This window comes from Cupressus sempervirens, chromosome 4 (genome assembly GCF_028749045.1).
Source record: "Cupressus sempervirens isolate cs-2001-9-10 chromosome 4, ASM2874904v1, whole genome shotgun sequence".
NCBI lineage: Eukaryota > Viridiplantae > Streptophyta > Pinopsida > Cupressales > Cupressaceae > Cupressus > Cupressus sempervirens.
In genome coordinates this window covers 300304612-300376700 of record NC_143121.1, presented here as the reverse complement: position 1 = coordinate 300376700, position 72089 = coordinate 300304612, and positions in this window count along the sequence as shown.

The window sequence follows — 72089 nt, the reverse complement described above, 5'->3', positions numbered from 1 at the left end:
TGAAGGCTCTTAACTTTGGTTACAGTCATGATAAGGGTGATGCACTACCTCCTAGATTTAGGTTCCATCTCACTAATGAAGAGCTCATAATACATTATCTCATGAGAAAGGTTTTAGACAATAGTTTCATAGTGTAAGGCCCCTTCCCTAGTACCTTATTATAAACCCTAAATGTAATGAATATGATTAGGATTCAAAAAGAGCAAGAACATTACATAATATGTTTTAGTTTCTTGTGAGGAGGACGTGAATTCTATATATATAGTTATCCTTACATCTTATGATAAAATGAGGGTAAGGAGGTTTTAGAGTTTATGCATGGCAGGAGCGATAAATTACTGAACTACAAGATGTTTCTTGAGATGGATATAGATTTTAGTTATTGCTAGGTTAAATAACGGCCTATTTAGTTGCATTAGGTTGATGAGTTAAGACCATATGGAATAAAGGGTCGAAATGTCATTACCTAGAAACTAGGTCAATGGATTCATGGTATTTCATGATCTATTAGGATAATGAATTATTTAAGAAAGATGAATCAACACCACCCTTGTAAGAATTACCAATAGTGTAGGTCGAAATTATTATCAAATTGGATAAGGGTCTACATGGAGAACTCAATATGATGTAAATGTAATAAGAAAATCATTGTGGAGGTAGTTAGGTGGATATGTTGAGATTCACGAGGAAAGTTTTTATGGCCCAATGAAATGTATTAGATTTATTCTATGATTGATTTTGAAAACTATATAACAATGCACACATCTTGATTTCCTAAGATAATTGATACACCTTATAATGTATTAGCATAATGATAATGAGGTACTATTAGTAATCAAACTATATTTAATTGAATCAAAGGATGCTAGTTTTGATGTTTACATTTAGAAGATTTTGATCAAAGACATGTATTTGGAACTAATTTTCGTGTTGGTTGATTTAACATTATAGATTCAACATTTCATCAATATGATCGAAAATGGATTATGATGTGGTTCAGAATGTTAGTTGGATAATTTGATTAGATAGTAATATTGATATGCAGATTATGATATTTTAATGTTTTAGATGCTTTATATGAAAATTATTAGAAAATAAAAGTTTGTTAGATAATAAAGTTGGACAATTGAGTATGTCAATGTGAATTATTCAATATGAATAATTATCATGCACCTATATAAATGTATTTTATATGATTTTTCATTGGGCTACTAATGTTTGAGTTTAGTGTGTAGGCAATTGAACCATGGAATTTATTGGGGAAACCAGGTCCAAACTCATGTAAACACGGTTTAACCAAGGTGAATCTCTGGAATATTCAAAAGCCTCATTGTGATGTATATTATTTTGTAAATGTAAGCTTGCATGTGTATGAAAATTTTAACCTCAAAGATGCATTAGGAACATGTCATAGTGATGTGTAATGTGCTTTAATGTGTCACTTGCTACTTGTAAACTGTTGTGTGTCACCTATGGTTTTGGTCATGGTAGCATTTAAACCTTAAACTAATTACCCTTTTTAAAGATTAAATAAACCCACTTGAAAAGGGATAAGATGAGTCAATATCAAGGGAATTTCGAATTCAAACTTGACAAGGATTTTAGAGTGTCAATAAGTGGTTCCAAAGTGCCTTTTTTGTGAAAATAAGCTACCCATATGTTAGCATAACATGTTAGGGGTCTAAATTTGACCATTCTAGAGCTTAGCTAGCCTAGGGGGCCCATTTAACAATGCATTCTTCCACCAATTCGAAAATGGAGTTGTCATATGAGTTCTTCCCCATGTCTCCACTAAGTCTAAAATAGCAAACTTAGGGGGGGACAAGTTTGTAAGAAGGAGTGGCTTGGTGTTTCTTGCCAAAATAGATAGTGGGAAGCCTTTTTAGGGAGACTTGGACAAACTAGTGGGGTGTTCATCCACCCTCTAAGTTTAGAGACAGTTAGAGTTTTGAGAGGAGGCTAAGGGAGCTCTTCATCAACTATCATTTCCTTTTTGCTTGGACCAAGGTTGATGCTCAAGCCATGACCATTTTAGCATTGCATAGTGAATCTTAAAAAACATGCAGTATTGTTATGGGATCATGTATTGTTGTTGTAAATTTTTGTATTGTGTTTTGATTGTGCATGGTACTTCATGTATTTTCTTGGTTTTTTTTTCCCTTTATCTCCTTATTTCATTTTGAATGTTGAATTTTTTAATGGGTGTGAAGGCTTCACTCACCCTTGGGAGGGAAGAGATGCCTTGAGTGAAGGCGTTAATCAGACTCAACAATGAGGTTGAGAGATTTTCCTCTTGGAGAGGTTTTGTTGTTCATGGAGTATGGGCTCTATTAAAGTCATATGCCTTGTTTGATAGCCTTGAAGAGGCATTGTGCAATTGCAAATGTATATGTGTATATGGATATTGAATTCTCCTCTTTGGAGAGCCCACCTTCACCCACTATTTTCATGATTCTAATGGTGGATCATTGTGTTAAACCTTAGAGTGATTGTAAATGTATGGTGATAGTATGTTTGTATGCATTGTGAAATGCTTGAGTATAACCTTGTTGGGCCTTGTTTCCCCTAGCTTGGTGGGTGGATTCTTAGAAGCCTAGGATGAGAGGTGAGTCTCCATGGTTCTATGATGCTTTTATTGATTCATAAAAATATCTTCATACATGCCTAGCTATAAGGCCTTCTAGGTTATAGCCAAATACAAATCCATTCACATTCAAAGATCCAACAACAAATTTACACTTTCTAGTTCTACTTTGCAATCCTCTTCAAAATAGCCTAAAAAACACTTAGCTCTAAGCCTAAACACTTTATTTATACTAGAAAAAAAATCTTATAGATCATTCTAGAACATGGAGAAGCCACAAAGTCATCTCTCAGCAAGTATTAAATAAAAATAAACCAAATTAAATACACAAGTCAGCTTGCATTAGCAATTAATTAGCCTAAAATCGATGTCTGAGAAAAATCACAATATCTCCTAGTTCTAATTGAGTTAGAACTCACTTGTTGAACTGTGGTTAGATATCTAGGTCCTCTACAACTCCTTAAGTGTGCAAGGTCTGATTCATTAAGGAAAAGTGTGCATCCATTTTGAAAGTTGAGCACAAAAAATTGTCGTGTAGAACTACTAGAAATCAATTTTCCAGGAGAATTTCCATATCTCCCAAACTATAAGGAGTTAGGACTTGTGCCTTGGACCATAGATATTAATCTAGGACCTCTTCAATCCTTGAAGTGCACAATTCTTCATTCATTGTGGAAAATTAGTTATACAGCCTACAACAGGCACCCAGAAACCAGAAAACACAATTTTAGTAGAATCCAATTCCAACAACAAAATAAAAACTAAAAACATGTAGGATAGTAGTGCAACCTAGGATGCTCCTGCATTAGACAACCAAGGTTGGAAGAAATGATTCTCCTGAATCATTGAGATGTCACAACCTAAGCTAAATCCAACTCAGATTGAGAAATCCATGAAGTATCTTCCATAGGTCTGTTCTTCCACTTCACCAGATATTTATAATAATATTTTCCTCTTGTGCTCTTACCAATTCTCTGATCCAATACCTATTCAACTTCTTCAATTTGCTTCTTAGGATAGTCCTTTGCTATAGTAACTTCATCATCTGATTCATGATACTTGTATTAATCAACAACATTGAATATAGGAGATATATCCATGTCATCTGGTAACTCAACTTCATAAGCATTTCCACTATCAAATTTCTTCAAGATCTTACAAGGTAAAAACTTCTTCATCTTTAGCTTAATGTATGTTCCAATAGAAAATCTTCCTTTCTTCAAATGAACCATCACCTCATCACCAACTTGAAAATCATGATGTCTTCTAGACTGATCAACATTCTCCTTGTACTTCTGATTACTTTGTTCTATCCTCAACTTCACTTCCTTATGTAAAGACTCCATATAATCAAAAAAATATTCTCCTACATCACTCCTCTTTTCTTCACCAACAATATCCCTCAAATCTGATACTCCTCTAGGCTTTATTCTAGTAACAATCTCAAATGGTGTCTTTCCTATACTCCAATTCACATAGTTATTATATGCAAATTTAGCTTGTGCCAATACCATCTCCCAATTACTTGGCTTATTCCCAACTAAACATCTCAACAAATTACCCAAGCTTCTATTTACAACCTCTGTCTGTCCATCTATTTGTGGATGGAATGTCGAACTAAACTTTAACTTAGTACCCATCTTCTTTCATAAAGTCTTCCAAAAATAACCAAAAAACTTACTATCTCTATCAAAAATAACACTTCTTGGTAATCCATGCAATCTCACAATCTCTTTAAAGAAAAGTTCAACAGCATGCTCTGCATTTGATGTCTTCTTACATGGTATGAAATGAGTCATCTTAGAAAATATGTCCACTACAACAAATATAAAATCATACCCCTTCACTGTCTTAGGTAATCCAAGAACAAAATCAATGCTAATGTTCTCCAAGGTTTCTCAAGAATAGTAATAGGTATATACAAACCAGTATTTTGACCCACTCCTTTTGCAACTTGACAAACTCCACAAATCTTTACAAATTTCTGAACATCCTTATACATTTGCAACCAATAATACTTCTCTTTCAGCCAACTCGATGTCTTATCAATTCCAAAATGTCCAGCTAATCCACCACTATTCTTTTCCTTAATCAGATTTAACCTCATAGAACTTCTAGGAATACACAACTGAATACCTTTGAACAACATACCTTCTTGAATGAAATACTTATCATACTTACTTATGTGATTGGTCAGATTTGGTGCTTTGCACTCTCTCCATGCCTCAGAAAAATTAGGATCAGCATCATACAACTCTTTCATTTCATCAAAACCAAGAACTTCAACCTTCATTTCAATCAACAAAGAATGTCTTCTATTCAATGCATTAGCAACTCTGTTAGTAACTCCACTCTTGTGCTTAATGATAAATGTAAAATTCTGCAAATATTCAACCTGCTTCATATGTCTCTAACTCAATTTATGTTGACTTCCCAAGTATTGTAAAGCTTTATGATCAATATACAACACAAACTCCTTAGGAATCAAATAATGTCTCCACTTCTTCAGTGCTTGAACAATAGCATAAAACTCTTGATCATACATAGAATACTTCCTTTTAGCATCATTCAACTTCTCACTAAAGAAAGCAACAGGCTTACCTTCTTGACTTAATAAAACTCCTATTGCATTACCACTTGCACCACATTCAACTTGAAATACTTTATTAAAATCAGGCAAAGCCAATACAAGTAATTCAACAACTATTTATTTCAAAGTCTCAAAACTCTTATCAGCTCCATGTGTCCACTTGAATTTCTTTTTATCTCTCCTCATTGTCTCAGTCATAGCATTACAAATAGCACTAAAATTCTTCATAAACTTTTTGTAAAAACTAGCCAAACCATGAAATGATCTTACCTCACCCACATTCTCAAGTGTAGGCCACTCCAAAATTATTTTAACCTTCTCTAGATCCATCTTCAACCCATTAGCTGAAATCACAAATTACACAATCTCCTCTTACATAAAGAACACTTTTTCAGATTAATCAATAACTTTTCCTCTTTCAACCTCTGTAGTACTTGTCTAATATGCTCAAGATGTTCTTCCTTAGTCTTACTAAATATCAAAATATCATCGAAATAAATAATCACAAAATTACCCAAGAATCTTTTTACAATTTCATTCATTATCCTCATTAAAGTACTAGGTGTATTAGTCAAACCAAAAGACATAACCAACTATTCATACAAACCATCTTTTGTATTGAAAGAAGTCTTCCATTCATCACCTTCTTTGATTCTAATATAATGATAGCCACTCTTCAAATCAATCTTGGTAAAATACTTTGCTCCACTCAAACAATCCATTATGTCATCCATCCTCGACATAGGAAACCTATATTTCATTGTGATTTTGTTAATAGCTCTGGAATCAGTACACATTCTCCATTCTCCATTCTTTTTAGGTGCTAATACAATAGGTACAACACATGGACTCAAACTTTCTCTGATCAAGCCTTTCTGCAACAACTCATGCACTTGTTTGTCTTCATTCTCTATAGGTGCCAATCTATATGGTGCTTTATTTGGCAAACTAGTTCTAGGAATCAGATCCATACAATGACTTATGCTTCTTACTGGAGCTAAACCATCAGGAATATCATCAGCAACAATATCTTTATACTCATTCAGCAATTCTTTAATTTCTCATGTCATACTGTCATTACCAACTTCTGTTGCTTGGTCATTACTACCAACACTCAGTCCTCTAGGAACTATAGCAAAAAAAACTCGATTCTTCTTTACTTCCTTTTCAAATTGCCTTCTATTAACCGTGCAAACTTGTCATGCCCAAAATGCAAGGGCATGAACACATCAACAAAATTTATTTATTTATTTCAAAAGTGATAAAAGGATTAAATGTAATAAATAACTATTTGAATAGAACCACTAAACTTTCTCATACGCATGTATAATTACGAATGTTAAGTACAAATCAAATGTGAATTTTTTCTTAATATATTTTAAACTTAATTTGCAAAACTTGAGATACATTACCATGTTATCTAATTAACCTCAATTAAATGAATACGATTTTGAAATATAAAAATGTCGTAGAAAGAGTGAAACATCATGTTATCTATTTTTCAATACACACATACATAAAACTGAATTACAAGGGAAAACTCATAAGCAAGAATACTACTCAATTTTATTTTTTCTATTAAACCACTTGGTTCAAGGCTCTATCGGGAAAGAACCAGTAAGAAAACCTGACATCCTTGCCACTTCAATAATAACTTTAAAATACTTTTTTTTTTACACAGGATTTCAATCCCAGACATAATTGAATTTCAACAATCAATTTAAATTTTCTTCTTGGCCCTTAACAAGGGATCCATTTCATTTTTTTGCAAAGCATCACAGAGATTGTGGAGAGAACGAAATCTGACCAGGTATCAAACAAACAAATCATGAAGACAAATCAGACATTCACTCCCATCCCAAGTTTGCACAACAAGTTTGACATTGAATCAAAACTAGGGAGAAGGTGGATTTTTCCAACAGGAGATGTCAGACACAACAGGTGCCCAATCGGGGCTATAACTCAAGAACTTCCGTTCTTCCATCTTACATGCCAAAACTCATACATGATTGTGCTAATAGGTAGGGGCCCATAACACCCTACCCTCTCTCCCTCTTCTCATCCTAAGAAGAGACTCTACACTATTGGAGTCCAACTGAAGACCTTTTCCTGAAAATAGCCACTTCTGCCCTATCCGAGGGTAAGTAATGCCAAACACCCATGAAAGAAAACTTCAAAAATTCAAAACAACACAAAGGAAAAACATTCAAGAAAAAAATTGTTTCCAATCCCTCCCAATATACTCATCACACATACAAACATACATAAGTAATAAAATTGGAACATGAAGCACTACATAAAACCAAAATGAGGTAAAGTATTCCTACCTTCAAAAAAATAGGTTATAGCAATGAACAAGTTTGAGAAGAGTTAGCTTTCCTCTCCTTCTCCTTCAATTCTGAAAATCCCTCTAAAACTAGAGGTTGGGTGAACAACCCAAACCTCCTCAAAAAAAAGCCTCTAAATAAGATCAAAACTCAACTACCTCTCCCAAAATCCAATAACTCCCCCTCCACCCCCACCCCCCCACTTGCCTAAAGATCTAGAGGTTTCTAACTCAACTAAACCTAAGGCTAACCTCAAGGTGGGATTAGGGTCATTCAACCCATGATGAAATCATTCTATTTTCGCACTAAAGCAAAAATGGACTTTTTGAGTGACCATAAAAGTCAACAAAAGGGGCTAGGGGGGTGAAAAATGCCCCCAACCCATACCCATACCCCTTGGGTATTAAGATTTCATGATTTTAAGCCTTAGGGATAAATTTGGGACCTAGCCAATGCTAGGAATATTTAGGAATATCTAGCAACTCCAAAATGTAGATTAAGCACTAATCCAGATTAGGGGTAACTATACTTGATTAAAAATAGATTAGCGAAAAAGGTCACTAACTTAGTTTGACTTAGGTCCATAGGTTACTCAACTCACCCTAACTAGCATGCTGGAATGCACATACAATTCACGAGTGTCAAGCGACACTATAAAAATATTGTTACAAAACATTAACATTTACTAAATACAAAACAATACATTCATACATCTCATGATACAAATAAAATACAAACAAATTAGTTTCCACAAATGGCACATAGGGTTTAGTTTCATTTCTCCATTAGATTTCTTGGCTAAAATATCCTGCACACTCATTGCACACATCAGTAGCACAAGAAAATCACATGCATATATGTATATAACGTATCAGGGAAATTACATAAATTAAAACATCCATCTTTCAAATAAGTTAACTGTTTAACTCATTTCTACTCACATTTAATCATCATAAATCATAAAATCAATATAACATAACTTATCCATTCATTTAGATTAAAATACTATAATAATCATCGTTAGTGAAATTTTAATATTTAAACAGTCGAGATAATGTAGTGGTTCTTGAATCACTAAGCATTAAACATGGATGTATCAACTGCTCTCAATTTCATTTAGGAAATTCACAATATATACATTACTTCATATCCATTTAAATCTCCTATAATGATTTTAACAGAGAATTCATATTTGATAATTACATACAAGGAGGGTCCTTACAAAACTTTTATTGCAGTACACCTGACTTCATCTAGACTTTCAATCAAAGGCAGCAATGTTTGTTTCTTCCCATTTACCCAAAGAGTATATTGATTCAATCTTCCATCATGCACATCATATCTATCATATTGCCAAGGTCTAGCCAACAAAATATGACAACAATCCATGGGCATAATATCTCACAAAACTTCACCAAATTAATGTCCAATTTTGAACTTCACAACACATTGTTCACTTACCAATATCTTATGCTCATCTTTGATCCATGAAACATGATAAGGTTTGGGATGTTTTAGCCTCTACAACTACAACTTTGTAACCAACTCTTCTGATGCCAAATTTGTAGAACTTCTACTATCAATGATCAGTGCCTTGCAACATTTTCCATTCATCTTACATCTAGTCTTGAAAAGACTTCTTCTAAGGACAGGTTCCTCATCACTTTCCTTATTACATAAGGTTCTTCTCACCATTAGATTTTCTCCAGCCTCAAGTCCACTTGGTGAACTCTCAATGTCTTCTTGAATCACAACATTTCTATTATTCTATCCACTTTCAGAGGATCTACATTCAAAGGATATATGCCCTTCTTTACCATATTTGAAACAATTACCACGAAAATCACCTCTAGGATAAGAATTACCTTTTCCTTGGTAAGATCTAGTACCTCCTCGATATGAGCTACCACCTTTCCACTCGATCTTGTCTTTGTCATCATTTTTCCATTTGGATTTGCCTTTATCTTGCACAAAACTTTCAAATTTGCCACTGTCACCATAAGATCTGCCTCTGCCTCTCTAGAATCTACCACCCCTACCTCTTTGTCTTTGTTCATGCTTCTTTGCTAAGATCTCCTCAGCGTTCAAGGCATATTGATATGCTTCTTCAACTCTTTCCAACTTCACAAAACTTATGTTGAATTCCAGATCTCAATCCATTTATGTACCTTGCAATTTTCTCAACATCATCATTCACATGTCCAAATTTGATGTCCAATCTCTAGAATTCCTCAGTATACTCTTTCACAGTCATGTCCTTTTGTTTCAAATTTTGCATCTTTCTCAACAAGCTAACTTGGTAATCAGTAGGAAGGAATTTGTTCTTTACCTTGTTCACCATCATTGGCCAAATTCTGATCTTCTCCTTTCCTCTCCTTTGTCAATCAATTTGCAAATGCTCCCACCACAGTGAAGCATGATCTTTCAACCTAGTAACTACAATCTTGACCTTTCTATTATTAGAAGTGTTTTCATACTCAAAGAACTTCTCCATATCTAAGATCTAATCTAACACAACATTGATATCCAATTTTCCATTATCAGAAACAACTTCTACATTAGACTTTGAATTTTCCCTCGACAATACTCGCAATAATCTTTCCTCATCTTGGTCTTCTTCAAGTTCTGGATTATGGTTCAGTGCTGCTACTTCATCATCACTTTCATCATCAAGATGTGTTCCTCTCCTCTGGGCTATCTCTACAACATCTAATCTTGTTGTAATTTGTCTCAACTGATCCAATATAGCATTATCAACATTTTCTCTACCATGAACCATCTTTACAAACCAGGTTCCTACAAGATCATAACCCTCTGCAAGTTATAGGTAAAATCTGCAGATCTACCACCCTAAAATGAAATCCAAATCAAGGTTCTACATGATCCAATCTCCACAAGGATGAACCTCAAGCTCTGACACCACCTGACGCAAGGAAGGATAGGGAAAACTAGGGCCAATGGCACACCCAACTCTCTGAACTACCCTGCAAGAGTTAACACAATGGAAGCAAACACAAAGAACAACAACCAAAGGAGGAAGAAGAGTGAAATCATTTTATCGATTCATCAAAATATCTTCATACATGCCCAGTTGTAAGGCCTTCTAGGTTACGACCAAATACAAATACATTCACATTCAAAGATCTAACAACAAATTCACACATGCCAATTATACTCTGCAATCCTCTTCAAAATTGCCTAAAAACCACTTAGCTCTAAGCCTAAACACTCTATTTATACTAGAAAAAATGGCTAATAGATCATTCTAGAACATGGAGAAGCCACAAGTTGGCTCTTAGCAAGTATTAAATAAAAATAAACCAAATTAAATACACAAGTCGGCCTACATCAACTATTAACTGTCCTGAAATCGATGTCCAAGAAAAATCACAATATCTCCTAGCTTTGATTGAGTTAGAACTCTTGCTTTAAACTGTGGGTAGATATCTAGGTCCTCTACAACTCCTTAACTATGCAAGGTCTAATTCATTAAGGAAAAGTGTGCATCCATTTTGAAAGTTGAGCGCAGAAAACTATCGCTCAGAACTGCCAAAAATTGATGTTCTGGGAGAATTGCCATATCTCCCAAACTATAAGGAGTTAGGACTTGTGCCTTGGACCATTGATAGTACTCTAGGCCCTCTTTAATTCCCAAAGTGAAAAACCCTTCATTAATTATGGAAATTAATGATATGGCCTGCAATAGGAACCCAAAAACTAGAAAACACAATTTGAGAAAAATCCAGTTTCAGCAACAAAATAAAAACTAAAAACATGCAGGATAGTAGTGCAACCCAGGATGCTCCTGCATCATTCTAGTGTAATTTTTTTTGCAAGTTTGTTCTCATTGAATCCAAGGAAGAAGTTGGTGTTATCCCATGTGCTGATGTAGCATTAAGGAGATCTTGTCCTTGGTGTATTGCATTTGTAATAAAGAATTCCCAATATTATTTGTATTGTTGTAAAGCATGATTTTATGTTAGTAGTATATGATTATGGAGATGTAATTATATCATTTTTTAGTGATGTGCATTCATATGTAAGAGATGAAGATTTCTCTATCTTATTCACAATGGTAGAAAGAAAGGATTTCTGAAGAAGTATGTATAATTTTATATTGTTCTCATTGGAATGTAATTACAAGGGAATTAAGTTAGAAAGTTGAAATAGCCTTGCTACTATAGTAGAAATGTTGCAAGTTTTTCAACTGTATTCTTACCATGTTTTGATCAAGTAATGATTGCAATAATTTAGTTACATCAAAATAAAGTTCGTTAAAAAGTTTTATTGTAGATATGAAGGAACAATGTAGTTGAATTCATGGTTGATCTTTTTCAAAGTGTTGCAATGTTCAAGATTATTGTTGCATGTAAATAGTAGACCATGACTTATAAAGTTTTAAAATTCAATAAATCAATAGACTTTCAAAGAATCTACAAGATGATGAATTAATTAGAATGTCAGTAATGACATTAAACTCAATACCTTAATCAACCTCATGTCACAAACACATTAAGCAAGGGAAGTAGATTAGTAGAAACCAAATCTATCATAAAGCATAAACCACAAGAGAAAATAAGTTTGTACATTATTTTTTTCTAGATTTTGTAAAGAGGAGTGAAAATGCACTCAACCCCTATTACAATCCATTAAAAATTCAATGGTATATCCCTAGAGATTCCCTATATAAGAGATAACCAATCTAATACAAGCATTTGAAAATTGGAATACAAGAAACTCCTAAGCAACACCTAGATACAAGTTTTCAAAATAATGGTGACAAGACCCATGGGGGTCATGTGAAATAAAAAATCAACATAATGAATATATATAATATAACTCCTCTTTCATTATAATAAACCCAAGTGTCAAATAAAAATCATGAGGCACTCAAACCATAGAAAATAAAAGAAAAAGGACAATGGTTATAATAATATTAAACCATCTCCAAGATAGTCATTGAAACCAAAAAGGGGGAAGCTAAGTACATGTCAAAAAAGGGTAAATATTAATAATGACTTAAAATAAAATAAATAAATCAACTATTCTTGGAAGCTACATTCAACTTTGTACTACACCCATCACAATTCAACCAAAATGTAGGGGATCTCCTATCTAAGCCGACCACCTTCTGGTCCCATCACCTCTACCTTTTGGTCCCATCACCTCACACATGTAAGGGACCCTCCTAGCTTGGAAATCATGCCTCCACCCCCAAAATAGTGCATGAACTTGGAGAATAGCAAAATGCAAAACTTGGATGGGAGGAAAGAGATCCCAAGAGATTTCAGATAAAATGCCTCATGGGGCATAAGGATGGGTGCCCAAGGAGACCTCTTGGAAGAAGGCACCACCTCACACATGTAATACATGAAGTTAAGGAAGCTATGCATATGGGAGTAGGGTGCTAAGAAAGCAAGTAGAGTAGGAGTTGGTGCCAAGGTGGTAGGAGGCATTTTTTTTTAATAGGTTTATAATAGTTAGTGGTAATGTGTAGTAATCAGGGTTTAGAGTGTATCATTGGATGAGTATGAGTTGTGTTAGTAGTTAAAAAATAAGTTAGGTTAGATAGTAATTAAGCTTAGAAGCTAGTTTAGCTAATGTTAGTAGAAGGGTATGTGCATTTTAGTAGTGGGTTGTTAAGAAGAGGATGTTCTTAGTATTTTTAATAAGTAATAAAATTCTAGTGCAATTAGTAGTTTGGTGTTATGGTAGTGGGCTATGCTGATTAAGTTAGTAATATAATATTAGTGGTGTTCATTACATCATTTGGTAGTTAGGTTTAATGTTATGTTTAAAATTACTAGAGTGTGAATTAGTTTAGGCTAAATTATTATAGGTGATTGACATAATGTTATTATATATATACATGTATTGGTCTTAGTGGATAGATGATATTGCATAAAGAAAGCAATAAATAATTAATCAATGTTACTTAAAGGAATAGGATATGGTGGTTTTTCTTTGGGTAGGACTACCTAGATCTATAAAAGTATCTACCAATGTTTAGGATATGTGGTACTCTTATGGTGGATCATACATACATACATACATACATACATACATACATACATACATACATACATATATATATATATATATATATATTGTAGTTTATTGATATCATGTATGACCCTAAAGTCAAAGAGCCATATCATAGTTATTAGGAAATTTTATGAATGATATTGAACTTTCCTAGGACAATATCTATGAGTAAGTCTTCTTACATTCATGGGACATCGAAACTCGATAGAATGTGTAGCCAAATACTATTGGTGACCAAGACATGTTTGAAACTAATATGACTTAGTGAATATAGATAATAAGTAGTTGGTACGTAATCATTAGAGAAAATATGTAAATTTTGAAACAAGATTGCATATTGACTCTATTCAATTGTGATTGTCTCTAGAGTGCAAACCTTCAAACCTCTTGTTAGGTGATCACTACCAAACTATAATGTGTTCTATATATCACCAACCTACGATTAATTTGATACATCTATGCATGAGTACCTTGAGTCTTTCTTTTCTTTCAAAAAAAAATGTAGTTGTGTTTTTGCCCTAAATTTTTAGGCATGACACATAGGATGGGCCATTTTTGAAGTGGACCTCAACAAGTGTGGGCCTTGCGACCTCCTTGTTATGTTCAATTTCATCATTTATTAGTCACTATGTGTACAATACCACACACACATTTGATCTTGAATTATGATATGTCGATACTAAATATTGAGCATCTTTATTAAGTACTCCAAAACCATCCATTTTGTACTTGCATCTATATACAATGTCTTTCTAGTTTCTTTCTATTCTTGTGCCCATTTCATTTCATATGATCATCTAAAAATTGTGTCAATCTAATTCTCAATTGTTTCCCCTCATTTGATCATCTCATAACTACTAAATGGTGGTTATTGTAGAGGAGTAGTTCCAAATATCTACTTAATAATCTCTAACTTATGTATACTTAATGGTTTCAAATGTCTACTTCCTATGTCTACTTAATAATCTCTAACTTCCTATATGTGAATCTATTTTTCTAGTATTTTTTAAGCTATATTTGATGATTTATATAGATGCATATTCAATGATGATCTAAATAAATTTGACATGAGAGATATAACATCAAACATTTTATTTTTCTCTCAACAATGCTTTCTATATATGATGGATGAATTTGTATTATGAAAAATAAATGTATGACTAGATATGATATACTTCTATGTCAAATCAATTATCAAACAATTATAACTTCAAGTAATGTTTCTCTTTTAGATATATCACTCTCACTAAAGTTTGTATAATGGTTTTATTAGCTCAGATGGAAATCTATATTTCTATGACTGAGTTGTACATCTCAAATATAGATGTGATTGATTCTTATACTAATTAGAAATCAAGCAATTTCTCAAGCCCAATCATCACTTTTTATGTGAATACAACAACAATGGCTTCAACACATTTCAACAAGGAGTAGTAGATGTTTTTAGATCATTAAAAAAACAAAAGGAATGTGAGACAATCAAAGAGTTATAAGAAAATGTAGAAACAATGAACTTTTATTTCTTTTCCTCAATCAGCATGTGCCCTGCAACCCCTATGCCTTGAACATGATAGATAGGGTGATTTTTTTTCCCCAACCAATCCAAGTTGGTTGGAAGTCATTAAAATATGTTTAAGGGTCTAAATCAACTTTCCCTCCAAAAATATACTAACCATTAGAATTCAAAAATATGAATTTCTAACTTTCGTATCTTTGCTTTAATGGATTTAAAACTCATTCAAATTTCTTCAAAATGTACTCTAATGCTAATATATCTTATATAGGACCCTTAAAACTTATTTTATTTCCATGTGGGCACTATTGACACCCCTTACATTCATTTGACCTTGATATAGTACTAAGAACAAAATGCTCAATTTATATAAAAATGTGTGCGCGCGCTCCTTCTATTTTTAAGCTAACATATACAAGAATCTGGTCTCCTTTCCCAAGCATCCCTTATAGTGTCATGGATTGACATGTATAAGTCAATACACTGTATAGAGATAGTTTATTTAATACAATTATGAATAGTACAATTTTTTGATACAACATTTTGTTATTATTTTTTTGTTAACATTTTTATATTATATGTTTGTCTGAAGGCCACATGGATTGGCATCCATATGACATAGACATGGATATTGATACTCTTAGCTCTTCTTCCCAATAGGTAAACCTCATTGTAATTATTCAAATTGGATATAAGTAAAATGTTATTTTGTTTTGTTATTTTCTGGAGTGTATTGGAGTAAGTTATGATAGTGTTAATAATATTGTTGTCATAGACAAATGCTTGTGGAAAAAGAAAGAACCTACACTAGTCCTCGAGGAGTGAAGGTAATAATTTTCTATTAATTTTTTTATTTAATTGAGTGTTAATGAATGCTAGTGAATGATAATGTATTTTAATATATGTTAACTTGTGTGGTTCTACTTATGTTATTGAATATTATTTGGTGTTATATGTTATTGATTGTTATGTGTTTATGTGCTAGTGTTAATGAATGTTAGATGTTAGCTTTGGATATTATGAGATTACTTTATGGATGTTTATAATTTGTTTTACTTCATGTGATAGTGAATGAATATGATATTTTATTAATGAATGAAATAATTATGAATGTTAGATGTTAATGGTGAATTTAGAGTTATGTTGGGAGTTTTTTTTGGGGGGGGGGGGGCAGGCAGTAAGTAGTAAATAGTAAACTACTCTCCAAAAAAAGTGAAGCTTGGTGATATACCTCATTGTGATCCATACACCTCCGTACTACCACAAACATAGTATCATGTCATATTTATGTCCTTGGAAACCCCATCACAAAATCCATTGTTATGCTTTCCCATGGCCTAGATGGTTTTGGAAAGGGTTGATAGAGCCCTACATTTGTAGTTCTCCCTTTAGTTCTTTGGTAGATCATGCATGTTTCCACAAAGTTTTTGACATTAGTCTAAATTTTTGGCCAATAATAATATCTCCTAACCAAAGATAAGGTTTTATCCAAACCAAAGTTTTCACCCATGATTCCACTATGCTTTTCTTTGATGATGTTTGACCTCATAGAACAACTAGGTAGACATAGTTACCCTCCTTTGAAGAGAAGTATATCCTAAATCACAGAATCAAATAATTCAACATGATACCTATCACCAAGATCCATATAGACCTTATAATTTTCTCCAAAATTAGGATCTTCTACATACATGTCTTTAAGTGTTTCAATTCCTACACTTTCTAGTTGAATCTGAGAAATAGTCATTTTTCTTCTACTAAGTGCATCAACTAATTTTCTAGCTATACCACTCTTGTGCTTGATGATGAATGTATAGGCCTACAAAGCCTCCACTTATTTCATATCCTTATGACTTAGTATATCTTTAATATCAAGGAAATTAAGTATTAGTTATCTGTATACACAATAAACTTCTCTATTAATAAGTATTGTCTCCACCTTTTAATGGCTTGAACAAAAGCATAAATATCCAAGTCATATATATGAAGAGTACAAGAATTTTTATCTGTATTCCTCTATAATTTAGTAAGACACTAGTGTTTCAAATAGTCCTACTATGAATAATTTTCTTCCTACTATACTCGTCTGTGCTAGAAAATATCCATTTTCATCTTCCTTGTCTTTTTTCCTCTAATATAGTAGAATATACACTCACCTCATTTTGACAAATTTTTTTCATGGAAACTTATCGGTTTAAGGTAGGTTTATGTCCTTATTATTATTTATACCTTTTTACATATTCATCCACATCCAATAATAACTTATGCATGCAAATCTATAAATGTAAACTTTTTGTAATATGTAAATCAATTCAATGACATGCATGAAAGTAATAACACATAATACAATATTTGTTACTCATAAACCCTCCAAGGTGATGGTAAAATAGAGGTGGGGATGAAACCCACAAATCTTCACTACAACAATAATAAAGTTAATGAGTTAAGGTTACGATGTTTGACCATAATATATGATCTACCTTGTGAGGACTTTCTCCTATTAAAGACTTAAGAAACTATTGGGTTTCACCTTATTAGAGGATTTGGCACTTACAAATAAGTAAGAAATCTATCAGGATATTTACAAAGATTTTTTAAGACCAATCTATTAAGATATTTACCCTAATTCAAGTTTGTTAAAAACCACTTAATACCCGACTCTCAATTTTCTCTACAAGTTGATTTCAAGTCTTCTCCTTTCTATCTGATCCTCTCCTCTAATCTGATACTCTTGTATTTCCCTTCTTCTTTCACTGCTTATGAATATGTCACTTGTTTTGTTAGATGATAATAGAACCCTTGAATGACTTCTAAAATTCTCCTCTCTGATCTTCACACACACACATACACAATCACTTCCACACTTGATCTAGGTTAAGATCATTGCTATATAAAGATTCAATGAAGAATCTTCTAGATGGTTCCATGTTTTGTCTCTTCATCCTGAGCATTGAACATATGGGCATATGTGATCTATACCATGTAAATGTTTTGTAACAACCTCAAAAAGTATTAAATGTTCAATAAAAACCTCTTTAAAACTTAAATAATCCTTCCAATTTGGCTTGATAATCATTTTTCGTAAAACTCAAAATTCTATTTCTGACTTTTATGTAGACTTTGCATTGCTCAACCTCTACTATTACTAGTGCTTGACATTATTGTTGCACAACCTTGATTAATATTTTAATGCTTGACATATATTGTGCTCAGCACAACTATATCACTTGGTACTTATATACTTGGAATCTCACTCGGTCGCTAATGACTTGCTTGGTCATTGAATGAGCTCGATCCATATAGAAAATTTCTCTTTGACCATACTTACTCTACTTCTATAGAATTACTCAGTACATACTATCTTATGTAAATGACTCAGCCTATGTAGAGTAGATCAGTCACAGAATGACTATTTGACTCTGCCTTGTAAATGACCAAGTGATTGATAGTAATAGACAATAGTGGTTAGAGATACCAATAAGATAATCATCACTATACTTGTAATGGGTGTTTCTTGCAAGGATTTTCCATCTATCCTTTATAATATAATCTCAAGTCTTTGTTTTTTATTGTCTACAGAGGGATCCATTAGGAATAGATGATGAATAAAATCCAAAATGCATTATTCATACATAAGTCTTATAATTTTATCTTCAAATATTCAACCAATGATATTGTTGTTGATATCTAAGCCATGTTGCCTATTAGTGTTAAACATTTAGTCATTTTCTAGGTAGACTTGGTTGGTTATCAAAGCGACCAAACCACACAATGAAGGTTGAATGATTATGGAATTATTTATATTCAAGTGTGATCTGAGAAAGTCTTAGCTTATCAAGCATTATAGTTTGGACCAAGTAATAATTTATGTTAAGTGGGACAATGGACATTGAGCTAAAACAAGATAAGTTCATGCCAAGTCACATAGTATGTACAGAGCATTTAGATGTCTAGGGACATCATGAATATTAGTATGGACCGAGTGTCAGGATATTCAAGTGCCGAGTAAACCAATTTTTACATATGTGTTTGTGATGGAACAACCACTTAAGTAAATCATTATGGTTAACTTCTCCACTTAATTTATGAATTATAGAGATAGCTAAGGAGGTAATTAGACATTTTGTCAAAGGAAATCAATCCCTTGGAAGGAAATCTAACCAATGAGAAAAATGGAAGGACTAAATGGAAAAGGGGATGAATCTAGATCATTGATCATGATGTAGAACCTTCACTAGATGTTTATTTGAGGGACCCTAAACCCTAAATCAGTAAGGATGTAGAGATAGACAAAGTGATAGTGAAGGAGGCTATTTTTGTATGTTAGAAGAAGAGAGACCATAAAAAGAAATCTAGTAGTGAAGGAAATAACATAGTATATCAAGTGAGGAAATCAAACCAAAATTAAAAAGAGAAGATCTGTAATGTAGCATCATAGTGTTGACCAAACGATTAGGTACCAAGACATTCTAATCAATGTATCAGGGAAAATCTCTTAACAAAGTGGTTTTAATAGACTTAATCAAATATCTTAATAGAGTGCTAACTTAGTTGTAAGTTAAAATCCTTTAATCCTTAAATCTTAATAGGACAAACCCCTCACAAGGTAGATCACCATAAATAGTCAAACATTGTAGCCTTAACAAGCACACTTTATTGCTATAGTAGTGAAGATTTGTGGGTGTCATCCCCAGTCCAGTTTTACCTTCACCTTGGAGGTTTTCTAGTTGTAATTCCTACCTTTGACTTTTTTGTTGTATTGTCAAATTCTTTTAGGTTAGTTTTCTGATCATGTTTCATGATTATTGATACTTGGTTATTGGATTAGATTAAATTTATTTCATATTCAATTGATATATGTGTTGAGTTACTTTAGTACTAGTTATCTCAGTTATTTCATGATTGTTTTGATGATGATATATATTGTCATTTAGTGACTATCAGTTATTTAATAATGTTAGTTAGACAAATTATTTTTATGCAGTTTCAATGGATACTTACCCAATACTTGCATGTGTATGGTGTGCACATATGTTTTCTTTATGTTTGACATTTCTAATATGGTTAAGGAAGGGAGTCGTACTCACCTACTAGTTGGGATCTACACGATGCACCACTTCCTGCCATTGCCTGTTTAGTTTAGAATATTGTGTTTGCACATGCATGGATTTTATGCAGATTGCAAGTACTAGGTATCAACTTCCTAGAATTGCCAAGATGAGCATACCCTATCACAATATTTTAATGGTATAAGTGGGGAGATAACACTTGAGTCCAAATCCTAAACTCTAGGCCAATTTTCATAGAAAGTTGGACAAGTATCTAAGTTAGTTTACCCACCTGAATTCATCAAGTGATGTGAATTCATTATTTTGACCTTCAAGTCTGATTTTATCCTTTGTCTTTAGTTGAGTTGTCATTTTTGGTTTTGTGGGTCTGTGATGTTTTTTCTATTTTAATTAAATCAAATTAAAAGATAATTTAATGGAAATTTTATCAAGAAAATTTAATATTTAATTATATTTAATTAATTGAAAAATTAATTAAATAAAAGAATTGAATTTAAAAGATTATATTAAAGTTCTATTTTCAATGTATTTATATTTATTTAATTTAAGGATAATTATTTAGGAGTTTTATTTTAATAATAAACTCTAAATAATTTTATTTATTTATTTAGATTGGTAAATGGTTGTGGCCATGATTAATTTTTATTAATTAAATCAAAAGTACAAGTTGTCCACCATTCTGACAAGCACTGGTAGGAAAGAATGAGGAAAAAAAACCTCTAGTCTTACCCAGGACCGAAGTCCTAGATTATACATTAGTAAAAGAGGCATACCCCAATTAATTAGAATATTAAAATTCAAAAATAATATCTGTATCTTTCAAAAGGACTCAAAAATTCAAACGGAAATGGTAATCAAGTCTTTGTATACATATCACCACAACTAGCAAAGCATTAGGGGTTAGAGGAATAAAGAAATCCATCAACTCCTTAAAATAAGGCCAAGAGAAGCCAATCCATGAGATGTTAAAAAGATTAAAATATTTAGAAATTTATGGATTTAATTATAATTAGAATTGATAGTGAAAAAGTCTAATTATTTAAAATATGAATTTATGAATTGTAACTATTAATCATAATTAATGCATGATGTGAAATTTAAAATGATGTAATGCCCCGCCCGGAGATCCTTGGAAACAAGGATGAAATACAAGCCAAGAATTTTTTTCTTACAAGTATGAATGCACATGACAACATCATACAGGTATCACAACGATCGCAACGGAAGACTTCGCCACAATCCCGGCAACCAACGAATCTCCAAATGCCACTACCAAACTGACACACGCAAACAAAGCCAACAATGACAACGCACTTGATGAGGGCACTAGAAACAACCACTCATCAACAAAACACCAAGCTGGGGTAAAATGCAGGAACCTGAAATTTGGCTAAGCCTGAAATCCTGAAGCCCTGAAAATTGGCTAAGTCTGGATTTCTGAAGCCCTGAAATTTCCTAGAATCCATAGCTTATCTCCGAGAGGTCTGAAACCTATCTCAAAAGATTCGTCGCATATATTAAAATATATCTTAAGTATAAGAAATTAACTTATACTTAAACGATATATTTTAAACCCCAAGAGACAACAACATAATACGAAAAATTGCATAAAACGAAAACCATCAAAATACAAAATGCAACAACATAGGGTCGAAGAACGCCCAAAAGGGTATCCAAAACAACTCTCAAAAAGATCAGATCACGAAGAAAAGTGCCTGTTGATGGCACGCGCAGGTTTTTCACAAAAACTGTGCGACACTTTTTACTAAGGGAGGGCGACACTTCTCCTTAAGGCATGCGACACTCTTTTAGTGTTGTACGACATATCTCAAGAAGGCATGCGACACTTTTCAGCATCGTACGACATTTCTCAAGAAGGCGTGTGACACTCTTCCAGTGTCATACAACATTTCTCAAGAAGGCGTGCGATACTTTACAGTGTCATATGACATAGTTTGCATGTGCGTGCGATACTTTTTAAAGTGTCACACCATGCTAAACAAATATCGCCCATAGAAACATGAAAACACTCCCAGAAGTAAAAAAGACCAAAATAGAGCAAAGAACCTCCACACCAGGGAGTACCAGATCCACAAAGGCTCGAGGAATGAACACTCAAGTGCAAGAACAACACAGAAAGGAGAACATCTATCCATCTAAACTACAGCAGCAAAGAACACACTGAAATAAACATCGTAGTGAACTGAACAACCAAACTAAGTACGCGGTTCCTCCCAACCATCAATAGCATCATAAGACCATCGTGGCTCCTAGCCATCCCCCACGCGTAACATCCCAAGCCACCGACAAGATCGTCAGTACTGTCGTAATACGGACGTCACTACTAAAACATGCAACAATATAAGCATAAGGAAATCTAACATGCTAGTAGTAAAGCATAAGATAATCCTACAGTAGATAACATCATCTATCACATGCTAAACAATGATAAGTAACAGATATACTACTAAATCAAATAACATCATCTAATCATATGCTAAACATCATGATAAGGGAATGCACCAAGTAAACTAACATCATCTAAACATGATATACAAGCATCCCAATGAAAGCATAAATCACAAGAAATCATACTCCGAAACTCAAAGTACCAAGTGAAGACATCCAGCAACGATCACACTAGGACAAAAGATCGTCTCTGTACACCGATCCCTAGTAGTGGTGAAGGTAGCTATGCCTCCCAACTAGGTGGCACCCATAGGTCCACACCCATCGTGTTGATGGAGATAATGATCCAACCACAAACACACAAAATAACATCCAAGGCTAACACTCACGCCAAACAGTATGATGGTTGCAACCAAGAACCTAAGACAATGCAAGGAGTACAGGTCCTAGTCAGACACTCAAAAGGCTACTAAGTAGGGACTAACATCATGGAGAGTCACTTGGCATCGAAAAGCCCAAGCTCGGATCTGTGTAGCTCAACTCCCTCAATGGAAGGCCAATACATCGTGTAGCTCAACTCCCTCAACAGAAGGCCAATACAAAAAAGTACTATTTTATTATCTTAAGTTTTATTACCAGTCACACATTTTGTTTAGTTATCACTTATTTAAAACTTCCTATCCTCCGCCAACCCTATGGTACTAAGGTCACCAGGCTGCAAGATAGAAGCCCCCTCCATATGCTACCCTACCCTACCCATGCTCATCCTACGACAAGTGCCCATGGGCATGCATACTCCCATCCCAACCCCAATGATCATAGCTTCTGAAAGTACCATGGAAGATCAAGCCTCGCAAGTCACTCGACAAATGTACGCGGACGTACTTGTGTATGGCGCACCACCATCACAAAGATCATAACACAAGGACAGGAATGAGAACACAATGCAAAGAAAACACGCAACTAAAAGCAGCACGGGAAGGATGGATTCTACACGAATCCCAAAGCCAATAAAACCATACATCATAAAATTACTCAACCGGCCTCAATCCGAGAGTATGGATTCTACACAAATCCCAATGATGTAACAAGACCAAACATCATGAACTCACTCAATCGATCTCAATCTGAGAGTATGGATTCTACACGAATTCTAGCGTTCACGAAACAAAAGAAAAGGTCCAAAAGAAAACATAACAGGTACAAAATCACTCAATCGAACGCAACGTCGGGAGTACGGATGCAACATGCATCCCAATGCAACATAAAAAATGCAAAAGTGGTCCGATTGATATCCAAATGGATCATCCAAGTCCGCGATCCATATTGTGCGAAGAAAACTTGAGAAAACAGGGCGGCACGTAAAAGGAGGTAAAAAACTCCAAATTTTGGAAAAATTTCAAAATTAAAACCCATTTGACCTTTGGGCTCAAAAACTCCAAAAATCCAAAAATAAATGGAATCAGACACCGTATGCAAAAACGGCCAGCATAACGGTGTAAAACTCCAAACCCTCATCCCAAAAAATAGGAAAATGTTCATACCTGCCCAATCGGGTAGAACTAGCATACAAAAATGGAGGGGAACACTAGTTCTCAGCCTCCAAACAAACAGCTACCAAAAACAAAAGCAGAAACGGAGCAGAAACAATAAAACAGGAAAGCCCTACCTCACAGCCAAGAGGGCAAAACGGAAATCTGAACCATAAAATAAATATCTCGCAGAAGTAGCTGAAAATTGAGACAATCCAAGGTTTCCCCGAGCTGGATCCAATGAGCCCAACCTCGCAATGATCCCACTCCCGTAGCTCCCACAACGAACAAAACAGTAAATCCTCATGAAGAGGATTTTGAGTTTTACTCTCCAACTTTCCAATTTGAAAGTGAGAAGTGAGGAATTAAATTCTTTTTTGGATATTTATTCACTTTTCGAGTGAATAATCGATTAGGGCAAATAACCAGCCAACCTAGTTAAACCCTGAATTGACTGAAACAAAAATAGGCTATTCCTATAAATAGGAATTCATCTATGGCAAAGCTGCTAGAAATTAAAATAAATCAATTAAAAATCCTGAAAGCCCAAAAACACAGAAATCACTTTAACAACTTTTGCGACAATGCGAACCTCTAAATACACAGACACGCTTACTAGTCTAATCACATAATGCAATAAGTTTGGATTTAATAATCACCGAAAGGTTTAAATTCAACATTTAATTAAAGATACGTTGACCATAGAAGGACGACATTGGTAAAATATGAAAGGCTGAATCACTAACTCCATGTGCCACTGCCAGGGATATAAATCTTGCACACTAAACAACATGATCAAGTGCAATTGCATATAATAACATAGCCAAAGCAATAAATGCATTAAATCATCTAATTTAACCATTTATTTAATTATATTAAAATAATCTATTTACATCACTCACGTTTCCATAAAGCATAACAACACAGGAATGAAGTAAATAACCATAGCATTAAATCCATCACATAACATAATCAGAGGTATGCCCAAAAACTAGATAACTAGATATCATCATAAAACACACTGTCATCTCAAAATGGCATCATCATGCAATATGATTAACTGAACAACATAGTAGTATAACATCTATGATATTGAAAACCAGGTATAATATCTGACCCTCAGGTCATCTCAAATGTAAACGTAACATGAGTAACAAATATCTCTCTAATAAAAAATATAACAAGGTAAATGTCCACAGCACAACCAAATAATCCAACATGAACAATCCATTTAATTACTTACGCATTTAATAAAGATTGATTACTCTAAATTAAAAAGGCACTTAAAACACATAAGCAAACACAGTCATAAACATGACTAACCACTGCTACAGGAACCTAGTCCAGTGTAGCATGGTAATAGTACACAGTGCAATCTCTGCACACATCTCAGGGTAATCATGGAACAACCTCATGATACCACATCGATCCAGGTAACCACTAGCACAAACCTTAGTGAACCAAAAATTACATCATAATCTCATAGATCAGTCAAAAACATACACAAAGCAACTGATACAGAAACATATATCCAAACACCTTGACGATGCAGACCACTCAGGGTCACAATCATGATCCTATCACAACAAAAGATCAGCATGGTTGCATCCATTAGAACGACTTACAAAAGTCAAATGGGAGAGGCACTACATGATGTGTGTCAATTAAGAATAGTTATAAAAATTAAAATGCTTACAGGGGGAGCAAACTGATACATAACTTATGAGAAGGAGAGAATCTAAATATATTGCCATGGCGGAAGGAGGGATAATCTGAAAACATGTTTCATATACACTATTTTAAGTGAATGCGCTAAAATTGAAAACTGATTAATACAAAACTGGGAGAAAAGAAAACAATAGGAATTAACCCTAATTAAAAGCTTCCAATGTAACAAGTGAAACAAAAACCAGAGATTGCAACCAAAACTAGAGGATGAGGCAAGATTGTAGCTACATAACATTTATCTTCATTATAAGGTTCGATATATACAATATCAAAATGCCACTGATCAAGTAGAAGAGGATACCATTATAGTTTTCCCTACATAAACTATTTAACCTTTAATGTAGTCAATGGAGTTATGTACAGTAGGAAACCATACTACTAATAGAGCACAATAACCAAAATTTTGGGTCAATATAACATACAAAATGACCCACATTACATATGATTATCATGTTTTCTTAAAAACCAATATAATTTCTGCGGCTTCATGCAGAGAGGAGGCCTTTGGTCCTGGAGGAAATTCAAATGTCATTCTTCCCTTGTTGGTTTTTTCATAATTGGGCAAACAAAATTCCACTTCCTCCAAGTCAGTAAAGTCTATATTCGGATGAATGTAGGCATCGTATGCCCTTAGATAGTCGATTAACCAATCCCTACCAGGGTCTTCAACAATTCTCCTACACCTTAATAGGAAGTTGATGCTCAACTCCATTCTTGGCCATTCACAAAAGAACTTGACATTATCCCTAATTACCAAGCATGGACGCCTTGGACTCCTACCCATTTCTGGACTATCTACTTCAAATTCCATGTAGTACTTAGGGAGGGGGATGTGGAGCCTAGCGTCTATGTTGGCGACTACAATTTCTAGCCTGACTAACTAGCAGGGATCAAAAATATTATGGGTAAGTCTGATAATGTCCTATTTTTCCACTCTAGCCCTGGCTAAGCAACCTACCCAAAGCCCTACTATGTCACTATTAGTCCTCCAAGAGTATTCATAGCTAAAGATCCCTTCGCCTAAGGCCCAAATGACTGTGACTTGACTCATATCATCTATTGGTCGAAGGAGCCAATTCCATCTCTCTAATTTTATCAGCCCACAAAAAGCCATTGTGCAATTTTCAAAGGCATGAAAGAGACTAATATTCAAATCCATGAAACCTAAACCAAACGTCAACCTATGGCTCTATTGAAATCAATCACTTTCCAAGATAAAATGAAAATGTGTCTCGAAAAACACTAATATATAGGGGTGAGAGAAAAATCTAGACGCGAAATAATGGCAATGACGTCCCAATGATCATTTAGGTTCCTCTTGAATTCATCATGGAGATATAAATCTCTCAAAAGTAAGATTTTCTTAATATTAGATACTCTGCCCATTTCATACGAAATCAATTCACACACATAAGTATTAATAGTTTATGATGGGTTCAACCATAATTAAGGATCAGAGATATGATTAAAAGATAGGGTGTTAAAACCATCAGTTCCTAAACTAGCTAATTTATTGGCCTCCTTATTGCCTTCTTTGTAGATATGTGAGAATCTAACTTCTTCGAATGTAGTGATTGTTTGATGATATCTTCCAATTTGGAGTTTAAAACCCAATCTGGGGTTACTCCCTTTCTGAGAGCATTGATAATAATTTGAGAGTCCCCTTTGATCATAAGTTTTTTGATTTTGAGTTTAATGCTAAGATCAATTCCTTCTTCTACTGCTTCAAGGTTTGGATCTTTCTGCTAACAAATTACCAAATTCATCCCTTATTATATATCCAATTCTTGCTTTACCTGGATTTCCTCTTGAAGCCCCATCAAAATTCAATTTCTTCCATCCCGGGGGAGGGGTTTCCCATTTACAGGTTAATCTAGCAAGATTGTTCTTCTTTTTATAATAGAGGGGAGGATTAATTAATAGTGGCCACCTTTTTTTTATTTCTTCATCTCAATTAGAGAAGGATCCTTCTTCTCTTGGCCTCTTCCTGAGATCATTATTCATCACTTCCGAAATTGTCACTTCTATTTTTGCATAAAGAGCTTGCTAAGATTGGTTTTGGTTTAGAAAAATTTGTCAATTACGTTCTTTCAAAATTTCCCATAAAGCCATTACTGGAGAAATATTCTAGATTTTACCATAGATCCTCTTAGAGACATCTTTATGCCAACCTAATAAGTGATCTATCCAATTGCTAGCTAGCAGGGAGGTCTAATTCAATTTACTTTGAAGTCATCTCCAACAATCCTGAGAAACTTTACATGCATATAAGAGGTGTTCTGCATTTGCTGCTGCTTCTTTGCATAAGATGCATCTTGAGGGCCCTTCAAGTCCCATTTTCCTAATTCTATCTATTGTTAATATTCTTTTTTGCATAGCCGCCCAAAGGAACATTCTTGCTTTAGGAAGGCCTACTAGATCCCAGCATAAATCCATGGGGAGGGTGTTAACTTCCCATTTCTACGAATTTGTGATTATTCTATATCCTTCCTTAGCTTTATAACTCTCATCTTTTGAAGCTGCCCAAATAAGTTTATCCTCCCTATCTCTAATTGTAATAATACAATTTTTTAGAATGTGTTCTAGTTTCTCCTTATCTAACTGGTTAATTCCACCTTCAGGTAATGGTTTCCATTTCCATTTTTTAACTATATCTATATCAGATTATATTATGTAATCTTTCACCTTTGTCCCTCATAAGGTTTTAAGTAGCGATATTACTTCTGGTGATAAGTCAGAACTAATAAAGGGGATACCCATTCCACAAATCTTCCCAAAATAAAGAATCATCTCCTTTCCCTATATCCCATGTGAGGTACTTGGAGATCAAATTTATGCATTTAACCATGAAATTATATCCTGCAGAACCTTTGGGGGGTTTTTAATTCTGAATAGTGAAGTTTTGTCTAAAGGGTTAAGATATTTATTGAATAGGATTTTAGCCCATTTTCTATCTCTCTCTTGATATAATCTCCATACTTATTTAGCCCCTAGGGCTTCATTTTGCCATTCTAGATTTTTGATCCCTAATCCACCAAATTCTTTTGGTTTGCATATTTTACTCCAACTAATTAAGGTTGTTTTTTTCTTGTCCTCTAATCCATTCCAAAAGAAGTTACGAAGTTTGCTTTCCAATTTAGAATTGATATTTTTGGGGAGATGAGAGCAAGAAAGTTGATAAATAGGAATGGCCAATAAGACAGCTTTGATCTTAGTCACTCTTCCTGCCTTTAATAACCACCTTCCTTTCCATGATTATGTTTGGTTGTCAATTTTTCTAAGAATATGTTCCCAGCCTGGGTTGGTGTAATTACTTTTATCAAGATATATCCCTAGGTATTTAAATGGTAACTTGCCTTTTTTGAATCCTAGTTTATTACAAATTTGATCTTCAACTTCCTTAGTAGTATTAAGAAAAAATATTTTTGATTTTTCAGCATTAATTATTTGCCCTTATGCTTTTGTGTATGTATCTAGAATATGTTGTATATGATCTACCTCTTGGAGAATGTTGATTCCAACAAGAATAGTGTCATCGGCAAATTGTTGAAGGGTGGTGTTTTCTACTTCATTTGTGACTCTTACCCCTTTAATTTTTCTTGCCAATTGTGCTTCTTTTATTGCCCTACCAAAAGCCTCTATCATTATGATGAACAAAAATGAGGATATAGGGTCTCCTTGTCTAATACCCCTAGATATGTTAAAGAAACCTTTCAGGGTGCCGTTAATGAGGATCAAAATTTTGGGAGTCGAGATACATTGAAAAATAATGTTGACCCATTGTTTTGAGAAGCCAAAGGCCTCTAATGTTTTACAGAGAAATCTCCAATCTACCTTATCGTAAGCTTTTTGAATGTCTAGTTTAAGTAACATACAAGCTTCCTTGTTTTTAATAGCCGAGTGAATGGTTTCTTGTATGATGGAAATTTCGTCTAAAATGGATCTCCCAAGAACAAAACTGGTTTGTTCTTCCGAGATAAGTTTGGAAGAAATCTTTTGAGACAATTAGCTAAGATTTTTAAAAAAACCTTATAAATAGTGTTACATAATGCAATGGGCCTAAAGACCCCTGGCATTATACTTTTTCCTTTTTTAGGGATAAGTGTCAGAAAAGTGTGGTTGATTTCAATTAAAATAGAACCTCCATTATGTGTGGCTTCTAAGGCTTTCCACAACTCTTCTCCTAGAATGTCCCAACATTATTGGAAGAAGAAAGCTTGAAAGCCATCCAAACCTGGTGATTTGTCTAGGTTCATACTAAAGAGTGCAATTTTAACCTCTTGAAGAGTAATGGGTTCAAAAAGGAATTCATTTTCCTCTTCAGTAATCAGCTTTGGGATGTACTTTAACATCTCTTCTTGGGCTGTTTTGTTTGAAGAATCGTAATTATTAAGCATATTGTTGAAGAGTTTGATGAAAATATCTACTATTTTTATAGGGTTTTCGGTTTGCTCCCCCTTTGAATTTTGAATTTTTGAAATATTAATATAATTTCTATTAAAAAGAGTGCTATTATGAAAAAATTTGGTATTGCAATCCCCTTCTAGTAGCCATTTTTCTCTAGATTTCTGCCTCTAGAATATTTCTTCTTTAGCTAGAATTTCTTCATGTCTTAGTGAATATTCTTTTTCTAAAAGAAAGGATTCATTATTCATTCCTTTTGTGATGATTTATTTATTTAGTTTACTTATTTTTTCTTCAATTTCTAGTTTTTCTTTAAATATATTTTTTAAGTGATGGTTATTCCATTTTAATACCTTTTCTTTAACACTTTTTAATTTTGAGACCAGGCAAAACATTTTAGAACTTTCAAACTATTCCTCCTACCACCATTCTCTGACATGATCCATAAAAGCTTTATCCTAAAACCATATTTTCTCACATTTGAAGGGATTCCTTCTAGGTTTGATCTACTCTTTAATTTCTAATTTTATTGGGAAGTGGTCTGATCTAGCCATAGGAAGAATTTTTGCATTAACCATCTTGTCCAAACAGAGTTCTCCTTTTAGGAGAAATCTATCCAATCTTTCTGCTATATAAAAAAATCCTTTTCTTCTATTATTCCAAGTTTAGATACCATTTTTTGTTTTGATATCCATAAGTGAATCTTTCTAAATCTAATCTTTAAAGTCTTCCATAGTTTTGCATGCTTGATTACTCCCTCCATATTTTTCTTCCTTACTTAAAATTGCATTAAAATCACCTCCTATAATGATAGTTTCTAGGGGCATTGAATTGATGAATGCACTAATTTCTTACCAAACTACTAGCTTATTAGCTGATGGTGAAGGCCCATACACATTTACTATGAAAATTTGATTTAGTGCTGATAATTCTTGCTCCCATCCAGTTTGTTTAGGAGAAGAGTAATTCTGTATTAATTTTTTGAAAATTCCATATGATTCCAAGTCCTCTTGATGCTCCCTACGAATGTTGTAGCTCTATTTTCCATTTTCCCAATTTCTGACTCAACTTCAATCCTTCTTCTTTATTAAGTTTAGTTTCTTGTAATAATGTAATATCAGAATCAAATAAGGTGAAGTTATGCTTAAGTAAGCATTTTTTGCTAGGGGCATTAAGACCCCTATCATTGCAAGTTGTAATTTTCATTGCTCTTTGGGAAGGAACTTCCTCTTCCCATTGTGTAGTAGATCGAGAATCTTAGTTTTCTCCTTAAATTGTTCTATAGCCTCTCTAAGTTCTTTTAGCAATTTCCTCCCCCTTTTCTACTTTGATTTTCCACAGATTGGAGTCTTCATTCCGTCCTGATTCTCTTCTATGCCTATTCTTTGAAGATTTTGCTCTTTTACTACCTTTTCTACAATTGTTTATTCCTCACCTTCCTAGCTCTCTTCTGAGATAATTTCTTTGACCAATAAATTGCTAATTTACTGTTCCTCTTCATTAATGATCTGGATAGGCCTTGACTCTTCAACCTCTATGTTTCTATTTTCTTTAATAGGACTACTCACTGTCATATTCCACCATATTTCATCCATATCAGAGGAGAAAGGTGGCTCTCTTAGAGCATTATCAGTGTCTTCTGAATCTAAGGCAAACATGTCCTGCCCATTACTAGGGGTTTGCAAAAATTTATAGCTTTTCTTTTTCCCTTTTTTCTTGATTGTTATATTACTCCATTGAGTGAGGTTTGCTGATGTATGATAGCCTCATGCTCTAGGTTTTCCTTTTGAGAGACTACCTATTGAAGAACATCTGTGTTTTGTTCATCTGTCTTTTCTATTCTTTGTTATTCTTGCCAGATGAGATTCAATTCTTTCTCATTCCTCTAATCCTCTATTTGAGTTTCACAACTTCTTGATGTCTCCCCTATTTCTGTGATTTTTATTCTCTTCCCTTTATGTTCCCTGTGAAGTTCTTCTGCCAATAGACTTTGATCTATTGGGTCATTTTGAATCAAGAGAGCTTCTGCAGGAAATGATTGAAAAGATCATGAGGGAGATTGTTGGAAAATGATTGAAGAGATCATACATAAAAAGTAATGGAACTGGTAAAGAATGTTCTCAATCATTGTTTTGTCATTGATGTCAAACTTGCTACTTGCAGGAATGACAATTGCTTTAGTGATCCAAATACTATCAATTGGTTGATTGACAAGGAGGAGGCAATCAATAAGATGTAACTAGTACACCTAGAGAAAGGTTGAAGTTATGATGTTGTAATGAAGTACAAGGATCAGCTAAGCCATTAATGAAAAAGTGTATTGACAACATACTCTAAGACATAGAGAATGGACACACTGAAACATATCAAAGATGTAAGGTTTTAGCTAAGTCATTTGTAAAGCCTAACTAAGTTTATTAGAGAGGGAGCTGAGCAAGCTAGTAAGTGCCGAACAGATTCTTAGTTGAAGTCGAGCAGATACAAATGCCGAGTCAAAAAACAAGTGCCGAGTAGAAAACAAGTGTCGAGTGAACTTCAGATGTCGAGTGAACTTCAGTAAGTGCCGAGTGAACTTCAAATGCTGAGTGAACTTCAGTAAGTGTTGAGTGAACTTCAGATGTCAAGTGATCTTCAGATGTCGAGTGATCTTCAGGTGTCGAGTAGGATACAGGTGCCGAGTAACATAGAGGTGCCGAGCATCAGTAAACTAATAATGTCGAGTTGCTGCATTATTTCTAAAGATCGAAGATTCATCAGATCTAAGCCGACAAGGTTGTTATCTAGAATTTTGTGAATTAAATAGAAGATAAGAGTGATGAGCTGGTGGCACAGAACACCATGTAGAACATTTTTGGAGATTACAACTGGACTCTAGACGAAGTTTCTAAATAAGAGCAAGATATGGGGTAGATACATTGTATCCTACCTAATCCATTTGAAACCCTAAAATTAGAGAGGGAGAATCGAGCGGCAAAGGCAATCCAAATTTTTATTTAAGGAGTCATAAGGTCATGAAGCAAAGTGAGAGGAGGTCAAGCATGAAAGCATAAAGTGCTGAAGGAGGTGCTAAGGAGTAAGAGAGCACAGATACTCTGCTTCAATAGATGACCACAAATATGGTTGCATTGGTATGATGAGTGAGAAGACTCAAGGAGACGAAGCTTGAGATGACAAGTTGTCAAAGCCAAAGTGATTAAAAGCCAAGAAAAAGGACTGAATTGAAGTGTGATTTGAAATCTGCAAAATATGTTGTAAGTTGTATCAGATCAGAAAGCCATTATTGTTACTCTCTAGAAATTGTAACAGATAGTTTAAATCCTATGGACTTAGGTTGGTTTAATAGCCATGTTATAAATCCTTTAACAGGGTGACATTCCAAGTGAATGTTCTAAAGTCCTTTGACCAGGCCCATTCCTAACAATATGGTGAAATCCTCTAACAAGGTCACATTTAACAGTGTGTTGTAAGCCTTTAACACGGTAGGCTTTTAACGGGGCATCACTTTAGAAGAGTGAGAATTAAGTAGCATGTTACTAATGGTTTTTCCCAAATTGGGTTTCCACGTAAATCACTGTGTCATGTGTTGATCTTGCATGCTTTATTCCTGCATATTGATTTGCTGTAATTTGCTAAAATGATTGATTTAAGTTTGGATGGATGAAAAGTTTATGGGCTCACTATAATTAGAGAAAAAGTATTATTAGGGCATTTAGACCTTGAATAACTGATTCACCCCCCCTCTCAGTTATTCTAAAGAATTCTAACAGCTTCATGTATTAGTTTATTTAATTTCAAAAATTTCAGGTCCATTTCCTCTATGACTTCCTTTTCCAACTGACAATCTATACAATTTTTAAATTTGTTTAATGAGTGATGATAACTGATGTTTTCCTTCCAGTCAGCTTCCATCATTTCCTCTGTAACTTTTCCAATGTCCATTGCTTCTTCATTTTTTTTTGGTATACTTTCCTTGTTAATATTTGCTATTTTTTCCACAATCGAACTTTCTCTAGAGCTTATTGTCTCTCTGATTTCCTATTCCTTCCTTATTGTTTTTTTGCCTATTCTCTTTTTTAAGGTTATGTGACCTTTAATGTTATTTTTTATATATGATTTTGCTAGGTTTGGATCTACAATTTTGTTATTGTCTCCTGTGAATTCTTTAAAGGTTAGATTATAAATAGATCTTTTTGTAATGATTTTTCTATTAATTGAATGATTTTGGTTTATTTTAACCAAAACCCTAATTTTATTAGCTCTGCTAAGATTATCTTCAAAACCTATTACTATTCCGAATGAATTACCTATTTTTTTTTAATGGTCATTTCTTCCATTAGTTCTGATGGAATCTCTATGCTTTCCATCCATTTTATAGATTCTACATTCTTAATATGGTTTTTATTGAAATTAGGTTTCCAACTCTAAAAAAATTATATGATGACCCTTGCAGAAAACATAATCTGATTTCAATATTTCCTCTTTATCCTGTGAGCTTCGACATAGAATAAATCAGAAGTTTTCAGTAAATGAGTTGAGGCTACTTACCTTATCGCCCCATATCTTTGCGATAATACACACTAGCCTGGATCTCTTCCTTGATGGATTGTTCTAATGCATATAGATAGCCTTATCTTCACAGTCCTTCCATCTCCCTTCACTGTAGGAGTTGTTGATGATAATTTCTTCACCTTTTGTGTTCCTATCCATGAAACTAGGCTTTGAATGTCTTTCCATTATTTGCTTAAAGGTAGTTTGATCTCTTTTCTGATGTGGCGGGATGTACACTGCTTTCTCCCTGAAAGGGGCTCTAATCTATGAGTTGCTCTCATAATTTTGTTTCAAAGAAGCCAAGGGGCTTTTGATTTTAGAAATGATTTCCTTAGCCCTTCCTAAGGGGATAGAATTGGCCTCTGAAATCATTCGAGGCTTTTCGGGTATCTTTAATTTGGGGCTAGGGTTAACCTCAGGATTTGTCGCATATCTTGTTTTACTATAGAAGGCTTTTTGTTTTTGAATTTTTCCTTCCATTCCATTTTGACTATGCCAAAATTGTGATTACTTTTTCCTTTTGCACATAGTCTACCATCCATCTTCTTTTTTGTGGAACTGATTGTCATGAATCTCCTTGTTTTGTTTGATATGTTGCCGAACAAAAGTTTCAAATGTGTTTGTACTTGCATTCCAGGCATTGCCTTGTTAATGGCTTCTCTGTGAAAGGGCATCAAATTTATTATAGGTCATCAGAGGAGGCTGCAAGCCTGTCTTCTGCTAGAATGCATTGAAACTCAATTTGGATCGTATGCTTTTCGATTGGTATTTCATTGTTTTCACCATTTTCAAGTTTTGTTTTTTATTTTGAATAAGTTGATCAACTCTAAATAATTTTATTAATTAAGTTAATAAATATATTATTAAAAAATATCTCATGAATTAATTAAATAAAAGAATAATATTTAAAGATAAAGTTATAGTTCTAATTTTGGAATATTTATAATTATTTAGTTTAATAATAATTTATTTAAGAGTTTTATTAATAAACTATAAATAATATTATTAGTTAAATTAATAAATATAATATTAAAAATGTCTCATGCTTAATTAAAGTGAGAAAGAAAATTAATTTAATAAAGACATTTTAAATTAAATTGTATAAAGTTGTTGCATGAAAATTGTATATGTAACTTTATTGTATTATTTTTAATATAAGGAAGGGACTATTCATCAAAAAAAATTGTATATAGAAAATTCAATATTTAATTATATTTAATTAATTGAAAAATTAATTAAATAAAAGAATTAAATTTAAAAGATTAAATTAAGGTTCTAATTTTAGCATATTTATATTTATTTAAATTAATAATTATTATTTAAGAGTCTTATTTTAATAATAAACTCTAAATAATATTATTAGTTGAGTAATAAATATTATTTGATTAAAAAGAAAATATTAAAATATGCGAATATTTGATTAATTAAAAACTAATTAAATTTATGCTTTAGATAAAAAGTCTAAAATTAGAAGTCTAAATTTAGAGGTCTAAATTTAGAAAATTGGTTAAAGAAAGATTAGAATATGATGTTATTTAATTGATTAGAAATTAATTAAATATGTACTTTACTTTAAAATATTTATTTTAAAAGTCTAATTTAAGAAGTTGGATAAAAATAGAATTAAAATATTTAAAGATTAAAGATTTAATATTGTTTTATTGTGATTATTTAATTAATAATTATTAAATTAGAGTTTTATTTAAATAATAAGTTTTAATTATTCTTATTAATTTAAATAATAAACTATGCTTTAAATAGTGCTTACACTAATCAATAAAGTGTAGGAAAAGAAAATATAAAAGAATATTTTAATTTAAAAAATTCTTTAAATGTGCATGAAAGAGAATTTATTTAAATAAAAGAATGAAAATTCAAAGATAAAGTTATGGTTCTGATTGTGGCATAGTTATATTTATTTTATTTAATGATAATTATTTAGGATTTTTATTTTAATAATAAATTCTAAATAATATTATTAATTAAACTAATAAATATATTATTAAAAATGCTTCAAAAATTAATAAGAGAGAGAAAGCTTTAATTTAATAAAGTTTATTTTAATTAAATTGCATAAAGTGTGTGCATGAAAATTAAAATATAATAATTAGAGACAAAGAGTTTTCGCATGATTGGATGATCAAAGCCCTGATTTGGGAAAAAACCTCTTTATTAAGGAAAATCAGAGCTCATTTTTGGATACGTAGGTTTGAAGGAGCCAATTTCCAAAAAGAGGGATTTTGAAGGAAAAGGAAGATTCTTGTGTGTTTGTATGTTCATTGTTTTAGCATAAGATCCAGGTAGGATCTTGTGGGTTGGTGCAGTAGTTTCTCATTCTTCAAATTTTTGTCTTCTTCTGTTTTCATAATTTCTTTGGGCCGAAACCCTTGTTTGAAAAAAATTATTTCCATTATAGAATTGTTTGTGATTTAATCTAAAAATATTTAGTAAATATTGAACTTTAGGGTTTTCAAAATCTAATGAATTATGGAATTCACTTTTGTATGTACTTTATGTGACATGTGATTTACTAGTGTTGGGGTTTTTGGGTTTGTCTTAGCTTTCGATAGTTAAGATGTTTACCAGAGGCTTGGGGGTTTGTTATGTGATGTCATGATCATGTTTGTATATGATCTTTTATACTCAACCATGGTAATGTGTCTTGTATGCTCTATGAGGTGTTTTAATCTATTGATTTGTTATTGCTTTGGTGAATGGTATGACCTATCTGATATAACCTTTGATTCTTCAATCAGTTGTATTTGGATTGATTTTCAATTGCTTGTATAGGACTAAGGTGTTTGTATGATTTATTTTTGGTGACTTCATGTTGTGACATGGATTGGTTTATGTATACTTGATTTTGGGATCAATCATGTTAGGATGATTGTATTGGTGAAATCCGTGATTATGATCAGTGTTTTTCAATACTTGTCAGTTGCTTGTTTAAGAACTGATTTATGGTATGTGGTCTTTTGTGATCTTTTGATTTTACTGAGCTTAGGGTAGGTTTTCTGTATGTTAAGTAGGGAAGTGGCTTGCAATGGAGGTCGGGGCCCAAATTGGCTACCAAGGTAACCCATTATAGGTTATTTAATAAGTTATAACATTTTATTAAGTGGGTTTATAATGAATTAACAAGATATTGGTACCATAGAAAGTCACTAAGGGGTCAGAGGATTAAAAGACTAGCCGGGTAACCTTAGAGCTAACTCATTAGTATGCCTTGTTAGTATGAAAGGATACTAGTGCCACATAGAGTCACTAGGGGCCCGAAGGATTAAAAGACTAGCTGAGTAACCCTAGATTTGGTTTGTGTGATGACACTTTCCCACTTGCATAATAGATTTCCTACGTGTCTGTGTTGCCTCTAGGATTAGTTGATACTTGTGTCTTGGTACCCTTTGAGTTTGATTGCTTTCAGGTGATTCCTTGAACCTAGATGTTGGTTTTTGACTTTTGAGTTTGTTATTCATTTGGGACTTGAGTTTATCTCCTCAGTGTGGTGGGAGTGGGCCTTTTTGGGTTCCACGAGGTTGGGTGGTAGTATTTTTTTTCTTATACCATTGAGATCCAACCATCAGATGCCACTACTGGATATGTTTGTGTAGATGTTCCTTTCTATCTATTCTTGTATTTCTATGATGGATGGTTATACCTAGTGTATTGTATTTGATTTCATAGATCTTATGAGATGATGTTATCTATTTCATGATGTATATTATTTTAGCCTTTCATACCCTTTGACCTATATAATGGATGATTATGCATTCTATTTATTGCAAAGTGGCATCATATATAATTATGTATTATTTAAATGGAATTTTTACTTGTAGATATTCTTTAATATGGATATATTGGTTTTAGTATTAATTAAACTTAGATGTGATTCAATATCATGGGACCTTTAAGAGTTGTAACCTGTTTATGTGTTGTCGATGTATGAGTGCATGTTAATTGCTTCTGCTATTCTATAACTATTTTTGTATCTTTATTCTTAAAAATAAATTTTTTTGGAAAACTTAGTGAAACTTTAGGTTAATTTCTTTTGGGTCACATGGCGGGGCGTTACACTAGGTAACCAAATCTTATGTGTTATGTTTTTACATTTACTTTCATGTTTGTGGATGTGATGCATACTTAGATCTATTTCAACATTACAATTTATGGTTATATGATTGATGATCTAGATATGAGATGGGTTAATGGTAAATGCATTTGATTTTCTTAAAAAAGTTATTTTTTTTTTAATAGATCCCAATTCAGCATGCCTTTCAACATCTCAATTCCCAATCAGACTTCTAGAAATTGGTATTAGAGCTTTGTTCTCTTAAAAGAAGTCTAACAACTTCAGAGTTAAGATCTTGGAGAGAAAGGCTTACAAATTGGAAAAAATCATTGAGGTTCAGAAGCTTGACATACAAATCATACTGCAACAACTTGAAGTAGCAAGAGAGAAGTTAAACAAATTCTTATAAGAGGAAAGACTTGTGTATCCTATAGAATGATACTCTATATGAAGAATACACAGAAGGAATACTTGAAGATGACAATTCTAATGAAAGTGACATAGCAATAGTAGACCTTTTTGAAAGAAATAACACAAAGAATGAAGAAGTAAGAGCACTAAAGAGAGATCATGAAATCCAATCAATAAGACTATGTGAAGTCACTAAACAGGAAAAGAAAGATAAAAAAGATAAAATGATGGTAGAGGAAGACAAGAGACAAAGGGCCACTAGACTTAATAAAAGGAAATCTGATGTGAAAAAGATCACAAATAACTAGTTGGATATGATGAATCAACTACTACTTGCAAATAAAGAACTGAACAAGAAGGACATAGAGATTACAAATTTGAGAGCACAAAATGATCAACTAAGGAACGAGTTAAGATCTAAAAAGGAAATCACTAAAAGGATGAACAAAACTAGTGAAGCTATAAGGTACTTTGAAGAATTAATGAGATCACCAAGAAAACCTAATGATACCTCTAGACTAGGATATTCCAAGAACTCTTCATCCATTGAAGAAGGAGAATCATCCAAGAATGAAGAACAAAGAAATGTAGAGCCAAGGAAAAACTCTACATGCCATCAACATGGGAAACTTGGACATACAACTAATATCTACAGAAGCAAGAATAGTAAGAATAATCCTAAGCCTAAATTCAATGGACACTATTTTAATTACAAGAAAATAGGAGACTGAGCACATGAATTGAGGTCAAAGGCTAATAATATACCAAGATTTGAAGGTCATTTCTACAACTGTCAGAAATATGAACATAGAGCTAAAGAATGTAGATCCAAAGAAGAATCCAATTGGACAACCAAAGGGAAAATATATGCATGCAAATGAGGTAACTCCTATAACTAAGATTACAACACATGGTATAGTTATCATTATTATAATGAATATGTTCATATTCCAGAAAGCTAGACTAGGACATTTTAGAGGCAATTCTAAGAGTTGGATGAATAGAATTTTAGTTTTCTATAGTTGTTACAAGATTGGACATGTAAGCAAGAACTGTAGAACCCGAGAACTAGCACCAAGTCATGAATACAACAAACGAAAAATAAAATTTTATGCAAAACAAACAAAGAAAGAGATGAGTCAAACTTGGAAAAAGAAGCTAGAAGGTAGAAGTACCAGAACCAATTAAGTTGAGATCACCTAATCCAATGGATCAGGTGATCACACCACATCAAAGTAAAGAAGATATCTAAGGAACTGTATATTTGAATGATACATCATACACCAGTACCTAAGATATGTCAAAGTCCATATCTACATAAAGTAAGATGTATTAGGACATATTTGATAAAATAAATCATATGCATGATTGATGCCAAGTATCAATATTAATGTCTATAGTGACCGAGTATCACTATATGCATTGAGCTCCTATACATATTGAGTTGATATGTTGATTTAGTTGGGCATGGAAATGGTAATGGAGACCGAGCAATGGAAAGAAGGCATGGTGTAAAAAGCTTAATGTGAAGATTGAGCCAATTGTAATGCACCTACCCATGTATGGTGCATTTATTGAAAACATATTTTGATCTTTTGAGGGTATATATCAAATTTTGAAATCTATTTTTCCTCACCCAACAATCATAGAACTTAGAGGTGAATTACATGGTTAAAAAGAGAAATTAGTGTGAAGAAGTATGAATATTTACTAGTATGCCTTTGGCTAATTTAATAAAGTACTAATGGTATTGAAGGATTTGAGCAATGCAAATCCACAAAACTCAAAGAACACCTGCATGCAAGAACTTGTCATAGAGAAGTAAAGACAAATAGAAGGCAAGGGTTTGACTCTGAAAATACAGAAGAATATATTATCAGACTAAAAGATTAAATGAAAATACAAAGGATCAATCCTAATGAAAGAGATCATAAAACCCTAATAGGGAAACAATAAAAGGTAAATGACATTTAATAATTAATATTTAATTATTAAATGGAAATGCATGTGCATAAAGTGAAATCTTAAGAAGGGAGTAAAAGAAATTTAATAAATGAAATAAAATTAATCATTTAATTTAATACCCCCCTTAAGATGAACAATAATGCAGCTACAAACAATGCAGAAAAGGAAAGGAAACTACAATGTTCAAAGCATAAATGGGTCCCAACAACATGGCCTAATGAGGTACCCAAAAAACCAATCTCTAAAAATTGCAGAAATAGGGAAAAAAAGTGGGAAAAACCCTACTCCAAAAAGAGATAAAAGAAGCTAAAAAGAAAGAAAAGAAGAAAGGATTGACTCACCACTGAGACCCCCCAAGGACAACTTCCTTAACCCCAAGCATAGGATGCAGCTGGAGATACCATGGGGATGCAAAAGGTTTAGCAAAGATATCTACAACCTGCTTAGTAGTGGGAATATACTCTAAGCTAAGAGAGCCATCCTAGATCAAATTCTTGATGATGTGCATGTGAAGATCGATGTGCTTGGCCCTCTGATGCTCAACTGGGTTGTGGGAAATATGTTTAACACTCTGATTGTCACACTAAAGAAATGTGGAACTATCAGGAGGAAGTCCAAACTCTATCATCAACTGTCAAAGCCATGAAAACTCCTAACTAGATAGCACAACAACATTGTACTCTACCTCTATAGATAATAATGGACAAGAATAGTACTTCTTACAAGACCATGTGATAAGACCATAACTAAGACAAAAAACAAAACCAGAAGTAGATTTTCAATCATCAATATCACCAGCGTAATCCAAGTATGTATAACCAACAATTTGAGGATCTCCTAATATGTAGTGAATTCCATAACATGTAGTACCCACATGTACCTCAAGATACGTTTGGAAGCTTTCTATTGATTCTCATGTGGATCATGTGAGAACCTAGAGACAAGTCCAATGGTAAAGGAAATATTTGGACATGTGTGTGTTAGGTAGAACAAACTACCCACAAGCTATCTATATAAAGTGGAATCCACTGTAGGATTAGTGCAAGTGGTAGATAAAACAACACTTGATTGAAAAGATGTAGGAATAGGATTAAAATCAAGCATGTTGAATCTCTGAAGTATATCAAGAGTATACTTATGCTGGAGCATGGCCGTCCCATCCGAAGACTGAACAACTAGTAGGCCCAAAAAATAGTACAAATGTCCAAGGTCTGTCATCTCAAACTACTCTCTCAAAGTTCATTGAACACTCTAAATCATAGAGGATGAGTTACCTATAATGATGAGATCATCTACATAAAGCATAAGTGTCAATAAGGCAGTCCCATGACATTGAATGTACACTATAGGATCATAATGACACCAAGTGAACTATGAAGAAAGCAAGAAGGAATCCATCACATACCAAGCCTGAGGGGCTTGTTTGAGACCATATAAAGACCTCCAAGCTGACATACCATAGATGAGTCCTGCACAAAACCATGAGGATTCTCCATATAGATCTTCTTATGTAGGTCTCCATGCAAAAAGATACCCTTCACGTCCATATGAAATATTGTCCATCCTTGAGAAATTGCAAGAGAGAGTAAAAGGTGAATATAATTCATCCTGGCAACAAGAGCAAAGGTCTCAGAGTAATAAATACCCTCAACCTATAAAAAAATCCTTTACAACAAGATGTTCCTTATACCTATCACTAGAACCATTTATAGCATACTTGGTATCGCATATCCACCAACACCAAACCAACTTTCTTCATTTCAGAAGAGGACAAATATCATAGGCGAGGTTCTTCATCAAAGAAGAGTACTCCTCATCCATAGTCCTATCTTACTCTAAGTGTCTTATCGCCTATAAAAAAATCTTTGGATTATCTGAAATGACATGACTCAATATTCCAATACCAAATGTTTGAGCATAATTACACTAAGAATACAAAGGATCTCCTACCATAGAATGTGTTGCATCAACAGTATCACAAGCCCACTTGGGAGCTCATTGGACATTTGGTGGAGGTGGTGAAGGGAGATCAACATCAAAATCTTTCTCAAAGGATACATAATTGTGTAGAGGAGAAGAGGAAGCACTAGGTAATGAGGGAGAAATTGGTGATGGAGGCTCCATCTGAGGATAACCCTCATCAAACATCTCGTTGAAACAAGACCTCTCTGGAATCAAGATCAAACAACTTGTATGCCTTCATGTCCTCATTGTAGCCAAAAAAGTTGAGTGGTAAGCTCTTCCTTTCCATAGATTTCCTCTAAGCATCTAGAATAAATGCCCAAGCCTCACTACCAAAAATGTGAACTGGAGAAACATCAATTTTGACTTGAATGCAAGCCTCTTTAGGAGTCAACTGTCACAATGCCTTATGAGGCATTTGATTTAAATATAGTTGGCACAATTCATAGCCTCAACCCAAAAAGAAGAACTCATAGCTTGAGACTATATCATACAATTAGTCATCTCTTGTAATGTCCTATTCTTTCTCTCTACAACTCAATTCTACTAAGGGGTATGGAGAACTATGAAATGATGTTGTAAACCATGCTTAGTGCAAAAATATTCAAAAGATTGATTCACATATTCCTTGCCATTTTTAGTGCGTATACGCTTGACAAAAAGATTAGACTGCTTATCTAGAAATGTCATAAAAATTCAAAATGAATGAAAGATAATAGAATTGTACTTCAAAAAGTGCACACACATGCATCTAGAGAAGTCATAGATGAAGGCAAGCACATATCGAGCACCTTGAAAGGATGGAGTGGGAAATGACCTCAGGTGGAGTGGGGAATGACATAAGATCATCGTGTATCAACTCTAATGGTGCCTTAGCACATGTGGATCTACCTATTAGAAATGGATCTTTGTGATGTTTTCCAAGTGCATGACCTTGACAAATATCATCAGTATAAGAGATCTGAGGTAGCCCAATCACTAGCTTCTATGTACTCATCTACTTTAGATACCCATAGTTGAAATGGCCAAAATGCACATGCCAAATCTTGATCATTGTGTCTACATGAGAAATAAGAGAAATACCTGTAGAATTGGAGCTCTCAATGGCATGAAACTGATATAAGTGAGATTGATGATCAACACTCCTAGTAGAAAGAACCAAGTCAGGATCATGGAGATATCAAATAACCACATTGTTTGGTGAGAACTCAACTATCTTACCAAAAGAACAAATCTAAAAGGTAGAGAGAAGGTTCATAGAAATGGCTAGAACCAAGAGAACATCCTATAGGGAACCACCCTTGAAAGAGATGGTGCTTGAACCTGATATTGAAAGCTGTGAAGAATCACCAACTACAACCTCTATAGTAACACTCTAAACAAGTGAGCTAACCAAATCAGGTGAGTGTATCATATGGTGGGAAGCACCTAAATCAAGAATCCAAGTTATTGATGAAGAAAATGCTCATGCAGAAAGAGCATGCCCTTTCCCTAAATGAGGAGATGGTAGCTTCAAAGAAGAAATAATATACTTATCCATGGCCTCCTCTAAAACCTTAAGATGTTTCCAACACCTAGAAACTAGATATCCTTCCTTGCCACAAAAATTTCAAGGATCACCTGTAAACTTCTTAGTCTTGGATCAAGACTTGCCAGACCTAGAAGACTTACCATTCAGAGTGGACCTAGAAAATTTACCATTCAAAGTAGATTTTCAAGCATATGATTTAGGAGTAGTCTTGGAGAAATCCTCATTATCTACAAAATCTAGCTTGGGCTTTGGTTTTGGCTTCTACTTCCCTATAGATGTCTAAGAAACTAATGCCTAGGTCTTTGATCCTATGAGAGTATCCAACTATGTAAGCTTGGACAACTCTCTAGTCAATCAATCACAAAAAACCTCAAAAGTGAGCATGATGAATCTAGGGCCCAAAGCATCCATTGCCATATGGAAAGTAGAAGAGAAAATCTGAAAGTTCTGTTGAAACTTTGATAGAATCAGATACATGCACTCCTTATCTATCTTCACTTTCCCACAACCTTATAACAGAGGTCTTTGTTGTTTAAACCTCATTAGAAATTCCTATATAGAGAGAAATGCCTCTAGTATAGGTGATGTGTTGGCCTAATTTTTTCCCAACCAAAAATTTGAAATACCTTGTGAAAATCAAGAGAGAATGTTTTCTTGCTACTTAGGGTTTTTTTGAAAGTGTGTCATTCCTCATGAGAAAACCTAGAAAATAGTCATGTCATGTGTTTTATTAAAATTGATCTTGAAATGATTTGTAAGAATGAAATATTGATACATCTAAAACCATAGTTGTTTCATTTAATTTTCCATATCCCTAGTTTTCTTGGGTATTTTTTATATTATAAAGTCATGTCTCAATAATACGTTAAGTTGTGATGTTGCCAAGCTACTTTTGTCATAACATCACCCTATTTTGAATGCCAACAATTTCATCAACTATGAGGGTGTGAAGCAATCAATAGGAGATTCATTGTGACATTGCAGATATTAACGATAGCTCCAAGGTCAAGGTTGTAAAGGAGCAATTCAATAGAGATTGCGTGATTATAGCTTATGTCTAGCTTAAAGAATCTTTAGTTGCAATGGTGTGAATGGTAAACATGACAATTAAGTTTGAGACATTCACATTATCAGAAAATATATCTAAGGGGAGGACCATTATAGGAGCATTTTGTAAAAATTAGATCATTGCCTTCGGTTACACAAAACACTCTCGAGCCTATGTTGAAGAAATATTTCAACCCTAGAGCACAGGCCTTGTATTTTTCTCTTTGAAAGATCATTGGTGTGGATGAGCAAGACCATATCCCAGGCTCCTTTATTTTTATTATTGCTCAAACTTTTCAATATAGTATGAATTCAATATTTGACTTTGCTACTCACTTGGCAAAAGAAATTCATTATGGATTAATAGGAATTGCAATGGCTAAAGTTGATAAGCCCTTTTGTTAGTACTCCATGCTGATGTATATATGCTTATAAAAAGGAGTTACCTTTTATCTAAGAAGATGAAATTGGAATTGGAGAGAGATGGAGAGAAGCTCCTTGCTCAACCATGGAGTACAGTTTGACAGAATTTTGCTTCTAGGCTCAAAATGTTGTTAGTAGGGCATAGCCCTAGAATACCACAACCTCTATTAAAATTGATTAAACCTAAAGACCATGCTAAAGGGTTGATGGTGAGTCATAATTGGGAGACATTATCCCATATGCAGTGTCTACTATTTTCAAAGTTTATGGTTTTCTAGGAAAACCACATGTGCTATCATATCAGGTGCCTTTAAAAGTAGGGATTGTTGAACTTTTGTGGCAAATTGGATCAGCTGAGGAGAGAGAATTTTTGGGTAAATCTAAAGGTGCATTCTTTCCATAGCTTACTATTTTTCATAATTTTGTATTTGTCAAGAAGGGTTGGAGGAATTTGGAGAAATTTTTGGATAGATATCAAATGGCTCAGTACCATGCCCATTTTATAGACTCAGAGGGATTTTATGACCTCTTCAAAGAGAGAACAAAGGCTAAAGCTCACAAGAAAATGACATACTTTCCTGAGAACATCGTTAGAGATAAGTTCTTGTTGCAAGAACAAGAGCTTAGGAAGGAAAAATTGAAAGTTTACAATAAAGAACTAGACTTTATAAATGCTTTTGAGCCAAATTATGGTCCCCTAGCAAATATAAAATATTGGGGTATGAAAATAGATATGCTAATGGATAATTTTTTTGGGATTATGCAAACAATGAATGAAAAGAAAAAAATTCTCACACAAGAATACCTAGACAAAGCCATTGAGGTAAAGAGGAGGCTAGCAAGTAAAATGATTTTGAACCTAGGGAAATATAAATTGCAAAAAAGAGTCAAGTATATAGTGGCTACGAATGTACGATATGTACCTCCATACCAAAGATCAAGGTTTGAGAGCCCACTTGATACACATGCTCCCAAGAAAAAAAGTTGGAGCTAGGATCATCTTCTAAATTTGAAGAGTACTCGCCCACTCAAACCCCTCTCAGGATAGATGATGAAGTATCCTTGAGAGAATAGCTTTGGAGGAGAGAGGGATATTGTGGTCACAACTGTAGATGTTAAGCATACAAGCAGCCTCATGGTCTATAGAGAAAAGGAAATGGACATTGAGAAAGTATCCAAAATGACCAAGGAAATGGTGGATTTTGGTATTGTTGTTGTAGCAATAGACAAAAACAAATTCATTGAGCTCAATGACAAGTTTGAAGAGATGGTCAAAGCATATGAGGAAAGGGAAAACAAGATACATTAGCTATAATCTCAAGTGGCCCAAATTGATAAGCAACATGGAAAGAGAAAAGTGGGAGAGTCGAGCCAACCTAGGATTGCTTACCTTCATCCTCTAGTAGAGCCCTTTAAATAAACTCTTATTGTAGAGCTACCAAATACCTTGTAGAGGCTATAATTTTACACTGCTGAGGAGTTTGAAGAAGAGAAGAATAAACTCTGGGCATTAAATGTGGAGTTAAATGACTTATATGTGTAAGAATTTGCCTTAGGGAAAAATTTACCCAAGACCAAGAAGCACAATAAATAGCACAAAAGACCAACAGAGTATGATCAGAATAATGATATGATATTTGATTCATTATATAGTACACTAGAGGTGCTTGTATATAAAGGCCTCTATGATGCATCTAGAATGCCTAGGAGTTAGCAACATGATAAGTCTTACAACTAGGCACATGTCCATTAGGTGTGGATTATCCTCCACTAAGCACATGAGTTAGTGTGATGATGAGAGGATAAGACTACAAAAGTGTAGCATATACAATTATTTTGTAGACACCATGTGCTAAAATAATAGTGTGAACAATTGTGTTGTCAACATGATGACTCAGTTGTTTATACAGACTCCAGTGTTATAGACACCATATGTTGATTTAGAGTTGCTTACTCCAGTTTTGTGAACATGACAACTCAAATGAGTATGCAAACTCCTAAGTGTCTAACTTAAGAAATAATAAAATAATGCATTTATCCTAAGTAAACTTAAGTAAAGCATAAATAATAATAATTTACACTAACACCCCCCCCTTAAGTACAACTTAGGGGAATGCACTCAAGCTCACAAAAGCTATGATGAAATGCATAATGGGTCTCAGCTACTAGGCCATGTTAGGTACGCAAGTTCAATGCAATGATGAAATGCATGAAATCTCTCTGCAAACAAAGAAAGAGGGAAAACCTCATAGGAAAAACTCCCCCTCAAAAAGAGAGATATGTACAATATAGAAGAGAAGGATCATGTGACCCCCCCTGGTGAAAAATCCCTCATTCCCAAGAGATCTCACAAATGAATTTACTAGACCTCCATGAAGGGTTTGTTGAAGATGTTGGCTACTTGCTACTCATTAGGAAAATACTGTAGTGCGATGACCTGCTCATGGATCAACTCTCTGATGTAGTGCATATGAACTTCATGATGTTTGGTTTGATGATGTTGGATTAGATGTTTTGAGATTTCAATAACACTCTGGTTATCACAATGGATGACTATGGGTCAGGGTAGATCAAATCCAAACTCCTTCAGAATCTATTGAAGCCATATAGTCTTTGTCACTACATTCATAGCTCCTTGATACTCAGCCTTATTTGATGAGAGAGCAATGGTGTTTTTCTTTTTACGCTGCCAACAAATGAGGCTGAAACCTGTATGCCTAAAATGTGAGCACACTTCTATGAGTCATTATATTCAAGATTTCTCAAAAATGAGGTCTCGAATGGCGACTCATAGCTCCCTATTCATGGAGTGTAAGGGTTTGTAATGGAGGCCCTTAGTTTTACCTAGTTTGTGCCCATAAAAGTACACCACAAAACAAGAGATTCAATAATCTAATATGCATGCAAATGGAAATGAAAAAAAACTAATCTAAATGATAACAATGCAAAACAATGCAAGAAATGAAACCTAATCTATGAAAAGAAATAACAATGTAGATCTAATCTATGAAAGCAAGATCTAATCTATCAATGCAAGATCTAAGCTAACATGAAAATCAAAGTATGGATCATGATGATGGAAGCCATGCATGCAAGAGAGAATGAGACAAGAAGATAGAAGTTCTCCACAAAGCTTTAGTATTCAAAAATCCTTCAAAAATCACTCTCCAAACTTGCAACATAACAATAGCATAATAATGGGTGTCTCAAAAATGAGGAGAGGACTCTCCCTTATAAAGAAGATTGGACGATCTAGATTGAGAGGAAAAAGATTTAACCAACAGTGGAGAAATAATGATCTATGTGAAGTAAAGATCCACCAATGAGAAAAGTGGAGTGGTTGAGAAGAAAGTGGAGAAAGGATGAAGATAAGTCCCTTATTAAGTGTAGATAAAAGATTTATTTAATTTTTTATTTGTTTTAACTCCTTTTTCATCAAAAAGAGATTTAAGTGGGATATTTTATTTAATTAAAAGGGAGCAAGTTCTTTTAATTAAATAGGAAATATTTAATCAAATTAAAAGAGGGATTTTTCTCTTAATTAATTAAATGTAGATGAATTATTTAATTAAAAGAGAGGTTTTCTTTTAATTAAATGGAGACTTATTTTATTTAATTAAAAGAGAGCAAGTTCTTTTAATTAAATAGGAAATATTTAATTAAATTAAAAGAGAGGTTTTTCTCTTAATTAATTAAATGTGGATGAACTATTTAATTAAAAAAGAGGTTTTCTTTTAATTAAACGGGGACTTATTTTATTTAATTAAAAGAGAGCAAGTTCTTTTAATTAAATAAGACTTAGGATAAAATGATCAACCTTAGAAATAAAACAAATTGAATTTGATCAAGGAAATTGATTTGAATTGATTTAATAAAATATTACACACCATTAGGAAATTTGATAAATTGATAAATTGAATAATGGGGGCCCATAGTCTAGGCGACCATTTTAGGGTGCATACAAAACCAAGGTGAAACAAATATCCTAAAGCAGACTTGAAAAAATCAATCTCTCCTACATAGTTAGAGTTGCTACATCCCACTAACTAAAGTCCTGTACTAGCTACATAATGTATCCCATTTGAATATATACCCTATATATAGTGCAAGATTTGCTTGGCTTCCTTCCAATGAAGTTCATGTAGTTTTTGCATGAATCGAGAAACCATGCCAACTGCAAATGAGATGCCAGAGTATGTATGTGTCAAGTAGATAAGGCTTCCAACCAATTATCTATACAAGGTTACATCAACAAGTTGACTAGAACACTTAGTTTCTAACTTAACACTTGAAAGGAATAGGGTAGGTGCAACCTTACAGTCACTCATGTGAAACCAAGCTAGAAGATCAAGAGCATACTTGAGCTATGATAGTGTTATCCCTAACAAAGACTGATGTATCTCGATGCCAAGGAAATAGTGTAGTAGACCCAAGTCTATCATTAAAAACTTGTCCTTCAAAGTAGAATTTACGCAAACAATAATGGATGTTGTACTCCCTGTAATGATCAGGACATCAAAATAAAGCACAAGAAGCAAATGTGAATCATCACTTTGAAGAATGTAAACATTCAGATCAAAATGGCATCTAGTGAAGCCTTTGGAGAGAAGGAAGGAATCCATCTTAGCATACCAAGCTTTGGGAGCTTGTTTAAGTCCATAGATAGACTTCTTTAATTTGCAGACTATGGTAGAATCTTGTATGAATCCCTATGGCTACTGCATATACATCTCATATAGATCACCATTCAAAAATGTGCTCTTCACATCCATTTGATGAACAACCCATCTTTGAGCTGTTGCAATAGCTATTGTTAAATGAATTGAATTCATCTTCACCACTGGTGCAAAGGTCTTAGTATAGTCAATTCCTAGTACTTGAGAATTTTTTTTTGCAACAAGATGAGCCTTATGCTCATCAACACTTCCATTCGCTATGAATTTGGTCCGATAGATCCACTTGCATTGAAGTAATTTTCTTCCCTTAGGAAGAGAGACTAAGTCCCAGTTTTCATTTCTCATAAGAGAGTTATACTCTTCCTCCATTGCTCTATCCCATTTTGGAATACCTAATGCTTCTTTAAATGACTATGGATCTGATGCAACTACAATATAAGCATGTAGGAGTGAATTGTGTTGTGATCTTGTCCTCCTTGTATCAAAAGGATTTCTTGTCAATGGTCTTACGACATCCAATGTCTTCTTGGCCCATCTAGGTCTTTTGGAAGAAGGTGTCAAAGGTGTATCCTCAACTTCAACTATTTGATGCCTTTGTTTTGGTCGGGGACTAACATCTTCCAAGTCATTGTTGTCACTATCACTCTCTTCAATGATAGAGGAAGAAGGAAGAGTTGAAGATGAAAAGTTTGGACAACTTTCTTCAAAATGTACACTTCTCTTATAGAATATATCATGTGTCTCTGGATCCATTAACTTGTAGGCTTAATGTGAGTTTGCATAGTGAATAAAAATGCAAGGTTTGCTTTGGGCTTCTAATGCCTTGCATTTATGTGGAGGTATTTTGGCCCATGTGGGACAACCAAAGGCTCTGAAGTTCTTAACTGTAGGTTTCCTGCCAGTCCATGCTTCAAAAGGAGTTACACCATCTAAATCTTTGTGAGGACTCCTATTCTAAATATAGTTAGCACAATTCATCACTTCTTCCCAAAAGATTTGATCAAGAGACTTGTTTTGTAGCATGCAAGTGGTCATCTCTTTAAGAGTTCTATTTTTCCTTTCAACAACACCATCTTTCTTTGGCATATATGGTAGTGAATGCTAAAGGTCAATACCCTCTTGAGTGCAAAAGTCTATTAATATTGTGTTTACATACTCAGCCCCATTATCTGTTCAAAGAATTTTGATGACTTTCCCTAACTATTTTTCCACTTGAGCCTTGAAGTTGAGAAATTTTTCATATACTTCACTCTTGTGAGCCATGAAGAAAACCCAAGTAAAGTGAGATTAATCATCTATGATGGTGAGTGCATAGCGTGACTTGCCAAATGATGGCACTGGAAATCGTCCAACCACATCACTGTGAACCAATTCAACATTGTGCTCTCCACGACTTCCCCTTTTTGAATTTTTTTTTTGGATATTCTCCAAGTGAGAAACCTAAACAAGCACCTTATAAAAACTGAATTTGAAGTAGACCATTGACCATTTTCTTGTTGCTAAGCTGCTGAAGATATCTATTGTTGAGATGTCCAAATATCTCATGCCACAGTTTGCTTTCTGCATTTGAATGTAATAACAAGGCTTGTGCATTTGATTTTGGCACAAAGGAGGAGAAAGTATAAAGCCTTGAATCATGATTGGCTTCTCCCATTGCAATCAATGAGTCATCCTTAATGCTTTCCACCACCACTGAATTTGGAAGAAATTCCACTTCATTTCCATCTCCATAGTGAGTCATTTGGTAGACAACAAGAAGGCTAAGGTAAGATTGGGAACATATAGAACATCCTTGAATGCCCCATTGTTCATTTCAACTTCACCTTTACCTTCAACTTTCACCTTAGTATCATGACCTACAAAGATGTGTGGTACCTCAGAATGTGTCATGGAAGAAAAATCTCACTTTCATGCACCCATATGAAGTGTGGCACTTGAATTAGTGATCCAATCTCCCTAACTAACATGTTTGTGAGTAGAGCATGCCCTTTTTCTTTAGAATCTGAGGATGTATTTCCTTTGTCCTTATAAGCATTAGGCACTGGAACATTGTGTTTCTTCACGATGTACTTAAACTCATCAATCTCCTTGTGATAACATTGATGTTCTTCATGACCCATCTTTTTACAATAAGCACACTTTTTCTTCTCCTAATTAGAGTCCCCCTTCTTATTTGTATTTGAGGAAGACTTGCCTTGTTGATTTGATGCTGGTGTTGTCTTTTCTTTATCCTCTTTTTTTTATTGTTCCACTTCTTTTTCTTGCCCTTTCCTTTGTTTGAAGTTTGAGCAACCAAATTTTGAGAACCCTCATTATTAACCACCAATGCCTTAGACTTAGATGACTTGAGAATTTCCATTGATTGCAACTTATTTTCTTCATTGTCCAACAGTTGAGCGTAACCATCAAAAGTAACTTTTTGATTGGCAGCCCCTAATGTAGTCTTTGTGGTGTTGTAAGAAGAAACAAATGTGGAGTACTTAGATGGCAACTTATTATGAATGAGAAAGATCAACTTGTCATCTTTAATAGGACTACCATAATCATCAAGCTTCATTCTTAATTCATTAACCTTAATGATGAAATCCTGTATAGAATCAAATGTCTTGGGATCTAGGAGACAAGCCGATCTTCAATTTTATAAACATCCTCCTTAGACGCTTTACCATATAGGTTTTTGAGGGCATCCCAAGTTTCCTTAGATGTACCATACTTCTGGATCTGATAGAGGATCTTGTCGTTAACCCCCATCCTAATATCACATAGGGCTTTCTTAGCTATCATATCTCAAGTATTAATTTCACTTTTAGATACTTGATCACCTGTTGGTTTAGGAAGGGTACCATCAACATATTGAGAAACTTCATTATGCATTAATTGACATCACATTTTAATAGACCAGGTAGCATAGTTATGTGGTGTTAATTTTGGAAGCTTAAGATTTCCCATGATGCAAGAAATGAAAGATAACAATAGAAAAAGAGGAACACAACACCAAGAGACACTCCCCTGCTTAATTAAGAAACCATCCCACCCCTCCACACCCCCCCGCCCCCCCCCCCCAAAATGAAAGATTTTGGCACTTTATACTTAGTGCATTTACAATAGCCACTTGCCAATTTTGGCCTTAGTGGTCTTTTGATTTGTTGTTTACAACCTCCTTTTGGAGTTTAAAACTAGAACTTTACAATGTATCTCAGATATACAATAATTCTGAAGTTATATCAAAGCATTACAATGTAAAAAAAAGACCCAAATTTGAAAGTAGTATTTTTTTCCACACAAACCTATAATTTGATTGCAAATCTAGAAAGTAGACAAAAAATTACACACTTTCAAAAAAAATGAAACTTGATTTCGAATCTAGATGAGCCAGTACGGAGCAATTGAAGTTGCAAAATGTAGGATTGGACAGATATAGTCACCAAAAATTGCAATTTCTGACACATCCATGCACCAAAACTAGACAATAATTGTACCATTGAAAAATTCAGCAGATTTTGCCCAGAATTTAAAAAAATTACACCTAATTTGGAGCTTGAATGACTGAGATATGGCCTCCCAAAGTCAAACTATCAAATCAAAAATGAATCTAGAGAGGGGTTTGGGCAGCAAAACATGAGGTTAAATTTGATGTCCAAATGGTCATTGCAATTTTTTGAATTTTCCTATGGATGACGGTCATATGACCATGAATTTTAAACAAGTGAAATGATGATGTTAGTTGTACATACTAACACAGGGGAAGGTGTGGCAGGTATAACTACACAGAACTGTACAGAATGTACAAATTTTTTTTGACATGGCATGGTCCGAGTGTCTAGCTATTGTACGTTGAGGGGGCAGGTGACTGGGTGACACGTGTCACTGTGTGTCTGCAGATGTAGTGCAAGCTAGCATTGATGTGTCATGCTTGACTATCACCTTACATTGCACTCACATGTGCTAGACTAAACTTTCAGGGACCAACACGTGGCAGTGGAATTTTTTTCCATGTGGACATATGGTTGCTGCGAATGTGGCCACTAATGGGGGGTGTGTTGCGAACGTGGCCACTGAAGGGGGTGAGTTGTTCATGGCCAGCGATTGTCGAGTTTAAAATGTTGGTGAGTGGCTTTTAAAAAGTCGATGGGAAATGATCCCACATGCACCTCGCATTGGGGTGTGGTGATGTTTAAAACTTGCAAACCTTAGCCATTAAACAAAAGGAACTTGCCAGATATGTGTGAAGGTAACATCGGTAATTTATACCTTAGCTATAAGTTGATTTTGTTCACCAAATTTAGAACATTTGGTCGGTATTTGGCATGATCAGATATTGATAAGGAATATGTTGGATGAAACTGCCTATGCTATCAAGAATATTCCACCTGCATGGGCCGAGATTTCATCGCCTGGTTCTTGCAAAAAAAAATTCTTTGCAGGCCTAGTAGGCCTAAAATATTTTTCGAAAAACACAAAAATTTGAAAATAATTGTAGAGAAAAACTTAATTATAGATATGAACAAAATAATTGCATAGATTTAATAGATCATATCGAATTTGCAAATTGGGGCCTTTGGGTGCTAGTTTGCAAAAAACAACTGCCTCAAATTTGACTATAGCCTAGCATAGGAAAATTTATAGTCAATTTTTACTGAATCAACACTCCGGACACAATGGTGAGGTCCACTTTGGCTCTAGATGCTCCCAATATCTATGAATACTCTAGATTTGAGTCAAGGTGTCCTCAGAGAGGTGAAGCAAGATCAGTCTCTAATAGCTATAAAATGGTGCCTCTATGGCTCTGATACGATGTAAGAATTTTCCTTGGGAAAAAGTTGACCCAAGAGCAAGAAGCACAATAACTAGCACAAAAGACCAACAGAGTATGATCAAAACAACAATATGATATTTAATTCATTATATAGTACACTAGAGATGCCTGTGTATAAAGGCCTCTATGATGTATCTAAACTGCCTAGGAGTTAGCAACATGATAAGTCTTACAACCAGGCACATGTCCACCAAGTGTGGACTATCCTCCATTAAGCACATGAGTTAGTGTGATGATGAGAGGATAAGCCTAAAAAGGTGTATCATGTACAATTATGTTGTAGACACCATGTGCTAATTTAGAGTTGCTTACTCCATTGTTGCCAACATGACAACTCAAATAAGTATGCAAAATCCTAAGTGTCTAATCTAATAAATAATAAAATAATGTAGTTATCCTAAGTAAACTTAAGTAAAGCATAAATAATAATTATTTACAATAACAATATGAAGACAAAATCAAGAAAGCAATCTTATATCTGGTAGATAAGATTGAATGGCCAACATTTTATGAACAATTGGTAAAAATAATGGATATGTAGAATGAAATAAAAAGTGGTGAGGATTCCTTAAATTCCATTATGAGAAAATGGGGTAGCAAGGACAAGGATGTCACCCTTTTGTGTATTTCAGTTATTAGTCTATCTTGTGAACAGAAAGAAAAAACCTTCAATATGACTAATGATCTATATGATTTTGATGAGAAGAGGGTTGTAGTACAAAAGAGGATAATAATTTGTTTTTCAAAGTATCTTGCTAAGAGATTTTAACTTTTCCCCCATGCACTTAGAAAAATTAATTAATTAAAAGAAAAGGAAGAATGGGCCAAAGAGTTAGATGATTTATTATGCCTTTGAATTAATGGGGTTATAAGTGAAAAGGGGCACATATTGTGGGAAATGACAACTAAATAAATTGTTAAAGTTCAATTATTTTATAATGCTATTAGAGAAAAATTTGTTGAAATAAATAAGTTAGGAGATTATGTGATTAAAAAGCAACATGAGGTTTTGAGTTTTGATTGGCCGAATGACACAATTTTTAATAAATAGATGGAAGATTTTGTACACTCAAAATAGTTAGTGATTGGTGAGACTGAAGAAGATAAGGTGGACCAAGATGAGATGCAAACAATTGATGCATCAATTTAAGAAAAAGAAGAAAAAGAGAAACAATCAGCTACAGTAACAAGCAAAGAAGTCCAAACTGATGACACGGTGGTAGGAGAATCAATTGTAACTAATAGTTTGTCAGTGCATGATGATGTGGATGGAGATCCTCGAGTTGAAGTGAGTCTACAAAAATTAGAATCAAGTCCATCACATGCAAGTCCAATTGTCACACCTTCTGAGGAATGCCAACAACCTCAAAACCAATCATAAAACCCTTAGCAACAAAATGTTTATCAAAAAGTGGTTTCCAAAAAAAGAATGTTCATGATGTAAAATCATTATATTGCACTAATTTTTGTTTTTTGTGACAGTAACCTTGTAAATATCTTCCTGTCTTAAGGAAAGCTATTTGTACTCTCTAAGCCTGAAGCTTGTTGCATCTCACACTATATAAGTGAGTTTCCAAGGCTAGAGAAGGGGTCTGAATCATTATATGACTTTTAGTTTTGCTAAGTTTCATTTTCGGTATAGTTTTTCTTGATGCAATTTTGTGATGTGTTTTCTTTGTAAATATGAGAATACATTAATTTTCTAGGATCATGGTGTCTTGTCTTGAGTTATTTTGAGTTCTATTCTAGTGTTACATAATTTTCAAAGAGAATTAATACAAAGATGAACTGTCAACATATCTTTTCTCGCAGAATCTTGTCTCCATTTTTATTGACTGGTTATTTTGAGGTTGTATGGGTAAAGCCTTTCTCAATTGAATGCAACTAGGATTGGTTGTATATCAGTTCACTATTGCTTTTAATTCAATGGATTAAGTAAATTCTTCAGTCAGTTTGATAGGATCTCTAGCCAGTAAGAAGGATTTAGGGAAGAATGAGTTCTAGGGAGAATTGTTGATGATATTGATTGTAATTGAGTCAATTAGGTCAAGAAATTGGATAGACTCTGAATCCCAATGAATGAGGCACTAATCAATTAAGTTCAGTTTGCATATAAAGATATAATGGATAAGCATCAAGTACAATCTTAAAATAAAAATCAATTTTACTTTAAATGTATGAAGAATGTCATAGTTGGTCAATACTTGTTTACACTTAATCTTTGTGTTTTAGTTAGTTGCTATTACATAGAATTATTTGTATATCTGAGAAGAATTGTGACCAATCTACTGTAAGGGATGAATATTATAATAGAATGTCATTGAATGAAAGAAATGTGGTGATAGTATCAAGCTTTAGATCCTTCTATCTCTTAGGTATACCCATCTTGCTTTTGCAGAGCCAAAAGAGTAGAAAATCTTTATGATTTTGTTGAAGTTGGGTCCAAATCTGAAGACCATCTAGTTGATCATTGGAAGTAGAAAATCCTTAGGTTATTTTGATCTTCACGATCTTGGTATCAAGTATTTTGTTTCTTGGTAGTGTCAAAAACACCAACACAACCCATTTGAAAATTTCATACTCCCAAATCTACAATCTTAAAGTTGTTGCAGTTGCAAGCTAAGGTACTCCCCAGATTATAGGATAGGCTACATCTTTCTCCCTAGATTTTTAGACCAATAAATAAATAGGATAATCCCAAGTTTTAATAGTTACAACTACATCTTCTAGGCTTCCTTCTAGTTTAGTATTATAATTATCTACCAATATTAAAAAAGTTAATGTTGGTTGTATGTTTTTAAATCTCAAGGATTTTGCAATATATGTTGTAATAATATTGATATCATCTCTAAGATCAATCAAAACATTAGGAATTTCCACCTTTCCAATCATCAAATTGATCATAGAGGTTCTTGAATCACTATACTTTTGTGGTAATAATATTCCAGCTAACATGTCTATTATCTTAGCTCCCATCTAAATGACAGAAGGCATTTTCTTCTTCCTTCTATGGGTTTTAATACAAAGTTTTTTAATTAGGTTGTTTATTTTAAGAATATCCTTTATAACTTATAAAAGTGGAATTTACATGTTGATCTTATTTAATTTCTTCAAAATTTGAGAGTATGTTATATCATCATGATCTTTCTTGGATTTGTTTAGAGCTTCCTGATCCTTCTTAAATCTTTTAGGATATGACACCTTCTTTGATTTTGTTTGTTCTCTAATGTTTTTTCATAATGAGATTGCTCAATCCTTGAGGTCTCTTCCCTTCTAGAGGTTTGACAAGAGTAGAAGAATGAATAATCATATTCCTTGAAGGAATGTGGTTAACCTCAATAAAGTTAAGACCAGTAGGACTAGCATCAACAACATTAGTTTTTATATTCTTTGGATTACGAACTAGTTGTGCAAGCAATTGAGTTTGATTTACCTACTCATTTGGCTAGTTTGGCATGTTGTTCTAATTTAATCCCCATTATTTGATGAAGTTTTGGCTAGGTTGCCATGGTTGGTTTTGATTTTGATTTAATTTCCACATATTATATTGATTCTTCTAAGGAGATAGGTTTTGTTTTCATTGAGTTTACAACCATGGGTTTTGCAGCCATAGAGCATGTTCCCAAGGCATATTTGGAGGCGAAATATTTTGATTGTTCCAACCAGGATTATTCCATGCATTTTGATTATTCTATGCATTTTGGTTATTCCAATTACTCATGTTTCCAAATTGTCCTTGATTTTGTGCCCCCATGTCCTACATTATTCAAATATTTCTCAATGTCCATTATTTTATTTATCTATCCCTTGATTTATAACAATAGCTTGTAGGTTTTAGGGTCATGAGATCCATCATATATGGCACAAATATCAATATTATTCAATGGGAATTCTCTTAATAGAAATTTCCCTCTACATTTTGAATATTATATGGCCCGTGGTTTAGAACTTCTCTTGTATGTTTGACTATTCAAATGTAAAGCAATATTTGTCTTAAGAATTACTATTTCCTCCATTACCTGGGTCACATCAAGTTTACCTCACTTTCTTCTAGAAACCCTTATACCATGCCTAGTATGAGAATAATTTTGGCAAGTATCAATAACTTGTTCAAGATTTAATTTATTTATATCCTCTTTTTGTTAATCTCATATTAGTTTTGACATAAGAATGACAATACACTTAAGTCATTTACTAGATAGAACTTAGTTCATGCCAAACAAGTAATGTATGTCCAGCATAAGTTGTCAGATAGTGTATGTTGAGTGAGATAAATACTAAGTGTTGAGTCACTCAAGTGTCGAGTAGATAGTTGATAGTGAGTGATTTAGATGTCAAGTTATCAATGGATGCCAAGTCATTCAGAGGTTGAGTTACAACATTGAATATATAGTGGATGCCAAGCATCAGAGACTTCAAGTGTCGAGTAAAATAGTTTTGGACATGGAACCAATTAGTTAAAGGGATGGATTATTTAGAAAAATGGATGAATCAAAATTGTTAATTAATACCTAACCCTAAGTCACCTAGGTCTTGGTAAGGAAGAAAACCCCTAAAATATTGTATGTGCAAAGAGATAAGCTTGCATACGCAAACAGAGTATTCATGGTGATTGAGGAGTTGTGATAATCATCAAGTTATGAATTGTAGAATCAGTTAGAGGAGAATAGAGGAAAATTTTTATAGGATAGAAGTGATACATCTGATTAGAGAGGATCAAAGATACATGCAAAGAGGTGATTTGTTATCTAGCAGTATAGTGCTAACCACAAGATCATTGTTGAGACATTCCAATAGATGAATCAGTTAAATCTCTTAACAAAGTAGTCCTAATAGGTTATTGTAAATCCTTTACCAGGGTTCTTACTTCATTATAATTTTAAGTCCTTTAATCAAGCACACTTCAATAGGGTGTTGAAATCCTTTAACAAGGTAAGATCTAACAATCTTGTAAGCCTTTAACAGGGTAGATCATAGTTTATGATCAGACATTGTAACCTTCATTGGATACACTTTACAACTACAGTAGTGAAGATTTGTGGGTATCATCCCACCCCAGTTTCACCTTCTCATTGGAGGGTTTTTAGGTAACCAAATATCTTGTGTCATATGCGATGAATGTTTATTTGATTTCATGTCATGGATAAACATGCTTAGTTTGGTATTTCAATTTACATGCAAATTGTGAGATGGATGTGTGGTGAATTTTTTAAGAGTTAAATATTTAAAGGATTGATTCACACCCCCCCCACCCTTATAGTTTACTCTCCCTATTGTATTTCCAACACTTTCCCCATAAGATTCAAGGAATCTCTCAAATTCTCATCAATACATTTCAAAATGATTCTCTTTATAATATCCTCAGTTAATCCATTTCTGCATCTCCTATGAACAAACTGGAACCTATTAGCATAATATTCCAAACTTTCATCCTCCATATTCCTCATTCTAAACAATTCCACTTTTCTATCTTTGATAGTTATCCAGATATTTATCCAGGAATACACTTTCCATTTCATCCCAAATTGTGATAGATTTAGGATTAAGGCCCATAAACCATCTAAGAGAGGACTCCTACAAGGTTGAAGGAAAAATATTCAAAATATGATTGTCACTATTGTAATCATAGTTATGACAAGAACTTTAAGTTCAAAAGGGAATTGATCAGGATGTTTTGAAGTTCTTCCTCAAATATTTGGGAGATCAGTTGGAGAAATTTTTTTCATTGGTGGTTCATCCAGTCATCTGTTTATGTCTACAAAATATTGAAATATTCTATCAAGTTGTTTATCATCTCTATTATGATCAACCATATTTCCCTCTTTGTTATTTTTGTGCACCTCATTATTATTTTTGTGTTGTTCTTCAATTTCCTCATCAATGTTTTCCTCACCATGATTATCTTGGATATCCTCTTTGTGGTATTGCTCATTCAAATACTAAATGTTTTCCTCCCTTTGATTTTTCAAGCCCAGTCAACACCCTCACAAAGTTGTTGCAGTCACCAAAAGTGATGATGCCAACGTTATCCATAGATGGGTGGATAGAGTTCAAGTACCATAAAGGGAAAGGGGTGTCACCGTTATGTAAGATGTAGGTATTAACTATGTTTAATTTTTATATTTTTTCCTCATTTTGTGCTTAGTTGTTCTATTTGGTTATTTTTTGATTGTGTGTTTGTACACACATTAGTTTTATTGTCTCTATGTTTGGTGTTTTTTTAATTTTATATTTTTGGGTTTTTTTGTTTTTTGATTGGTCCTTGAGGTCTTGTCAGGCTCAATTGGCATGTTTTTTCTCTCCCTCCCACTTTCCCCTATTTTTATTTTATTCTTGGTATGGAATCTACAATTCTATAGTTCTTGGTTCTCTTGCATCTTGATGATGTATCATGTAGTATGATCCTAAACCTTGGTGCTAAAAAAATGTTACACATTATCTAACCCAAAAATAAAGAATGAATTAATTTAAAATTTAGAATATAGTTTTTGTTAACCTATATTTTCACCTTGTTTGAATCCTAAGAATATTGGTGCGAATTTTTTTATTTTATTTTTCATATGTGCAATTAGGGTTTGAAATTTTCATGTGCAAAGTTACCCTAGAAAAATCACAGTTCATAATTTGTATGCTTATTTTCATTAAAAATCCTCCTTATGTTAAAAATGTGTTGTTACACTCTTAAAAGACTTCAAAAACTTTAAAGTGTGACCATGTGACCAAGGAGATTGCATGCTCGTTATGTGCTTAAGATCTTAACATTTTTATGGTGCAATTGTGCAAAATAGTTAAAAATCTTAATGTTCACTTGGTCATAGTGGTTTCTGGAAAAGGATCTTTTTAGACAGTGAAAATGTGAAATAGTTAAAAAGCTCAATGTTTACTTGGTCATAGTGGTTTGTTGCAAAAGATCTTTTTAGATAGTGAAAGTGTGAAATAGTTACAAAAGAAGCTATTGTTGGAATTATAGATGGAGTACTGAGAGGGGGGGTGAAACAATTACCACAAAATAAATCCATAGATCCCTTAGATATCTTAAAACTTAATTGCTGTTGTTACTTGGTACCCACACAAAAAAATTTTGTAACTCGGTACATTAACTTGTTACTGATCTTTAAGCATTCACAATTATTAACATGCTTGTAAAAGAAAATAACATGAACACAAGAGACACCAAATTTAATGTGAAAAATCAATATGGGAAAAACCATCAAGTAACTAGCAACCAATTTTCACTCTTCTGAAGTGAGCCTTGTTAGGAGCCAATCCTGTTAAAGGTTACAAAACAAACTATTAGGTGTGACCTAGTTAGAGGATTTAATCACCCTGTTAGGAGTGGCCTTCCTAGAGGACTTTAGAACAATTCAGTAGAACTGCCCACCTTATTAGAGGATTTACAAAATGGCTACTAGACCAACTCTGTTAAGAGATTTAGCAATTACTACTACAATGGTGAGAAAGTAACAATAAGTGACCTGAATGAGATGCAACTGAACATTGTTGATATAGATCTCTGCTCTACTTCAATAGATCCTCACTAATCAAATACAACTCTAGTTCTCATCAAGGATGTCTGATCTTTCTTCAAAATTCACTCACACTTATTCTTCACAATCAACTCACTTGCATACTCGATCATTCAAACATCCATTCATACCCTTGAAAACACAACTTGACCTTTTATTTATACATTACAGATTGTCAAGTTGTCTCAATTACAAGTTACATTTACCAATAAATCATACATTAGTTGGCTACAAACATTACATTAAACAAATAAACTTTATTTTCCAAAATAATGAAATCCTTCGTTGGCCGACCTAGCTCGATAAACACTACTCCAAAAATGATTTCCAATGTTAACCAAGTGAAGCTAGGTAAACACTGTGAACTCTACAAAAATCCTTTTGAGATTGAGTGAACTCGGTAAGAACTAATTTTCCTTCATTGAACTTGCAAGCTCAGTAGAAACTAACTTTCCTTTGTTAACCTTGGTAGGTCGGTTAACACTAACCTCTATCTCAGAATCCTTTGACGCCCAAGTGAGCTCGGTAAAAATTGCCTTTGTTAGCTTAAAGAATAAATTTGACAACTGAGTGTCAGTACACTTAACCATTTTTCCATATAACAAGTGTTGAGTGTTAACAAGTGTCGAGTATAACAAGTGTCGAGTGGTAACAGGTGCCGAGTGATAGTAAGTGCCGAGTAACAGTAAGTGCCGAGTAACAGTAGGTGCCGACTGATACAATTTTGTTTAGGTGCCGACCTATCCAGGAAACACTATGTGCCGAGCATCAGCGATGCTTTAGGAGCCGAGTAACTCAGAATATCAACATAAGAGTTTGTAATTGCACAAACTATGATGCAAACAATTTTTAGAACCGACATAAGGTCAATCTCGAAGGATTTAATGGTGAGATCGAACCTTTTATTTTTCCTATGCAATTTGCATGCAGCCAATTGAAAAACTTGGAAAGGCATGCAACCAATCAGCAAAAGACAAAGTATTGAGTGAGAAATTGAGATTCAATGTGGATCGTAGATCCATATCTAACCCTAAGTCTTTGAAGTCTTTATAAGGAAGACGAAATTTCATTGTAAATATATGAGTGGACATACAGGGGTGCACAAAGAAATTTATTTTTAGAAGCGGGGGTTATCAGATCACAAAAGGATCAAGATCAGAGAAAGCGAAACAAGTGCCTGCATTCAGCAATCAACGATTGTAATCTATCAGGTTCATTATACCTAATACTTTCTAGAAATTGTATTAGAATGAAAATCCTATGGTGATAGGTTAGCTTAACAGCTATTTTGTAAATCCTTTAATTAGGTGATTAAAATCCTTTAACAGGGTGACACTTCATGTTAAGTGTTTGTAAAGCCCTTAACCAGGTCACTATTGATACAATGTAAAGTCTTTAATAGGGCAAACCATCAGAAGTGATTGAACAAAATTGCTATAGTAATTTTTGTGGGTACCATCCCCACCCCAGTTTTACCTTCTTATTCCTGGAGGGTTTCTGGGTTACCAAAATTCTAGTGTTATGAGTTGGTGATGCATGTGTTTAGTTTCATATTTGTTTGATGTATTCACATGCATGCAATTTACTTGCAGTTAAATGTTTTATTGGTTAAAGTGTGTTACTTATGATTCACCCCCCCCCCCCCCTCTCATAAGTACTCTTTCCATATTTGAATATTCCAACAATTGGTATCAGAGCTAATCCAGGTTCTCACAAGGAAAAGCCTAACAGCTTGGAGGAAAATATCTAAAGATGGAAGCTTTCAAACTTGGAAAGATCATTGAAAATCAGGTGATAGATGTGCAACTTGCTCTGCATAGCTTGGAGGAATTTAGAAACAAGTTGAGACATTCATTTAAAAAAAAGAAGGATCTAGCCATAGCCAAAAATAAGATAAGCTACAAAGAGATTGATACCACCAACATATTTTCCAACGGAGACACTAAAGAGTTTGATGCAGCTGTCATGCCCAAACTATGAGGGCAAGAACACAACAAATTTTTTTTGAATAACGATAAAATTACTCTAAGTTTGAAAATGATTGTGATTACAGTTTTAAGTCAGTTTCTCTATATTACGTCTTAAGATTATAAACATGAGGGTGATTACATCGTTAAGATTTTGAAACTTAATCGATTAACACTTAGCTATATACCCATTTAATTACGAATGCATATATAAAAAGAAACAATACCAAACTAACATAATTAATGCTAATACGCACTGACTAAATATAAATCACTAATACATTAACACTAGTTAAAAGAAAACATTAGAAAAGAATTATAGTTCTACAAGTTAAATGATGATAGAACCTATAATTTAGCATGATACATAGTTATAACAAAATTAACTTACCCTTTTAATTCTAATAAGATCACCATTCTATTAACGCCAAATTAAAACTATATTATAGCTAAACTAGAATATACATATATCTACAAATATCAACTAATTAAAATCTAAACTATATTACATTAAAATCAATGTAATAGTAAGCTAGCTTAATTCTACTAACTTTAAAATGACACAACATCTAACCTAAACTAACGCAACTTATTTCTTAACAAATTAAGGTTACATTTAAAACTAACTATGAGAAAATATTAATAAAAAACTAAAATTAAATAAATAAACTTTAAACAAAAAAAAAAACTCTCAACAATACTAACCTAGCTAACTAACCTACTAACTCCCTACAATCTAACCCTAGCCCAAACTACCACCCTACACTCCCATGGGCAGCGCTTCCCAAGCGCTATCCTTGGGACAGCGCTCTGCCCAACCCAACATAGCGCAGGCCTATGTCTAAGAACATGCGCAGGCCTATGACTAAAAATCATGCGCAAGCATCACCCAAAAAGGTGGTGACCGGACCAAGGGGGGGGAAGAAAGGTAAAAAGGAAAAGATTTAAACATGTTTTAAAACAACACAACCTCCTTCCCATCATAAGGTGAGCACTCAAAAAGATAAGGGGGTAGATGGGAGATGGGATGTGGGGACAATATGATGTCACCCTCCCACAAGCAAAAAAAAACTTGACTAAACAAATTTCCATTTTAAATCCTATTCAAACTGACGTCCAAGATGGAGAGTTGGTTTAAGACATAAAGTCATAAAGTTTATTAGGTGGCAAGTAGATATTTAGGATGTTAGGAATTAGCATAGTATTACTTTAGTTATTCATAATTAATTTATTGATTATTAATTTAAATTTGAAATAAGGAATCAAAATGGAATATTCTCTGTTCAACAAGAGAATAAATTATTCCTCCATACAATTTCCAGCATCCTGTAGGTGGATATTTGACAATTTGTCTTCTCTCTCTCTTGAAACTCATTGTATATTTCTTTGCAACTATATTACAACAATAGGTGTATGCATTGTCTTATAAATTTCTGATTTATTATTTCCATGAACCTCAAATGGCCATGCAATTCAATGAAACCAAAATTACCTCGTATATTCATCTTTATCTGTCTATTGTAACTGATGGAGCACATAATTTGAATAACATAGTGACAAAACAAGTCTTATGGCAATTTGAGAAAATAAGAGGTCAAAATGATATTGCTCTATTCATTTATGATGGGAGTATCAAAACACACCACGTTCTTCCCTCTATTGTGCTTTCAGATTTAAGTTGGATATCTTGACATAATTCTTTCCTTCATGTTCTTGCAAATTCACTTTCAACACAACCTTACATAAACTAAATCATACCAAACTCAAGGAAATACCATACATTTATAATTTGAATCTTGCATAATTGGATATCATTGTTCCATCTTATATTTGATACACATTCATATGACAACATAGAATACGAAAATTTTGAGAGAAGCAAAATTTACTCAATCACTTATTTTATTATCAACCTGATTCAAGGGCTCAGCCGGAAAAGAATCAGGAAGAAAAACCGGCTTCGTTGCCATATATAATAAGGTTTTAAAAAAAATACAATTTACAATAGGATCTCAATCCCAATTTTTAATAATTTTATCAAATTTTCTTTATGATCATAATCAAGGAGTTTGTAATGTTTTCTGAATCTCATTTCAAGAACCATGGAGGATACCAATAATTGATCGGGTGACAACCAAGCAGAACCAAAAGAACATCAAGCATGCAAAATCACACATGATTTACACAATAATATTCACAATGAATCAAGACTAGGGAGAGGTGGATTCTTCCAACTGGAGAAGTCAAGCACAACACCAAAATCAGATGCCCAATCGGGGCCAATAACCAAGAACTTCCGTTCTTCCATTTAACTTGCCATACTCATACTAGGTTTGTGCTGACGGGTAGGGGCCCATAACACCCTACCCTTTATCCCTCTTCTCATCCTGTGAAGAGACTCTACACAGGTTGGAGTCCAACTAAATAGACCTCTCCCAAAATTGGTCACTTCTGCCCTCTCCTAGGGTGAGTAATACCAAAACACCCATGCAAGGAAAACTCAAAAAAATTCAAACATAAACAAGAAAGGAAAACAACCAAAAAGACATGGTTTACAAACCTTCCCAATATAGCCACAACCATACAACAATGAAACAACAACAAAGTAACAAGAACATGAAACAAAACATAAAAACTGAATAAGGGAGATGAGAATTTCCTACCTTCACAAAGAGGTAATGGCAATGAACAAGTTTGAGTAGAGTATCCCTTTCCTTCCTTCAACCTTCAAGCATTCCTCTCTCAATGTAGAGATTGGGTAACCAAACCACTAGTCCAAGGAAGGCCTCTAAATAAGCCTCCAACTCAACCACCCAAAAAGGAGCAATAACTATCTCCACCCACTAGCCACACTAGAACTCCTAACTCAACCTACACCAAGGTTAAACCTTAAAAGGAGGTGGGGTAAGACAACTCATGACAACCACTTGCAATTTTCGCACAAAGGCAAAAAGGGGACTTTTGAGTGACCTCAAAAGTCAACAAAAGGGGCTTAGGGGTTGGAAAAGACCCCTAACCCATACCCATACCCCTTGGGTATAATTATTCCATGTTTTGAAGCCTTAGAAAAAGGTTTAGAGCCAAACAAAGCTAGGAATAAAATAGGTCCATCTAACTACTCTATCTTGAAATTTAAGCACTAATCCGAATTAGGGATGACTAACCCTAAACAAAACACTGAAGCACATAAACAATTTACAAGTGTCAAGCGACACTAACCAAAACATAGTTACGAACATCAAAATTTACTGAACACAGAGAGATACATACATACATCTCACAGCACAATACATGAATTACGAACAACAAGGTTTCCAAAAATTAGCACATAGAGATCAGTTTTGTTCCTCCGTCGGTTTCCTCGACTAAAATATCTGCACACTCATTGCACACATCAGTAGTCCCAAAAATCACATGTACATATATACGTATCATAAATTTACATAAATTGAAACATACATAAATCAGGGTTTCTTGCATCCTACTTATATCCTTAATCATAAAGATTCCAACTCAATGTGTTAATCCTACATTTTACTGATTTCGTCAACATACATATACATGAACATTAAATGACAATCATCAAATATATCTGTAAATGACATCACACAACATGAAATAATAAAATATGTTCTAAGCATCAGTTACTGTCTTGACATCTTGAGTCGTGAATAACAAAATAAGGGTAATGTATCACTATGCTACGATGGGTCGGGGCAAGGCCTCACATCCTCCCCCACTAGGCATGAACTTCCTCCTGGAGTTCATCAAAAAGGTATAGGTACTAAGATTGCATCTGCACTACATCCTCCCATGAAGCTGTGACCTCATCATAACAATCCCGTTAGACCCTAACCTGGTCCAGCTCTCGGCCTCGAAGTGCTAGGGTTCGTCGGGCAATAATGCAGATAGGCTCCAGTACTAGCTGTCCGTCTAACTCCACCTATAAAGCATCCCAATCTATAATATGAGACTCATCATAAATGTATCCTCTGAGTACTGAAATATGAAATACATCGTGGATGCATGACAGGCTAGGTGGCAAAGCTAAACGATATGCAACAGGTCCTATCCTCTCAAGGATCTCGAACGACCCAACAAATCAGGGTGCCAACTTAGAGCCCTTTTCGAATCGAATCGGACTCTTGTGTGGTCGTACCCTCAAGAAAACTCTATCACCAACCTGATACTCTCGATCTGTCCTCTTCGCATCTGCATACTTCTTCTGCCTATCCTGTGCCTCTCTCAGGCGTTGTCTAATCAGGTTCACCTGCTGCTCCATCTCCTTCACTGACTGGGGCCCAATAGATACTCGATCCTCAATCCTATCCCAACCCAAGGGTGTCCTGCACGATTTCCCATACAAAGCCTCATATGGCAGCATACCTATGGAAGAATGATGCCCATTATTATAGGCAAACTTGACAAGATGAAGGTATTCCTCCCATTTGACCTGATGGTCCATCACGTACATACGTAGCATGTCCTCCAAAACCTTATTCACTCACTCGGTCTGGCCATCGGTCTAAGGATGGTACGCTGTACTAAAATTGAGCCTAGTGCCCAAAGCCAACTGCAACTCTCTCCAAAATGAAGAAGTGAACAAAGAGTCTTTGTCAGATATGATCTTACGGGGAACACCATGAAGTCTGACAATGTCCCGCAAGAACACCTGAGCTATGTCTCATGCTATAAATGTAGTAGGCACGGGTGAGAAATGGGAAACTTTGGTCAATGTGTCAACTATCACCAAAATGGCATCATGGCGACGAGATGACATAGGAAGACCAACAATAAAATCCATAGATATAGTGTCCCATTTCCACACTGGAATCTCATGCGGCTGGAGAAGCTCGCCAGGATGACGGTGCTCCGCCTTCACCCTCTGGCACTTGAGGCATCTCGCAACTATGCTAGCAATCTTCACTCTCATGCCTGGCCAATGATACAACTACCTCAGATCTGCATGTAACTTCTTAACATCGAGGTGCGCTGCATAAGGTGCTCTATGAGCCTCAAGTACAATGAGCTCGTGCAAACCCCCAATGGAAGGCACATACATACGCCCCCTATGACGCAAAAGTCCATCGGACTCCAAGGAATACTCTGCAAACTTCCCTTCCAAGGGTCTCTGAGAATGCACTAATTGACTAACTTCTGCATAAAGCTCATCAGTTGGTAAGTGCTGCAAGATAAGATCTCTCAAGATGGAGAAAAGTGCTGATGGAGAAAAACAAAGCTCAAACAGAGGAGATAAGATCTCTCAAGATGGAACATGAATCACAGGCCATAATGATATGTGAAATTACTGAACAAAAGAAAAGAGCAGTTGATGATAAGGTCATGATGGAAAATGACAAAAGAAATCTTGCAAACAGACTTGAAGAAAAATGTACTGAACTAACAAGGATCTCAGACATGTAGACGGATACACTTGCCCAAATGATGAACCTTCATCATGAACTCAATGTGAAAGATATTGAGATCTCTATTTTGAGGATGCAAAATGGAAAAATGAAAAATGAATTGAACAGAGAAAGAGAGGTGGTAGAGAATCTCAACAATTCAAGTGAAGCCATCAAATATTTTGAGCAATTACTGAAATCTCCAAGATCAACCCATGATACATCAGGACTTGGATACAACAGCACTGAAGTTGGAGAATCATCAAAGAGTGCAGAACAAAGAAGTGATAAAGGTAAAGATGATAAACCTATATGTCATTTCTGTGGAAAGAAAGGACATACATCTAATGTATGTAGAAGCAAGAATGCCCATCAGCATGATAAACCTAAAAGTATAAACCATTGTCATAGATGCAAGAAGCAAGGTCATCAAGCATATGAATGTAGAACTAAAACTACTAAGACATCAAGATTTGATGGACATTGTTATAATTGCAAAAAGTATGGACATAGGACTTTTGAATGTAGATCAAAGCCTATGTGGACATTAAATCAACCAACAAAGACATCAAACCATGACTTTTGGGATTACAACACCAGGTACAGTTGTCACTATTGTCAAGAATATGCACATATACCACAGAACTGCATAAGAACACATTTTAAAGGGAACTACAAAAGATGGTTGAGTCAAACTACATGTTTCAGTTGCTTAAAAATTGGTCATGTCAGCAGGAATTGCCCAACAAGGTCAAAAGCATAAAGTTCTGAGTTCAACAATGGAAAAGCAAAGATAGATGTTGGACATATCAGAAGTGAAATGAATAAGACACGGAAGAAGAAAGATGAGTGTAGCACATCAAGTGCAGAGATCACTTCACCTAATAGGTCAAGTGATCACACTTCATCAAATTAAGCAAGAATAAGTGTGTGGGATTGATAAACCAAGTTACATCATAAATCAGTCGCAAGACATAGAAGAACTGCAAAGAAGAAATCAGCATAAGCAAAGATGCTAAGTCAAAATTGAGAACTTTGTAAGATCTGTCAAAATTGTCTTTAGGTGTTGAGTTGCTAACAACAACCGAGTTGATAAGATGATGCCGAGCTATGAAATATCAATAGGAGCCAAGCAAAGTGAAACACAATAAGTGCCAAGTCATGTTGAAACCCTTCAGGTACCGAGTAGACAGTTGGCAGCACACTAAGCATTAATTACTCTATTTTGAAGGGTACATAAATTCGATTTTCAATCATTTTCCCACCATTCAAATGAGAAGCAAAGCCAAGAAGAGTGAAGAAGATCAAGATCAGCTTAGAAACCATTTGTGAATATTTCAATAGTGATTCAGGACAAGTTTCATCGATTTGAGGTATTTTACTTAAGTGCCGAGCTCCGTAGAATTTATAAACTTGTTTAAATCATAAACCCTAGTTTGAGAAACAATGGCATCTGGGTCAAGAACCACTAAGGGTAGAGAGAGTCATGAGATATAGCTGGTCAGCAATGAAGTTAAACAACTTGAAGTTAAGCCCATTCTA